This window comes from Lissotriton helveticus, chromosome 8, assembly GCF_964261635.1.
Source record: "Lissotriton helveticus chromosome 8, aLisHel1.1, whole genome shotgun sequence".
In the NCBI taxonomy this organism is placed as follows: domain Eukaryota; kingdom Metazoa; phylum Chordata; class Amphibia; order Caudata; family Salamandridae; genus Lissotriton; species Lissotriton helveticus.
Window position 1 is genome coordinate 759,851,188 of NC_136069.1, and position 72,089 is coordinate 759,923,276.

A 72,089-nucleotide genomic window follows, 5' to 3' on the forward strand; every position below is an offset into this window, starting at 1 on the left:
GGAGTGATGAAAGAAGTAGTGTTTGGAGTCTTCTGTGAGCTCAATTTGGTGGTATGCAGAGCAAAGATTAAGAGTAGAAAAGATGCTTGCACCCTTTAACATACACACATCTTGTTAATATAAGGAAGAGGGTGGCAATCAGCAACCAAGTTAGCATTAAGCGCTCTCATATCAACACACAAACTTATGCTTTTGTCAGGCTTCTGTGCCAAAACAATGGGTGAAACCCATTCAGATGATTCAATCTCTTTGATAATGCCCCCTTTAACCCTGTCATCCAACATAGACTTCAATTTGGCCCTAATATGGAAGGGAAGTCCTTTACGTTTTTGCTTGACAGGTACTGAACCTTCACTTACTTTTATTCTATGACTGAAGCCATTAAGTTTACTCCGCAAGAACAGATACTGGTTCTTCATCCCTGGAATTCAACACAATATCAAGTTTGGCCTGATCACGCCATCCCGGCACATTCACACCCTTGAAAGCTACATAAAGTTTAATAAATGCACTGCTTTTTTTGAACTTACTAAGAACCTCTTTGAAACCTATAAATCAATGTTAGAACCATCAAATGTGTGCTACAATATCAAGTTTGCAGAGACATGTCATATCAATCAAATTTCCAAAGATTTCTGAATGAAATTGCCTTGTGATGATAGTCCAAGGTGACCGAAAGTCTCCCATAAGCTCAAGATTTTTTCCATGTATACAAACCATACACTTTGGTGGACCAATCTTATCTTATCTGAAATATCACAGGAGTCACGAATGGAAACAACAATTCCGGATTCTAGTTCAGTCTGAATATCTTCACTTAAGGAGAAATCATGAGAAGTAGAACACATTTTCCCTTTGGAGTAATTCAAAGACGAAACAGAAGAGGAAAAGTTTTTCTTGATATTGGTATCCTTCCACATCTTAAAAAATGCCCCATGCATCCACATTTACTACACTATTTCCCAATTGCCGGACACCGTGGGAAGGAAGCAATGTGACCTGGATTGCCACATCTGTAACAGTAACATTTTTTGGAAGTGACGTTACCTTTCAAATTGGTATTGTATGTACCTTTAGAAGTGCTAGGTGTGACACTGTTTACTTTGCTTGAAATGGAAGATTTTTTTTCTTTATTGAGAGATTTCATCCACATTTCCGACTGTTCTAAAGCCTTGGCAGTGCTGATAGCTGTCTCTAAATTGGGGTCACCTAAAATCCAAAGTTGTTCTTGAACTTTTTTACTTCTTACATCAGTGATCAATCCAAAGTTGCAGTGCAAAGAAAAAGCACAAAGAGCAGTAAGAAAACCATCAAAACACTCTCCCTCTTCTTGGGCCCTAGTGTAAAACTTAAACCTATGTAACGCAACACTGGTGGTGGGTTTAAATCTGTTTTCAATGCATAAAATAGCTTCATCATAAACATTATGGTCTCCACCAGATCTTAAAGGAGGGAGAGTCCTGTAAACCACTTGACCCTTGGAGCCTAAACAATGAAGAAAAATATTCTTCTTTCTCTCAACAGACATGCGTTCACTATCAATAGCTTTTAAATATGCGATAAACTCTTCTTTCCACCTCGACCACGGAGTAGGTGGTTCACCTTTGTTTTGTAGAAACTTACTAGGTGGATCAAACTGCTTGGTGTAAAATGTAAAACTACCAAGTAATACTTGAATACCAATCATAACAGTAATGCAAAGAAGAGAGAAAACTAAATTTAAGCTAAAAGAAAAGCAATTTGTAAATGCAGAGAATTAACCAAAACATATAAATCACGGTGACGGTGCCTGTCACCGTGAGTAACAGGCAAAACAAAAATAGTCTTTATAATATGAGCTGGTAGGAGTGATGTATCAGTCACCTTAGTAAAATAAACATCCAATTTGAGTGTAAGAGAAAACAATTCAAAAACAATCACAAAGAAAATGTAAAAAAATATATACATGATCTCACAATAAAACACTGCCAAAGTTTTGAAAACCAATCATGTAGATAAATTGGGTTAAATTAACGAATAATAAAAGTACCTTATGATGAGATATCACCATTTCAGATGCGCAGAAAGTATATAATGTAAAACGGTATATATTATGCGCAGTCATGCTCATCGACAATCACAGAAACTGGTTATTTCAATGTACAACAGAGCAAACACAGGATGGAAATAAACTCTCCTTCGTTGATGTCACCCAGTTGAATGTATAGAAGGTGAGTAACAAACTCTTCAGTTAAATTGAACGATGAGGCGATTAAAATGTCGGCTAACGTAATAACGCAAGCATGCCGCTGCGTGGTGACACATGCACGTAGAAATTGAAGTGTCAGTCCCCCGTAGAGATAGCCGTCAAAGCGGAGAGTACCAGGCGTCACCAGACCAGATGCCGTTGTCAGGGCAACAGTGGTCACGTAGTGATGAAAGCGTCAGTCCCACGTACAGCTGTCACAGTGGAGACTAGCAGACGTCACCAGGCTGGGCTGCAAACCTTTGTCAGCGTAACCATAGTGACAAAGGAGGAGATGACCATTTGAATAAGGAATATCACCAAATCGTAGAAAAATCCACCGGAACCAGGCAGAGGATGCCACGAAAATTTGGATTTCACCAACCAGCTCCACGATATCAGCAGAGTCCACAATAGAAATTCCAGTGATGAAATAATGCAGGAATGGAAAATGGGTCCGGAAACCTCACTGCAAATGTGCCACTAAGAGAATGCAGCAAGTGAAGTCTCCTACCAATCGTTGCCACTTTGTAAAATACAAAGTCCTCAGAAGGTATATAAAATAAACAAGATTTATTATAGAAGTGGCACAGCACATTAGCACATATCAAAAGCAAGGTAGTTACTGAAAATATAAGAATATGGAACATGGAACAAAAGCTGTACACGCAGGTACATGGTTCCATGTTCTACAAAAGGGAAAGGAACGAGAAGTAAAAAGAAGGTGAAAGAGATAGAAGGAAAGGATGGCTAGGAATGTAACAACTGGGTTAATGAAGTAGCAAGCACACAGTCTAAATCCTCGTTTTCTCTACTTTACACTGGCACCAAAGGTATTTCAGGCTAACACAGCTTCCAGATAAGTGGGACACACCACTCTTGCCTGCATTCTCAGGGTTACTGCATCTTAAAGATGCAGTCACAGGCCAAACATTGGGCCTTAAACGCTGCACTTCAGCACACAGGTTGGATCTCTTTCTGTGATCATTTTTCAGGAGGATTGGCCTTTCTGTTTGGGAGAGCATCCATCTCAATCTTCTGAGCATCCTCTTCATGGAGGTTTGCACCTGGGCTGTAAGTCAGGTGGCTCACTACAAAAAAGGGGCAGATTTATTAGAAATTTGCATTGCCACAACGTCACACACAGTGACACAAAGTGGCAAAAGTTTTTGAAAGGGTAATTACTTTACCTATGGTGCAAGAAAGTTACACTTTTTAACACTCTGTGCCAAGGGTGTATTACATTGGTGTGAAATGAGACATCAATGCAAACAATCACAGTTTAAAAAATATATATGTTTCATGTACAAATCATATTAGAAATATCATACACACCTCAACACTAGGATGCAAAGGTTGTATTTGGCTCGAGGCAGACTATTTGTGCACCAGCACAGGGGGTGACAGCATTAGCAGGCCATTTTTAAGAAATATGGCTTTGTGCCATCTTTTTTGCCCTTGGACAACATAGCGCAGCAGCTTTGGTTGCTGTGTATTATGTTGCACTAAGAAGTAATAAGTCTTCCCCCTTGTCTGATATCCTTTTTATCCATAAAGTCAATGTCTGCAACCAAAATTATGGAGTCATCAAGACTGATGTCTCTGATCGGGAGGTCTACGGCCTTGAGACCAACAAGCTCACTCTCTGTGTGTCTACTTCCCCTGGGCACAACCTCTAGGTCTCTGATTTGTTTCTACTCATTGAGCACAATGTCCTGTATAGTGTCTAGTACCCCAGCCATTAGGTTAAGAACAACCACTATAATAGCAGCAACATCTGTTATGGGTAGATCTCCAAGTAATCTCTCCTAAGTAACCTCCCACTGGAACCTTCCCCGGTTCATTGACCTACCTACTCTACACAAAATAAGGCTTAGGGACTGGCAAGATCAACTTTTTTCAAATGGCAGGTCCTTTGGACATTGGGCAGGCTTGATCTAGCACCCTCTAGCATTTCCCATTACTCCAAGAAGTCAACCTGGAAAATTTATAGGGACCCAAGAGGGCCCTCAATGCCATTTGACAGATCACTCTGCACTTCATGCTGCAGATGCACACTACTACCTCCGCTACAACCACCTCATTTGCTGACCTATACACTTAAACTTGTAAGTAAGTAAGTAAAATCTTTATTGTATCATTACCTAACATCTTTTACAAAGCAATAGCATAAAAGGGCACCAAGTATAAAAAAATAAAAAGGCAATGTGAATTATGGCGTAAAGTGATGCTGCATAAAAGTGTGAAGTTTCACAACATTTATTGTCCAGCAGGGTTGACAGCCCTGCAAGATACTGCAGTCCAGAGGTGTGGGAATAGCAAGTGATTTATATAACGAGTGTAGAATAAAGCAACATCAGGCAAGGCCAAAACCGGGGGGGAGGGGCAGAGGTGTGTGAGCGTCCAGTGTTGTGCCATGGAGGCGTGCATACACGAGCATGTGTCAGAATTGATAGAGCATATGACATGGGTTAAAATTGATACTCCTCCTGGGTCATTAATAGTCTGCTGTTAGAACCAACGGTGCATGCCGTATAAATGCATGGGTCTGTGTGGCGCATAGTTGTGCAAAGGACCCCAGCTGGAGATTATACCAGATATAGGTGTACTGCTAGATGGAGAGTCAGATGTGTGTGCAGGCCCCTTGAGTGGTGCATCCTTCTTGCATAGCAATGTGCTCCTTGGTGGTCTAGGGTGCAAGGTGCAAGAGTGAGATCGTTTAAGTCAGTTCATGTGGTATGCTCCTTCTGAAGATGTTGCTGTGGCAATTAACGATCAGCAGCTTGTATTTTGCAGTATTTTATTACCGTTGCTTGGGTTGTTCTTAATATCCTTGCTGCTTCCGCGTATAACTTGCTGATTCATGCAAGGGCAATTGGTGCCGTGATGGTGTGAATAAGAGTTAGGGCCTCTTTGCATGTTCTCACGCCATTTTGCAGGAACATTGTTCTTAGATATGGTTGTCTCTGTCCCAGTAGAACTGGACAGCAGCAGATGATGTGCTCAGCTGATTCTGTATGATATTGACACAGGCAGCATCCCTTGTTTCCTGGCAGTCTGTGTTTCCAGTGGGCCCTTTAATCCCATATTGGCAGTGTTAGGAGCCTTGTTCTCAGTATGTTCTGTGGGGCTTGCCTTCCCAGCCCTGCTTTCAGATATTGTTGACTTGCTGTGGTTTCATGTCAGTAGGTGAGTCCCTTTTATTCAAGGTCCTGTGACCTTGAGATACACTTACCCTGTTTCTTAAGCAAACTTTTGAGGCTGGCCTTTGTTAAAGATATAGGGGCATATTATCAAGGATGGCGTTAAAATTATCAGCGGTTTAGCGGAAGAAAACTACAGCTAAACCAGCGATAATGGGCTTGATAATATGCCCTTGAGAATTCCAATAGAAGTCTGTGTTCACACCAGAACATGGACTTTAATTGGAATTCTCCAGGGCATATTATCAAGCTCATTATCACTGCATAGCGGCAGCTTTCTGCCGCTAAACCAGCGATAATGTTTAACACCTTTCTTGATGAAGTGCCCCATAGTTAGTTACAAACAACAGGGGCAGCCCTGAACACCTGAACCAGGGGCAAATAATACTGAATCCTAATAAAGGTTCAATATATCACTACATACAACAAACATAATTACAAGCAACAAAATATACCATCTGAGAAACATCAGTACCAAGAAAAAAGAGAAAAAAGAGGGTTGAAGCTATGTACAAATAATTACAAATGTATAACAAATGTATTCAGTTCATTAAATATTAAAACATATAGGACAATGGCGCTCAAAACAATACACTGGTAACAAAGAAAAAATAAACAATAAAGTGCATAAGCAGACGGAATTATACAGACAAGGGGAGTTCAGGACAAAACTGAAACACAAAGCAAAAGAATGTGTCCTTGTTCAATTTCAGCCACATATGTGCGTCAACAACGTTTCGATCATTGTGAAAATACACGGTCATCATCAGGACAGGAAAGTAAGTAACTGAGCGTCCAAGAAATTTGCATAAAACATCTAAAAATAAGAAAATATATATACATGCGTGTCAGAGCATTCAACTATACATATATTTCCTATAGAAGAAAAAGGAGAAAAAGGAAGAAGAGGGGAAAAATATAAATAAAGACAAAAAAATGCCATCGCACCCAATTGTGTAAGAACAGAAATCATGAAGTGAAAGAGTAACCATCACAGTGAGGCCAAAACAGGGCTGTTTTAATTCACTTATCCCTGGGGGGAATCCAGCCCGAAATGAATGTGCAATGTGAGAGGAATGCAGCAAGGGTTTTGAAGCAGAATAGAATTGCTAAATGTCAAAAATAGAAAATAATTTTAATTAGGGTCTATATCACATGTTGTTCCAAGATGCAAAATAGCCCACACTGTTGATTTTCATACTTACAGTAACATTTTGTAAAGGAATTCTAGCACGTAATCAACTAGGTGATTAAATACCTACCTATGACTGAAAGGACAAGGGACAAAAAGATAAATGGAATTAGTATCCCCAAGTGTATCACGGATAAGCTCACTAGGTTCAATCAAGGCATAGTAAATATACCTAATGATTTAGTCATGGGCAAAGGCTTATGAAGTTAATATTCAGTATGCCTGAGTCTATCACAAATAAGCACAATGGCTTCAGTTAAAGCATATTACCTGTATATGCTCAATATATTGGTCATAGCAAAGAGTTTGTAGATAAATGGAATTAGTATCCCCAAGTAGGAAAAGATAAATGGAATTAGTATCCACAAGTGTATCACGGATAAGCTCACTAGGTTCAATCAAGGCATAGTAAATATACCTAATGATTTAGTCATGGGCAAAGGATTATGAAATTAATATTCAGTATGCCTGAGTCTATCATAAATCAGCACAATGGCTTCAGTTAAAGTATATTACCTGTATATGCTCAATATATTGGTCATAGCAAAGAGCTAGTAGAATTAGTGTTCAGTGTGCTTCAATAATACACGACGGGCTCTGGAAGAAGGAAAACCGTATATAATATACAGCCCAGGAGAGAGTTCAAGAACTAGTTGTTATTCGCAAATTGATGCAAAATACCCAATATCAATAAGGGATATTGATAGCGTACAAAACTGGAGACAAAAAAACCTTTTTAAATAAGGACTTAATCTGGGCTCATGAATGCTCTACCCAGACCATTTTATTCACAGAAGGATTGTTTACTAGATATCAATAAAGAATAATTTAATTTACCCGGGGAACATAACTTAGGAACACTTCATGTTTACAAAAGTAGGTAGGTAAACTTAAAAATATTTGAAAATATTCAGCCAAGTCTATGCAATCATAACAGATAAGGTGTGTTTAATTACGGAAAGCGGAGGCCGAAAAATAATACATACATATAATGAAAACTGGTCCCATGAGAAAAACGAACTGAAATACTCAGAAGAAATAACTGGGAAACTAACACGGCAAAGCCCACGGCACTCATGCTAAATAAAAAGCTGTGTCCACATTTTTGGCATTATCACATCAAAATCAAAACTCATAAACCCAGAGTCCCCAGCCGAGCCTTTAGAGATGCTTAATGAAGAAGCGAAGTAGTATGAAGTCGTGTGGCTCTTACCATTGTGCACCATACTTATTGTTTAAATCAAGAAGCAAGAGGCTCCCACACCAAACGTATTTCAATAGCATCAGGAAGGGCACGTGTTCAATTACTGATGACAAGAAAAACTGACTCAAAATTCCCGGCGATGGCGGCCATGTTTGAAGGGTCAATTATATCCAAAAAACTATAATTGAAGTTGTACTGAGCTTTATTAAAGTGTTTTGTCCACAATAATTGCTCAAGCTGAATGCGCATTACCGGTTTGTGAAAAATGTGCCTGTAGCCGTAAATGTTCAGGGAAGTCCAATGCAATAATTCTTGCATATTGCAGTACTGAATTCAGATCCATCAAGAAAAAATGACAAATTACTTATGAATAGGACTCCCTGTTTTCAGTTTTTACAGATTTTTACAGATAAATACACACAGAAAATCATTTATTAAAAAACGGAAATTGTGTTGTTTTTTTAGCGATTCTAAATGCTGTCAATCATGACTTCTAGGCCAATAGCTCTGTCGATCAAAAGGTAAGGGGGTTAAACAAATAAAGGCATTTTGGTAAAGAGCCTTAAACAGCAATAGATATGCACAACCTTGTTATTAAAATGTGCATGTTTTCTTATAAGAGCATATTTTATCATCTGAGTGTGTTTATATCCCTGAAACCTGCCAGTCATTCAGGCATGAGTGCATTTTTATCAGTCAAATAAATGTAGAAATATACTCATTTCAGATGATTTTTTTCACAAAACCCAAAATAAATATGGATACAAACATAAAATTAGCAAAAAATAAATATAGATAAATACAGACGGAAATGTCTAATAAATACATAAATAAAATAAAAAATTGTAATAAAACTGAACAACTCTGAAAGTAAAAGTAAATATAAAAAACAGAAAGCTAGAATAAAGACTTTATATGTAGAACAGGTTGATAGGACCTAAAAGCTTGATGCCCCATCTTGGAATAGTCGAGCTATTAGGGCTAGAGAGAAAGGAAAATTGACAAACACATTAGTGTATGATACATTTACAATAATTATATATACCAAAGTACAATTGTTAATATATATTTGACATACCAAAGACACAATCAAAAATGTACATTTGACATATAATGGTTGTCAAACATTTTTTTTTTAAACATCAATGGTTTTGAAGGTCAGCATAAATGAAATACAAATTGACTACGGACCTGCAAATTAGAACCACATTCCATCCCTAATGAACCATCAGGGCATTCAATAAATAATTACAACCCAAACAAAAGAAAATAGTATAGTCACGTAAATCACTTTGAAAAATGTACTAAAAAAACATTTAAACAACATCAATGTATGAACAGATTTATTAGATCCCAATACTCGTATGGCATTGTACCCGTATGGCCTAACAGCACATTTAGGTCATACATCAACATTATCTGTACAATGATGATTAACAGAGAACAAACATTCCTGTAGCTTTTCAGTAAACTAATAAGACAATTAAAAGAAACAGTTGAAAAACAACAATCAGAGATCAATCACTTGGATCTGCCTTTAGTATTCAGACCCATATTAATGCTATCACATCGAAGAATCCAACAGCATTCAGTTTTATTCAGTTTACAATGCTGCCGGTCCTAGGAGGTGTTCTTATAATTTCGATAACCTGTCAGTGCATATCGGATGGCGCATAGTTATAATCCAGAAAATGGGACACTAGTGGAGCACTGTCAGTCTTACATCAGATTCGACTTTTGTGTTGACCCAAATGTGTCTTCATTTTTTGAGCTGTTTGGCTCACATAAATGAGGCCACAGAGGCACCAGATGGTATACACTACATTTTGTGTGTTACAATATGTGTGATCATGAAGATCGTAACAAATATTTCCATGAACGAATTGTTTAGTGTTAAGACTAAAATTACACATTAAATAATTATCAAATCTGTAATGCCCAACAATTTTGTTCAAGCCCCAAATTTTCATCAGATCTGGAGGTTCAATTCTAGGTAAGAAAGCCCGGACCAATTGGTCCCCAACATTTGTACCCTTTTTAAAAGAGAACAAGGGCTGTTCTTGTGTGATCCCGGTGGATACAACCAATGGCCAATGTTTCCTATTAATAGAGGTGACTTTATCACATTGTGTGCTAAAAGTAGTAACACAGGGTATCTGATTAATTTGTTTTGTAGCTTTTGGAGTAAGAAAAAATTTGCGATGGTTGTACCACACTCTTTTTATTGATCTTTTAATGAGTTTCCTTGGATAACCTTGATGTTCCAATTTCTTTGCAATAATTTCTGCCTTCCTGAAATAGTCATCCTTAAAGTAACAGTTTCTGCATATACACAGAAACTGCCTGAAAGGACGACCATATTCAGATCCCTTGGACGGTGGCTGGTATTGTGGGATGTGCTTGACGTAACTGTTGGAAACCATTCTGGCATTCAGTTGTCCATGGAAGGGGCATTGGAGTGTCTTTAGTCAAAATAGCCAACAGAGGTTTAACAATGTTTGAAAAATTAGGAATCCACTGCCTACAGAAAGAGGTAAGACCAATCAACGTACAAACCTCCTTCTGAGTGCAGGGCACAAGCGTATCTCAAATAGCTTGTATGCGGTCTGGTGTAAGTGCACGTCCCTCCTTAGACAGTAGGTGACCTAAATAGGTAACCTGCTGTCTACAGTATTGCAATTTCTTCTGAGAAACCTTGTGATTGTGAGATGCAAGAAAAGAAAGCAAGGACAGTGTTCCTTTTTCACACTGTTCTGGGTTATCCACTGCCAACAAGATGTCATCGACATATTTGTATGGGAGCAACCCCTTTCGGTACCAGAAAAGAATCAGATGTGAAAATAAATAGAGACAAAGAGGCTGAAGACCTTTTCAGTAACATATCAAGCGACAAACCACTGAGTTAATTGGCACAAGGTGGTCAAAGTTCCAAAGCAGAAGGCTTAAAGGATACATTTGTCAGATTAAAGAAACTGAGGAAAAATGAATTATCACGTTGATGGGATGCTGCCACGTTAAAACAGTATATAAGAGTGAAGAGGATCCGGAGGAGACTAAGATCGCAGATTATTCCCACTTATGAAGATTTAGAAGCAGATCTATTATCTGATTGGGAAAAAGAGTTAACCAATAATTCTAATAGACTGATGGGGATCCTTATAGAAAATTGTGAGAGAAAAGTTGCGCAGTTGCAGAGGGACATAGAAACACTGGAGTCTGAAATCAAGGACCTCAACCTACCCGAGGTCTCAGCCAAAACAATGCCATTTTAAATTATATCATACAACACCAGGTTGCAGACATTAAAATACGCAAAGCTAGGAAATTGCAGAGGGATGAACGTGACTACTCCAGTAGGAGAATATTCACGTTTGCCCAAAAATATGATCACATGGTCCCCAAAGAACACCAGCAGGGGAACACTGAGACCAAGTCTATAAGCTCTAGCTCTACCTCTCTGGACACAGCCCATACAAGTGGCAGTAAAACTGCAGCTACTAACACCACTGCAAATAATAACAGTTTTTTATTAGAAGTGAGGAGAATCAAGAGAGGCAATCGGGAATACAGGCGTCCCGCACAAGCAGAAAAACAAGGAGGGGAAAAAAAGGGGGTTCAAGAGGACGAGAGACCAGGGGTCAGGACCAGGTCCTGGACACAGAAGAAGTAACTGATGTCAACATTGAGAATTTAACTGATACTTGTCTGTCTAAAGATGTATGCTCTGTACTAACTAAAGGAATTAATTTTTCCCTGAACAGCATTGGGGATGTGTGCGATATAAAAATTGATTTGTTTAAGTTTGTGAGACGTTTAAAGCTGAAAAAACACTTTAAATCAACAAACTATGAGAATAAATATTTGCACAAGAACCTGGGTGTGATAATGTCTGATGAAAATTCGATACAGAATATTATTGACACACGATTGCTAGTATCATTGACGGACTGTGAAGATGAGGTGATCACATCTGAAATGAATATGAGGGATCTTAATATCACAACAGATTACGACATCTCAAGTGATCTGACAGAGAAATCTAGATGGACTCCGACAATGACATCTAGTAACAACATAGATTTGTTGCACAAACAAGTGTTAGCTGATTTGGACAGACATGAGGACAGGAATAGTGTGTTCAAAACTAAGAGAGATAACCTGTCTTTTGAAGAAAGAGTTACGTTGAAAGAACTTGGCAACAATAGAGACATTACAATAAGAGAGGCGGACAAGGGAGGTAACATGGTGGTGCGGAGCACTGATTTTAACAATGAGATTTTGACCCAATTGGGCAACTTAGAGTGTTATAAACCACTAAATGGCAACCCAATGTGGGCCCTTACGGAACATACCAACACACAGCTTAGAAGATGGCATGGTTTGGGGTTGATTAATGACAATGAACTGACTTATCTGAAGACTGATACACCAAGGTATCCATGTATATATACATTACCGAAGGTGCATAAGGCAGCACCTTTTCCTCTTGGTAGGCCAATCATTTTGGGAATTGGGGGCCCAACAGAGAGGATTTCAGAGTACGTGGATGTGTTTTTGAAACCGATGGTGAGCAACCTACCATCCTACATCAGGGACACAAAGCACATTTTAGGCATTCTTTCTGATTTTAGCTGGGATGAGAACATGTTTATGGTAACGTTAGATGTAACAGCACTATATACCAGCATTAGGAGAGAGGCAGGACTATTAGCAATCAGGAAGATGCTTAACAGCAGATCCGCAAGATCTTGGAACCATACTGAGATGTTAATCGAAATGGTTGAACTTATTCTGGATAATAACATATTTTTGTTCCAGGAAAGATGGTACAGGCAAAAACAAGGAGTTACGATGGGCTCTAGGTTCTCTCCCTCATATGCCAATCTTTTCATGGGTTGGCTCGAGGAGGGGAGAATCTGGGGTCCTGAAGGCTCTAAGTGGAACGACTCTACATTATATTGGGGAAGGTATATAGATGACTGCTTCATGATTTGGACAGGCACACAGACCAAACTGACAGAGTTTATAGAATATTTAAACTCAAATTATTGTAACATCCGGTTCACATGAGAACAAAGTAAAACCAAGATTTCATTCTTAGATGTAGAATTTCTTGTGAAAGATAAACAGATACAGAGCAGACTCTTTCACAAAAAAACAGCATGCAACTCACTTCTACATGCGTCTAGTGCACACCCACCGTATCAGACACGCGCCATCCCATACGGGGAACTGGTCAGAGGTAGACGTAACTGCAGCATTGACATTGACTTTGAGGAACACTAGAAGGGAGTCATAACTAGATTCAGTAAAAAGAGGGTATGATGAGCTGACACTTAGGAGAGTGGAGCAAAGAATCGATCGATTGAAGAGAGAGGACACACTGAAAGATAAGAAGTCTACATCCTCCAAGGGAGAGACAATAAGAATGGTTACGGGGTACAACAATTGGTCTTGGGTACTCAGGTGGAGTTTGTACAAACATTGGCATCTGTTACGGGACGATAAATCCCTCAAGGATTATATCACTGACAAACCTGACATCACATACAGAAAGGGACTGACACTGAGGAATATCTTAAATCCGAGTTACCCTAGACAACCGACCAACGAGAACTGGATGACCAAACACACTAAAGGCTTCCACAGCTGTGGCCATTGCACAGCTTGCAAATGGGCCATTATGAAGAAGACACAGTTTCAGGCTCCCAATGGCAAAATGTATGAGATCAGGACAAACATTAACTGCTTGACGAAATTTGTTGTCTATGCCATTGAATGTAAATGTAAGAAGAAATATGTTGGCAGTACCATCAGAACACTGCGAGAGAGGATTGGGGAACACTGGCTGCACATATGTCGATTTGCCCATTACAACTGCCCAATAAGCGTTTTGAATTTTATGGAATTGATCACACACCTAGACACCCAGGAGGGGGTAATAGGGAACTAGCACTGCGCAGGAGAGAGGCGTTCTAGATACTGAAGTTACAGAGTACAGAATGAGGTCTTAATATCGACCAGGAATTACATTATTTCTTGGGTAAATAATGAATGAGACTGAGCATTGCATAGGGTTCTGTGTATCTGTAAATACCATATTCATATTCACGATGTAGCCTCTCAAACACGTTGAAATCGTACATTTTAGGTGTACAGACTGTTTAAATATCTATGATTAAGGTAACAAATTTTTGCAACTGAATGATTTATTTTCCCTTGCTTTTCTTTTTCATTTTCTGTTTTGATTTTGAACTGTTAAATTTGTATATTGAACATACTTCAATCAAGCCATATAAGGTTACATTTTGACTGTGTGCTAACCTCAAAAGATGGAGAGATGAATAACGTAGAAACACCGCTTCAGAGAGGTAACCTTTTCTGATGCATAATGTGAGGACACAGCTGCAGAGCTACACCTCTTTCTGATGTTTACACTACTGCATGCATAGGCATTCATCCTAAGCACAAGTAGGACATTTGGCTATGGCTATTGGGGGTATAATTACATAGAAGATACTCTTCTTTTGTTTTTAATATAACATATTCATGTTTATGGCAAGCGGTATGATTTACCCTCTTTAAAGATTACACACTACAAGATGGCGGCTATTCACGATTCGGATAGTCCACTATTGGATTTTAATATTCTGCAGGTGACATGATGACGCACGCGCGTTAGACCCGCGAGCACGGCATGTTTGGATTTAGGCAGGCGGCGTTATGCTTCGGGAGCCGTTTTGCCACCCACGGTGAGAGACATGAGTGGCGGGAGTTTGAATAGAAATATACGGAGGTAAGGTGGCCGATTTGGGGTTTGGGCTGGCTTGACTGTCGGAGTGTTTAGGTCCATCTGGAAGCACAGGTGGTTTGACAGTATGTTGTAATACAGATTCACTGAAGAAAACAGAGCTATTACTCTTAGTTATGGTTATGCGTATGGGGGAATGGATATTTAAGCACCATTATATTTTATGGAAAATCGAGTTGTGGGGATATTTGAACAGGATGGTTTGGTGAACTAGGACTGTTACCGCTTTTTGCTAAATAATATGACTGAACCAGAAGAGATGAATACACGCAAATTATTCATTCGGAATTAGTAACAGTCGAAAAAAGAAAAAAAAATGTAAATCACATCTGGATTGTGCAAATGCCGTGTAGGCGTGACACGTTAGTTTTATTAGGATTTGACATAACTATATGAAAGATTGGCCCCGATAACCACTTTGATTTTGAGTACTGGATTCGGTTTTAACCTGGTTTTCAATGTAATACTTTTTTAACTCCATGAGACCTATTTTAGTCGAATAAGTAGATGATAATGTTCACTTTATTTACAAGACTACGAGCTAATGCGTTGCATATAACTTTCACAGAAACCAGTATTTGAATGTCAAAGGAAACTTTACTTTGGATTGATTACAAGTAGAACTCGCCGCTTGAACGGGAAGCCCAATGTGGGTCGGAATTATCACCACATTTCAAGTAGGTGCTTGGATTTTGACTTCAGATTGACAGATTGAATGGGTATATACAAATACTTTGAAGCAGATTGACCTGAGTGTTCCGTACTTGTTTTCTCTTTTTTATGTTACAGATTTCACTGTTTGGAAGGATCTAGGTATTTGATTATGATTTCTTTTTCTCATATACTACACTTGAAGTTCTGTTCACTGATTTCACCTCTCCACTTTTAAGTGTGAACAGGGGCGTTGTTGAGAATAAAATGTGTGAGGTTTCCACTTATCACTACTCACAGTAGAAACTTATTACCAAATTCATCACTGTAGTGACACCACGAATTACAGTGCACCCCGGGGCAATAAGGTTGCACTTGCCACTCATTATATGACTTTGCGCCCAAATTGATATATATTTCTCTCTCCATCTGATTCAGGTTATAGCTTACCTCTTTCAGGAGGTATGCTTGTATATACTTTACTGGAACAATCTAATTTGACATGTATTGTAACTCTAATTGGGTTGACCGTACCTTGTGTTGTTTCATTTTATGTGACGCTATTGATGCACTGTGAATTGTTAATGAGGTCACGATACCTCAAATACATAGGCATTTTGTATGTTTATATCTACACAGCCTTGAGGAAGTCGCAGGACCACGCCCCTTAAGCGGCGAAACATGTGTTGGCTGTAGCTGTTGACAACTGGTGTACAAGACCACGAGAATAATACTTGAAAAAAAGAATTGTGTAAAATGTATGTTGTGTGATAAATAATTATTAGCCTGTTCTTAGTAACAATGGGGAGACCCTTTTGAATTTAAACGTGTGCTGGGAAGTGAAGTGCGGAATCAAGTTGTTGTTTCAATGCCTGACTATAAATGCTAGGAGTCTCTGTATACCCCTGAGAAGCTCTACAAAATCTGAAGGATCCATTATTCAAAGTGAAGCCGAACTAATAACGGCTGTCAAAATGAATAGGCATCGAAAATAAAGTGTTTTTCAAGTTAATTTCACTAAATATAGTGGCAGTGGCCGAAACCACAGTTAGAAGTGTCGTGATGTCAGAGACTAATGGATATTGTGGCACTACGATCCTATTAACCTCTTGCAAATCAATGATAAATCTGTAGATTCTAGTATCAGTATCTTTCTTCAAGATAGGAAGGATAGGACTATTACAAACATTGTAAGGGACTTCTTCCACAACTCCTACTGAAATCAAATCTTGAACAATGTGTATCAGTGCCTCTTCACTTCCTCTGGATATTTTATATTGAGGCATTCAAGGCAATTAAGTGCCTACCTTTAATTGAATATGAATATGAACTGGGGGAATAACCATTTGCCCCACATCAGTGCCCGATGTAGCCGACAAAGTACCAGGTAATGATGCTAAAGCAGTATCCTCTTTAAGAAAGCAGGACCTCTCGGCATAGAATAGTTGCCATTTAAAATAACACGCACACTTTCTGGACAACAGCGTATCATAGCACGAAAATGTTTGAGCATCTCGAGACCCACAATATTTTCCGATGTGTTAGGAGAAAGCAGAAATGGACATGCAGTAGAAAACTTATAAACAGGAAATGCAAGTGGTTGTGATAGTGGGCTAAGGGAAGGTGTCCCATTGAATCCTATCGAAGTGATCATTCAACAAGACAGGGGAGCCCTAGGAACCAATTGTTTAGATAGGGCACTGCAAGTAGCTCCCTTAGCAACCAAAAAACAATCAGTAGAACCCAAAACATTTGCATTAACATAGGGGCCCTTCTGATCTGCTGGGATTTCAACTGACGTTCATAGTACTGAGCCATAGTCAAAAGAGAAACGGGGGAAGACGTAGTCCATGAACTCTCGCTGGCCTTTAGGCGACTTGCTATTCCTGGCAACATGTTCGTGACAAATTTGTCAACGAACAGATGCTTGCCCTTGTCATCTGTCAATGATTGCCCACTAAAGTCATGGAATGTCTCCTCGAAACGAGTAAAGAAATCTGAAACTGACTCATCCGCCTTTTGCTTACAAGATACTAACATAGTCCAGTCTATCTTTTTGGGGGCTATAAGAGTTTTCAGTTTAGGTATTATAGCCTTTGGAAGGTCTAATATCTCTTGTTGTGGTTTCTGCGCAGGCGCTCTTTCTGCATCTACTCTCTCTAGTTCCTTCCAGATATTTCCAAAAGCAGTATGATCATCTATCTTACGGAAATATCTCCACATATCAGGAGGTAAAACAAGCCCAAATAACATATCTATATCAGGCAAAGTTATAGTGCAAGATCTAATAGCTCCTTCAGCTTCTTCATAAAAAGCAGCTGGATGTTTCCGCGGATCAGGCAAAGCAGCTTTTAGAGCCATAACATCCGCTCTACTCCAAGGAGTATAAACCCAATAATAAACAAAATATCCCTTTGCATCAGTTAACCCCTTCCATGCTCATGACGAGCTCAGCTCGTCATGCAGTACACTGCTTGTGTGCTCATGACGAGCTGAGCTCGTCATGAACAATGGGAGTCAGAGTTGTTCAGCACAGGGGGGGAATTACTGTAGCAGCGATGTGGTTAAAGTTTTATCATCATTGGTTCCTGCACCCCTAGGGGGGACATAAAAAGACGCAGCTTCACACATTGGTTTCCCATGAACCACATTATCCTTATCTGTCCCTGGGTCTGCCTTCTGCAAGATGGGGTTCTGAGTTGTTTGTACAGGTGTAGCAGCTGCCTTTTTCTCCGCTTGCAAATGGAACGCCTCATTTCGTAGTTTAATCACGCGTCTAATTAAGTCGGCCACCTGGGAAGGGAGAAAAAGACCGTCACTCATTTGTTTGTGATCACGTTTTATATCAGCAGGTTCTAATTCATCTGTATATTTCCTAAATTTCCGAAATATTGTTCCAGTAAATTCCTTTGAAAAACATAACTGTTCTGAATCCGCACATTGCTGAACATCAGTTATAATTTCCAGAGCAGGAGCATTACCAAAAGTCGCTTTACTAGCAGCGGATCTAAGAGAGGCTGACTGGTCAGCAGACAAAAACGAATAGTTTGTTTAGAGCCTACATCTGTCTCTTTCTGACCTGGGTAAGATTTGTCATAATTAGAATAATCCTCGGGGGGGAGACGGATAATGATATGGAGACGGGGATCGATCTAATAGGATTAAATCATCCTAAGATTTTTTAAGTAGAGAATAAAGGGGGTGTCGGACAGGGTATTGGCCATTTACCTGTAAACGACGCTCCCTATCTTCTGACTCTTGTAATTCTTTATTTTCTTTATTTTTCTGTTCAAGCGCTTTCGCATAGATATTTTTACGCTGTTCTTTTTCCACTAGTGCTTGTTCTCGTTGCACTCTCTCTCATGCACTGCTTTCTCCCACATTCGTACACAATCAAACATTTCTTGCCTACTTTTGCGTTTAAACATACACCGTTCCACATACTGAATTTTTCTAACATAGAATGACCCATGTATTGGCCACCGTAAATCAGGATCCTTTCTAGTATATTTATTCCATAATGCACTATACATTATGGAAGAACTACCGTGTTTAATGTACATATCTCTATTTGGTGTTCCCTCAGGAGGAGCCGGCTGATTTTGCTCTAAATTCTCCATATTGGTATCACCAAGGAAGCAAAACATCCTTCGGAGCGTGCTTGAAACAGGTGTGCTTGAAAATATTAGAGTATATATAATATTATAACAAAGTGGTACTTAACACAATTTGTACCGTTCAAGCCTTCAAAATTGAGAGAAAAATCTCCTCATTACCTGCCTATATAAATTGCAATTTATATATATCCAAACCAAACCAGAATCTTTGGTCAAACAAATAAATAAAAGAGTGTTGTATCCAACGACCTTACCAAACAAAAGTCTCCAACCTCCAACTGCCAAGCTCTGAATCGACCAAACGGTCACTGCAAGATGAACGCCAGAAGGGATCTCAGTCAAAGACCGGCACCACCTGGTGGGTCAAATTGAGAAAATCGGAAAAACACTTCGGCCTGCAAAGACAAGGGCCTTCTCATGCAGTGTACGTCCTAAGCGAGATTCCAAACTTCCGTCGAGACCACTCCTTCAGGTATCCGAGTCTCCGTTCAGCCCTACGTGACGGGTGTCAATTTGTGGGATGGGCCTTAGTAAGCCCACTGGTGCAGGGGTGCACCCTTCTTATCGCACTAGTCCTTTAGACTGATAAAGAAGAAATTGGCACGGAAGCTATAATATCAAGTGAGAAGTTTATTAAACCTCATGAGGTGAAACTATGTCTACACACGACCCTCAGGCAATGTAAGAGGCAGCACACGGAGTACAGAAACCATGGTGCCTTTATACCATAATATTTGCAGAGTAGGCATGGAAGCTCAAAAAGAGGCGGTACAAGTGATCACAAAAATAGTTGTTTGTACATATATGGACACATGAGAATTGCTTGGTCAACAAGGTGGGAGGAGCTGCACAACTGCTGACTTTAGCTAAAATAGTCTGACATTTACGTTTATAACAGGTGTATACCAACAACTACACGTCTTTCCGAGCATTCGCAAGGCTCTAGCTCAGTGCTGAAACAGTTAACTATACTTGATGACTCCAGCAGACTACAAGGGCAGACAACAGTGAAGACGGAAAAGCAAGTGGCGAGCACACGGCTAACTAAAATGGCTGCCACAAACAAAATGGCTTCAGCTCATGCTATCGGCGGTCACTGCCAACTTCCACAGTATATTTCTGCAGAGTGTTTCGAGCTGTAGGTTTAATGAACAATCTTGCTGCCAATTTCCCACCGTTTGGCATAATAGTCAGATCAAGGAAATCAACTTTGCGATTGCTTACATGGGAAGTGAATTTCAAATCTGGAGACCGTGGCTTAAGTCAACTCAAAAACACAGTCAAATCAAGAATTGTGCTAGTCCAAACAAAAAAAATATCATCAATATAACGTTGCCAATGGCATGCATTATCAAAATAAGGATTATTAACAGGATCATAAATGAATGTGCATTCAAAATTATCAACAAGCAAAATGGCAAAATTGGGGGCATAAGAAGCCCCCATTGAAGTGCCCTTGATCTGTAAATAATAATGTCTGTCAAACTCAAATAATTCTGTGTTAGTTAGATGGTCAGTAGTTCCACAATAAAAACTGTTGGAACCTTCACCAGAGCCAGTCATATGTCCAGGAATCTTTGAATTACCTCAATGCCCTCAAGTTGGGGAATGTTGGTGTTATAAGGACTCTATGTCCAAACACACCAACAACTCAGTTTCAGGGCAAAATGGCATTAGCTCCAGTTGTAAAATAATGTCCCCAATGTCACGCACGTAACTGCGGGTGCTAGTGGTAAATGCTTTAATAAAAACATCAATGTATTTACAAAGAGGTTCCAGAACCGACCCACAGTCAGAAACTATGCGTCAGCCTGGAGGATTAGCCAGATCTTTATGCACCTTGGGAAGGGTGTAAAGGAGAGGGGTCCTCTGAGATTTTGAATTAAGAAAAGCAAATTCCTTATTGCTAAGAAAACCAGCCAATTTAGCTTTGGATGTTACAGTTGTATTTAACTTTTGAATATCAGAAATTGGGTTGATTGTAGCTAGTGAGCTTATCCGTGATACACTTGGGGCTACTAATTCCATTTATCTTTTTGTCCTTTGTCCTTGCAGTCATGGGTAGATGTTTATTCACCTAGTTGATTACGTGCTGAATTCCTTTACAAAATTTTAATGCAAGTATGAAAATCAACAGTGTCGGCTATTTTGCATCTTGGAACAACGTGTGATATAGACCCTAATTAAAATATTTTCTATTTTTGACATTTAGCAATTCTATTCCGCTTCAAACCCCTTGCTGCATTCCTCTGAAATTGCTAATTAATTTCGGGCTGGATTCCCTCCAGGGATAGGGGAATTAAAACATCCCTTTTTTTGCCTCGCGGTGATGGTTACTCTTTCACTTCACGATTTCTTTTTTTAAATGATGGGTGTGATGACATTTTTTGTCTTTTTAATATTTTTCTCCTCTTCTTCCTTTTTCTTTGTCTCCTCCTTTTTCTTATATTGGAAATGTATGTATAGTTCCATGCCCTGACACCCTTGTATATATATTTCATTATTTTTAAAAGTTTTATGCAAATTTCTTGGATGCTCAGTTACTTACTTTCTTGTCCTAATGATGACAGTGTACTTTCACAAATATCGAAGTGTAGTTGATGTACATATGTGACCGAAATTGAAGAAGGATTAATTGTTTTGCTTTGTGTTGTTTCAGTTTTGTCCTGAACTCTCCTTGTCTGTATAATTCCTTCTGTCAGCCACTTGTCTAGTTATGCAGTGTATTGTTCATCTTTTCTTTGTTACCAGTGTATTGTTTTGAGCACCATTGTCCTATATCTTGTAATATTTAATGAACTGAATACATTTGTAATTATTTGTACATGGGCTTCATCCCTCTTTTTTTATTTATTTTTTCTCTTTTTTTTGGTACTGATGATTCTCAGATGGTAAATGTTGTTGCTTGTAATTATGTTTGTTGTATGTAGTGATATCTTGATCCTTTGTTAAGATTCAGTATTGTTAAAGATGTGTCAATTGTAGTGTCTGAGGGGAAGCCCAGTGACTCATAAGCTTTGACAGAGACCTTGCCCAAAGGCTGTTATTGTCTGGGAAACTGCTTTTAGTGCTTGCCTAAATGTGTTGTGCCCCACCTTGATCAACCAATAATAATAATAATCCACATTTGTAAAGCGCACAATCACCCGTAAGGGTCTCTAGGCGCTGGGGGCCATCGGGAAGATTTAGCAAGCTATTGCCCAGATTCACATGGTGCTGGGCTAACCTGCCGCCGGAGCCGGGGATCGAACCCTGATCCCCAGATTCCAGCGTCAGTCACCCTGGCCGTGGCACCACACCTCTCCCATTCACCCTGGCCGCGGCGCCACACCTCTCCCATCAATGGTAAAGGTTAATGATGTTTTTTTTGCATTCGATGTCCATTGAACTCCAGTCGAATAAATATGTGTTTTGTTGAGTATGGAAGGTTGAATATCTATCGGTAAGCCATTATATGCAGTCAGTCCAGTTTTTCGGTGAGTTGACCCGGCATGGCGAGTTGGCTATAGCTCAGAGTTGTTATTATTTTGCTTGCATTACCCATTGGATACACTTTGTAGAGTGGCTTTGGAGCTTGTGGTTTAGTTTGCATAACCCATATCCAACCTTAGCCGCCTTCGTTTCAAGTGCCTTGGCCTGCACAGTTGATCTACCAGTCTCTGTGAGTTGTATTCACAGAAAATTCTATTTGTTGATAGTGGTGATCCTTAGCCAGCCAAGATGCCACTCCAGCAGATGTTTTTTAGATTTGTTGCCAAAGACCAGGGCCTCAGTTATTGTGGAATTGGCTTGGAGTTACATTCCATGTTATATAGATGTAAAGACTCCAGTGCCCTTTTCATGCGGATTCAGGTATGATCCAGTACTACCAGATCATCCGCGTACTGCATAATGGGGAGTCTGAGATGGTCTAATTTGGGTGGAAAGATGTTGACTTCCAATAACGCCACTCCCGGGTCCGAGGTGTATAGATTAAACAGGGTGGCAGCGATCACGCAACCCTGTTTTAGCTCTTTGTTGGTGTAGATCTTGGTCGTCATGTAGCTAAACTTGTGCTTGGCAGTCCATGACTTCTGATGGGGCCTCAGCATACATTACCTCAAGGCTTGCACACTCACTTTGTCACTGAAAGAAGTCTGCTAATAAAAAGTATCAGAAATGTCTAGCATGGCATCAACATCTGGCTCAGGACACGCCCACTGGAGTGCAACAACCAGGCTAACTGACTGTTCCTATGTAGATTTCACCCACCTCTTATACTGCCTCCATGTTTATTCCTCTTTGCTCTCTAGCTGCAACTATAGGATTTACCTGAGAGGTCACATGGCTGTGCACTGCCACAGCCAATCCCTCAGAGCTTGACAACTCAGTGCCAAATATGTCATCTTTTGCTTCTATTGGTTAGTCACCTATCGCCCATGTCTCAGGTTCCATCAATGACCCACCCTTCACATTTAAGGAATCCACCATCTTTTCTCTGTTCATCACAGTGTCCATTTCTAGCACATTTAGGGAAACTTGACACCTAGGGGTATATTTACAAGTTTTGTCACACAGTGCAGCGCAGCATGTCACCTTGCAGCACTGCACTGCGTGGCAGGGAAACTGCTGGAATGAGCTGTCTTTTAGTCAATATGGCTCATTCCTGCTTGTTCATCTGCGCTGGCACCCTTTTGGGAGCCTAGCGCCAATGTAGGCACCCCTGCACCATGGTGCATGGGTGCCTCCCTCTGTTGCATGCAGGATTGTTTTTGTGTGGGAACAGACACCTTCCTGCACAAAAACAATCCTAGAAGGCATATTCCTCTTTCTATGCATGCTGCAGCATCGCACATAGTAAGAGGAGATTACAAAGAGAAAAAAATATATTTCTCCTCGTGTGCCTCCCCTGGGAAGGGAAATTCTTTTGGCACATTCATAAAGTTTATCAATTATGTACCCAATTTTTACCACACACAGCCAATTGAGAAGTGGAGAAAAAGATCAAAAGCCTCTGACGAGGGGTTCAGCGTCACAGCATGGTGGGGCATAACTCAAGATGGGGAATTGGCTCTTATTTACAAGCCCCTTACGCTCCCGGTACGTCACTTTCAACATGGGAAAAAGTGACGTACGAGTGGGGCAAGGGGCTTGCAGAAAAGCCCTAAAAGGTTTTTTTGAAAGCTCCCATACTCCATACCGTGATGCTGAACCACTGTTTAGAGGCTTCCACTCTTTTCCCCTTTCTCAGTTGGCTGCGTGTGATAAGGATTGGCAGGGCCGGTTCTAGGATTCTCGGGGCCCTGGGCAGAAAGGGACTATGTGAGGCCCCTCTAATTTGCATAGACGTGACACATTCAGGGCTGCCTGTATCTCAATTGATGCCCCTGCTCCTGAAGCTACAGCCCCTTCCCTCTCAGCCACCTACAAGTGCCTCTTAACAGCTCATAAAGGGCTGGAGGTGGGAGGGTTGCTTATCTGTAGAGACTGCCAGGGAGAGAAACAGAGGGGCAGTAGCCATCCCGCTGTGCCTCTGCATGGGTGAGGGGGGGTGGAGACCTAATTGCCAGACAAACATGAGGAATGTGTTTTCCTGCAACTGGGACTGCCCCCCACCCTTCACCCCCCTCAGGTTCGCTTCCCTACACCAAAGCAATGAGGCCAGGGGAGGGGGCCCCCTAAGGTGGTGGCGGCACAGGTGCAAGGTCGCATCTTTAATGCCATAACCTGGCTGTGTCCCATTGGTGCGGGCCCCATGTTGGAGGGCTGACTACGCGGCCCTGGGCAGCTGCCCACATTGCCCGTGCCTAGCGCCGGCCCTGAGATTTGGGTATTATAAATGTGCACTGTAACTGGAATCATGATGCCTCACTGCGGATAATCAGTGTGAGAAATGATGTTCGCAGGTTGTAAGGAATTAAAAAAATGACTGGCCTGCGTCGATAGGGAATATTTGCCTCCCTAGCCAGACAGTCACATGCTAAAAGAAGTTCTTGTCACCAGTTTGATGGTCCACAATAACGAGGCCCGGGACATCAGAGGCAAATTAGGAACCAGTTACTTTGAATTGTCCAGGACTCCTCCAACTGGCTTTCTCAGAAACGAGCTAGCCCTACCTATAAAGTCATGAAATTCATAGGAAAATAGTCATTTCATAAACTAAATACATTGACAACAACATTTGCATCGTTTGACTGTGTGGTTGTTTTCATGTAATTTGTATCTATGGATAGGATTTAAGGGGCGTGCACAGAGCAACAAAATAATCGATCAAACGAATATATGCTTTCTGTATACCTTGTGAAAACCAATAAAGTATTTTGAAAAATAAAAAAGTACAAAGAAAGTAGTTTACATGACAAATGGCTTAACAAGAGGGACTGAGGGACTCCTTTAATGAGGGAATGGGGGTTCTGACAGGTTGTCAAGAGAAAGGGCCATCAAGGGGAATTACTCTGTCATAATGGACAGTATGCAATGCTTCCGAGGATGTCGTAAAATTATGTACAAAATTCAAATATCTCTAAATGTGTTGTTACAAAAGTTAACATTTTAAAAACGTATTACAATATTTTCCTTGAAAACATATGGAATCAGTGATCCTATACAAATTATATGCTTGTGTGTGCATATATAGAATTTTCAACAGACTCACACTATTTGTTAAATGTTTTCTGAGAGACACATAAATAATGCTTTATGTTTTTATCTTCTGCCCGGAAAGGAAGGGTTCAGAGCAGGTACATGAACAAAAAGGAAGATACCACAGAGCTTTACCAGTAAAGAATTTTGCGGTGGTGGCTTTGCACATTGTGCGCACATTTTGTCATCATTTTGTCACGGTATCAGTCTCGGAGACGTCATGTACAATGCTCTGTTTTCCCAAGGAGTCTCCGTGTAGACAAACCACCGAGTTGTTTCGAAAATCTATCAAACAAATTATAGCAACCCTTCAGACACATCTGGGACGGGACGATCAGCAGTGGCTTCCTCCTTGGCAGTCGCGTTGATAAGTGGCGCAGCTTTACATCTCAGTCATTGGTAATTGCGCCTCCTGTCTGCATACAAATCCGAAGCTTGCACTGTACCGTGCGTCTGAGATGCAATGCGCCAAATCCTTCCTGACTCTGCGGTGATGCATGTCTTTGATGCAAAACAGTGTTTCTGATTGGTTAACGTGCGCTCCTTCAAATCTAGGTGTGCACGTTTTCATCACCGCTTTCAGTGCAGACTTTGCTGATGCCCCACATCACATAGGCCTCATGTAGCCTTCAGTAAGCAGTTAGCGGCTAGTTTGGACTCAGCCACCATCCTACCGCAATACACCGCCAACGTTTATTTAATGCGATGTTATCTAGCGCGAACTTTACCAGAAGGTGTCAGAGCGCTTTACAAAAGGACCAGTTACATTACATAAGGACTTCTGAGTACATGAGTTACATGAAAGATACACACAGAAAAACTCTAAATTCACATAAGAATGGTGTTAGGAATATACGTTTACTACATATACAAGTGGTTGGAGTTGCATATATACAAGTTGCAAATTTACTCAAGGAAAAGATACAGACAGATAAACTCTAAATTCACAATAGAATGGTAGTAAGTATATAAGTCTACTACAGATACTAGTGGTTACAGTTACATATATACAAGAGGCAAATTCACTCAAGATTACATTTTAAGAAGTGATCAGGGTTGGACAAATATATATTACATAATTACAGAGCATGAACTTCTTGCTGTGGTTCAGCCGGGCCTTTGGGTGTTGTTGCACTCACGGGTGGTGGTCTTTGGCTTGGAGGTATGCCCGAGGTGGTAATGTCAGGCACTAACATAACAGAATTCAGCCTTTTCAGCATGGAATCAATGACTTTTTCCTGAGCTAGAACAATAAAAAAAGTGCACAGCATCGCATGATTTAGATATGTCAGATGCAGAAAATTGAATTGGATTACTTCAAAATGTGAATTATTGGAAGTTTTAGCTACATCAGAAGTCAGCTAAACAGTTATCTTCATCCTGTAATTGCTCCATCGCAAGAGCTGTCGAACCTGTAAGTAGTGGTTTGAGTACTTCTAGCAATTTTGCATATAAATTTAAGATCAATTCCATTACCCAGTAACAACCAATTGGACTCCATCAACCTCCATTAACAATATACATACATTCCAGGTTGATGGGGCATCTCTTGTCAGTCAGTTTTAGCCTAATAACTGTCCCACTGAAATTCCATAAGCAAGTGTAACCTCTGCAAAATTGTTAAGCAATACCAGTCCCTCACCATCATAAATGAACACTGTAGGAATTTGGAGAATTATTTTGGGTGGGGGGCGCTTTTGGGTGTTTGCTGGACTTTTGCCTGGAAGAGAGCCAATAACTGCACCTTCTAGGATACCCTGCTACTGTGGACTGTGTAGTTGGAGAGGAGGAGGAGCTAGACACTACATACTTGGCTCTGATTCAGCTAGTACCTGGTCTTCTTGCCGTTACTTCAGATGCATGAAATTTTCCCAGTCTTTACTGACTGTTTTTAATTTCCCCTGCTAAACTGGGACAGAAACCTCTTGATCTGTTGTTAATTATTTAGAAAATGAAATGTGTTGCCATTTTGTGTTATGGTACTTGTATTTGGAGGTGGTCGTCCAGTGCCAGACGAGGAAAATCACTTCTTCCACTGTGTAGTGAGTCTGCCTCCTAATATGTATCACTTTTTTTTTTTGCCATGAGAAACATGGTCTGCCGTATGCTGAGGATTTTATTTTGCTGGCTCCTTTATTATTATGGCTAACAATTTGGTCTAACCCTATATCCTATCTCAATAGGGCTATTATCATTGATTGTATTAGCTCCCATGATCCACTAAGAATTCCTTGGTTGGAATTTATTGCCTTCTTTTTAGCAACCTTTGCAGATTGTTTCTGTTTACAAACCCTGAGAACATTGTTAATTTAGACAAAAACTAGGTTAGATGGCACTTTCCTAAATATTGTATCAGCTCCAGTAAGGCTTCTGTGCTTTTAAAACATTCAGTTTGTGTGTAGGTTTTGTTGCAGAATTCATTTGGCTTGGTTATACTTGTAGTCTTGTGAGATTATGTGTGCTAGGACCCTTGCGGTTCTGGGTGGACTCAATAGAGGGATTACGTAACTTGCTGGAAGATGGTAAGGTGTGGGTATTTAGGGTTATGATATAATCAGTGTTCAGTGTGTGATTGTATACTGAGGAATAAAGATGTACAATCCAGAGCTCTGTGTGTGGCATATTCATTTGCAAGATCCCATGGTGAGGAGGACGCTACAACTAGTGACGAGAGCAGGAACTCTGCCCTAAAGAAACTAGAAAATTCCGTCTGAGAGTTTGCAATGCTATGGCAAACTGCTTGTGCGTGGCATGTGTGCCCAATTCGATGAGAAGCAGTTTAAAGTTAGCGTGTGTGAAATCAAGGCCCCACTCCAACCCATATAAGGCCCTTGAAGACGTCGAAGGTCCTGCAGAGGAGCGCATTCAAAAAGCCCACCAACGACCCACTGGTAAGAACAAAAGAAGAGATACTGCACCACAGCATAACACAGAGCGATCATCGATACAAAAAGAGACACTAAAGGCAGCCACAACCAGGTGCGACGCAAAAAGCTAAAAGCAGTGAGGAATAAGTACAAGAAAAGAAACCTTCATTTACCATCAAGAAAGAAGATGGTGACTTATTACCTCTGATTGTGCGTGATGACCCAAGTACAAGCACACAGCCAGTGCTTAAAGAAGATACTGTCCCAGAAGGACAACTGCCATCATTTGAACTGCATATCCTCTCAACAGCAGTAGAAAATAGCATGAAGCACAATGCCGCTGTGTTTCTGAAACTAACACCACCATTTGACACGGCAAAGAAGCGGAATACTGGTGTCAGAAGGACTGCATGGATCGGGACGTTTGATGACTTCATAGATGCCCTAAAAGAAGTAGGTGATAGGAAAATCATGAAATATTTGAAGAACCTTGCTGGTGATGGAGTAAAAGAAGTGCTGAAGAAATTATCATAAACTGATGCAGTATCATACCGTCAAATCAAAGTAGCATTATACGCCAAGTTCAATCCGATGCTGAATGTTATCTATGAAAGGTACAATCAAGCACAGCAGCATGCTGATGAAATGATGTGAGTTTGCTGAAAGACTTGATGTGCTTATCAAACACTGCAAGTTTAGTGAATTTAATGATGAAGAAGCCATACGTCTCTGAGTCATCGATGGGTGTCTTTCAGACTCTTTTGATAGACGTATGTTGAAAGAGATGCTCAGTTTGGAGAAAGTAATAATAGCTGCAAAGGTCTACGGAAGAGTAGAACAACAAGCTGCTGATATGGAAAAATGAATCAGCGTTGGTCATGAAAAGTAAGCACAAAGTAGATAAAATGCAGGTCTATGTCTACAAAGAAGGAAAGGCTGTGTTTTTGATGAGGGATTCCATTTGCGCAGGAGGTCAAATGTCCATCCACAGGAGAAATGTGCAAAGGTTGAGGTAAGAAAAAGCACTTCATAACGGTTTGCAAAGTGAACAAGAAACTAACTGCGTCACAGCAAGAAGAAAAAATGGTTGCCAGAAGGTTCAAGAAGCATTTTCATCACACCCACAGAGACAAAAGGTAGCACAAGTTATGACTAGTAGAATCCTGAGTAAGTCGATCATCATCAAGTTAATCCTATAAAGGCTCGTCAACATTATTATCAAGTGCGAGCGAAGAAGATGGATGTGCAAAGACGGCGCGTACAAGGAACAACAGGCACATGTAGGCTTGGCTGCTTCCAAGGAAGAACAAATCACAAAGGCAAACCACAAAACAAAACAACAGAATTCATTTGTACATTGCCCCAAGATTACAATAAACGTCAATGGTTGCCCTTTAACCTTCATTATAAATAGTGGTGCTTTGATTAACATCATGCCTATTCAAAAGTTCAACAGTCTATCTCCTGTGCCACGCCTCAACTCTTCAAACACTAAAGAATACATGTGGGCTGCTCCTAACTAGGGGTGGGCGGAATTTGCCTAGTAGCGCTACGCAAAACTCCATGAAATGGTAAAAAATCTCCGCGAGCACGCAAAAGTGCTGCGAACACGCGGAATTGCTTGTTTCGCCGTTCGCAATGCCTTTTTCCTGTTTGCGAACGCTGTTTGCGTGCTCGGGGAAAAATATCTCGCGAACACGCATTTTGAAAGCGCGAACAAGCATAATATTCCGCAAAGCCGCAGATAGCGGAATTTTTGGCAATTCCGCGTTCTCCACATAACGTGATATTACCCAAATTCCACAAATTCTGCGAGCGGAACAGAATTTACTGCCCAGGCCTACTCCTAAGCCATTGCAGAGTCAAGGATCATTCACAGCAACATATGAAACATAAAACAGTATCAGTGCAAGCACCAATTCATGTTCTTCAAGGAGCTTCATCCAGTGCCTGCCTGCTCAGTTTTGTAACCATTGCTGACATGGAACTGAGATCTCTCAATTACAATCTCTACAATCGGTCTGAAGTTGTGAGTTAGTTTCCATTGTTATTTTATGGCCTAGGCAGGCTTAAGACAATGAAAGTGCGACTGCACATCAAAGAGGACATTCGTCCTGTTGACTCACTTTCCACTTGCAAGAATCTGTTGCTAAAGAACTAGAAATGCTGCTGAAGCATGACATCATTGAGCGCTCCACCGGCCTTATGCAGTGGGTTTCGCCTATAGTGGTTGTGCCAAACAAAGAACATTGGAGGTACAGAGCGCATCTGTGTTCATATGCCTCAGGACAACAAAATAATCAAGAGAGAAAGAGAACTGTGCCAAAGTCTTCTCCTGGCCTCACTGGAAGAAGGGATACCAACAACTAGAGTTGGAAGAGAATTGCAGACATATCACAACTTTTTTGACTCATGTGGCTTTGTTCATATACAAAGTTTGAGTTCTGGAGTGTTGTCTTTTGCAGAAACATTTCAGGACGTTATACGTCGAATAATTTAACCTGTCACAAATGCTTTCAATTACAGTGATGAGATATTGGTATTTGGAGCAACGGGAAAGGAGCATGACAAGGCTCTAACACAAGAGTGGCAGGTACTAACTGACACAGGTCTCACTCTGAATGCAGCAAAGTTTGAGTTTCACAAGACCAAGTTTAAATTCTATGGATATATATTTTCTGATGGGGGAATGACTCCTGACCCTGATAAAGTGATAGCACTGTCAGCTTCTTGTCTCCGACAACTTTCCACCATGCTGCGATCCTTCTTAGACATGGCCTGTTTATTCTCAAAGTATATTTTTGACTTTGCTACTGTGAGTGCCCCATTGAGAGACTTGACTAAATGGGATGCCCTATTCTATTGTTCTGCTGAAGGTGATCAAATATTCAAAAGAATAAAATATGCAATTAAGAATGCGCCCGAGATGGCCTATTTTGACCCAACATTCCAAACTGAGATCACAGTAGATGCAAGCCCAGTGGGGCTCGGGCAGTCCTTACTCAACATAATGGTCATCTAAATGCTCAGAGAAACATTGTGGCTTATGTCAGTCTAAGTCTGTCTGACACAGAGCATTCCTATTCTCAGTCGAAGAAGGAGAGGCTGGCTGTAATATTGGCCTGCGAACCTGTTCATGTGTTTTTGGATGAAAAATTGTTTTACTATCATAACAGATCACCAAGCGCAGCTCACCCTTTTTGGAATCCAAAAACCAAGAATTAACCTTGCATTAAGAGGAGGTGTGTGTGACTGACAGAGTATGAGTTTGCCATTGTACCTACGCTGGGAAAACACCAGAGCCCTGCTTATTATTTTTCAAGAGTGCTGCTACATCATCATAGTTCCACATCCAAAACTGGTGAGTACATTAACTTCACTTTGAAGTCCAGTACATCAACGGCCCAATCCATTGAACTGATTATTGCTGCTACAAATGCTGACAAGAACATGCTTGTCCTTAAAGGCAAAATTTTAGCTCAAATCTGGCAGAGAAGTGTTCAACCTCTTGATGAGCTGTTGGACTTCAGAAATTCAAAAAACGTATGTGATGAATTGTCCATGACCAAAGAAGGTGTCCTGTTGAGAGTCTTGATAATTGTCATACCTAAGAGCCTAAGACAAAAAATCATTGACCTGGCCCATGTAGGACATCTAACTATTGTAGCTACAAAAAGTGCCCCAAGAGACCAATTGTGGTTCACATGCTTAGACAAGCGATTTGCAAGGGAACTAAAAGAGTGCCATCGTTGCAACTGCCTTTCCCCCAAGGTGATGCAACATCCATTGACAATGCCTGACCTACCGACACAGTCTTGGGAAAGAGTTGCCATTGAATTATTTGGGCCCATAGGAAATGTACATCATCTCTTGGTAGTCATTGATGAGTATACACGTTTTCCTTTGGAAAAGAAGGTTCATCAACCACCCAGGGCAAGGTAATTGAACAAATGGATACCATCATTGAAGCATGGGGTATTGCTGCCATTCTCAAATCTGACAATGGCCCGCCTTTCAATAGTAAAGAATTCAAGAAGTTTCTAGTCAGATTGAATGTCAAGCATCAGAAAAGTACACCTCTCATGTCCCAAGAAATGGCATTGTGGAACGATTCATGGGTACCCTCTAAAGGGGGATTCAACATGCCTTGATGGGGGAAATTGCATTTCACCAAGCCTTGTGTCAAGCCCTGCATGCTTATCATTCAACTTCTCACTCCACAACTGGTAAAAGTCACACCACCTTGCTAGTTGGGAGAGCCATTGGAACCAAACTGCCACAGTGAACAGTAGACCAATCCATGGATGCTAATACGGTTCATGTCACAGACACTTCTCGAAAGTGCAAAAGGAAAACATATGTCGATTGACGTAGACAAGCCCAGGATACTGTCTTTGATAAAAGTGATTTGGTGCTGGTCAACAGGCACTCCATTTGCTGTCGATCCTTTGAGGGTTGTGATGTGCAAAGGACACATTGTGATGGCCCAGCGTCCCACAAAGTCCCCCACACGGGACACGTCACACTTTAAGTACCCACCTCTGCGATCGTCAGCTCCTGCAATTAGGAATGAGTCAACCCCACCTGATAGTCCAGAGCAAGCATCAGAACATGTAACATCTGTGCCCGAACAGAGTGCTTCACAACCACTTCATGCCATTCGATCTGGCTGATTAGTGCGAGTGCCTCAACGACTTATTAAATAAATGTAATGTGACTGTTTATTTGTACTTTTTAAGGGGGAGATGTAGTGTTATGAGACTAAGTGCACTAGGACCCTTGCAATTTTGGCACACTCAATAGAGGAATTATGTAACTTGCTGGGAGGTGTTAAGATGTGGTTATTAATGTATATAATGTAATCAGTGTTCAGTGTGTGATTGTATGCTGAGGAATAAAAACATACAAACCAAAGCGCAATTTGTGGCGTATTCATTTACATGTTCCCGGGTTGGGGAGGACGCTACAATACTAATCAGCTTTTATCCACTCCTGGGAGTCAAGCCACCTTTTTCGCTACAAGTTGGTCTCTGTTTGCAGAGACCTTTCTTTTCCTCATGTGCAATACACCTCTGATTCCATCTGCTGTTGTCCATGTGACAAGGCTTCACACCAATCACATTTACACTTCATAATTTTTTTGGTATAAATCTTTTTCCTTAACATTTTTTATTGTGTTCATTAAAGCACATAGTTTTGCTAGTTGTACGCCCACTTTAGAGCATTTACATTCTCTGTCTAAATCAAATGATTGTTATATGATGGGTTCTTTTTTTAAATGTGTGTTTAGGCACTGCAACTCCTGAATATTTTAACGTATTGTATTTGATGATTCTGATTGCAGTATTCTTTTTTTTTTATATTGTAATTTTTATTGACATGACTGCTATTTATGGTTTGAGAACATATTTATATAACCAAATGAAGTTTTCTTTGATCAATTGATTGTTTTGATTGATTGATTCTTATTTTGGGAGTTAGAGGGCGACTGCCTCCCTTAAGCAATAATCACAACTCTTGCCAGGGTGAATCCTCACTGTCACTAACTTAACCTTAGCTCACCCCCCTGGTCACTGTGGCATTTATGCAGTACCAAAATAGTACTTGTGTGAAAACACCTAACAATAAAAATCCGAAACTATTTTAGAAAAATAGAGAAAAAGCTCATGAGCAAAATAACACCACAATGGCAAAAACCCATTAAGGGCAAACAGAGGTCTGGATTTTTAACAATTATATGAAAATTGCTCCAAAATTGCTCTTTGAAAAGCTGCTTTTCCTTAATATTTCCATTACATATTTTACTTTACAAATTTAATTAGATTTGTAATTAACTATTAAAAATAGTAGGGTAATTATTTTTGTGGTTGGCCCAATTCCTGTGATACAGTGTTAGTATTTTAATCTGTATTCTGATTTTCTACATAGGACACATAAAGCTGCCAGAGTAAAATTAGTTTTAGAGATTTGTCACTGTTGGAACATGGTAATATTAGTTTTCTACTTGTCCCACTTTTAAATACCATGCACCCTGCCTTGTGGGCTGCCAGGCCTGCCTATGGGTGATTAATATTCAGCCACCTTTTCACCACAGTGCTGAACCCCTTTTCGGATAATTGAGGTACTTCTTGCTTAGGCCTCCATAACGTTTTTTTAACATAAGGTATCCACAACAAATGTACTGCCTTTTTTTTCCAACATCCTGGAGAGATTCCAAAGGTGCTCATGGATTGTGCATTCCTCTAGAGAGACCCTAGAAAGCAAAATATAGCTGAATGGTATGTTTTTGGGGGAAAATAGAAAACAGGGTTTCGCTAAAAAGTGCCTGTTAAGTGCCTACGTAAAGCTGAATCAAAAAAACTATTTCTAACCAGAGTTTTGGCATTTTTTAAAGAGGTAACCCTTTTTTCTTATTTCTTCTGCTTTAAACCAATTTCTAGTTTGTGGTTTAAAGTGGTGTGAAACCAATGGGTGATCCAGAAAAGCTACTGATTTCTGAAAAGTAGGCAAACCTTTGAATTCAGCAATTGGTCATATGTGTAGATCCCTTAAAGTTTTCTTAAAAAACTAACTGCTAAAATAAAGAAATATTGATAATGAGGGGGGAGGAACGGACATTTGAGAGAACGTTTTTGTCATGATGGCCAATTTAGAAAAGCAAACTACCATTGCATCTGCTATACTATTCTGGTTTCGATACTATATAAGTTTTGTAGTCCAAGAACCTGAGGCACAGAGAGCTAACAATTCAGCTGCACCCTACAATGTGTTTTCATTGAGTACTGAGTATGGACCAATTCATATGGTGAAATATGTAGAGTGAAAAATGGGTATCAAGGAAACCTATATATTTCTGAAATGGGCACAAATGGGCACAAGATATGATTCACAAAGGTAACCTTACATCTGAAGTCTAAGTTTAGACCTGAAGTCTAAGTTTAGACCTAAAGTCTAGCTTTACACCTGAAGTCTAACTTTACACCTGAAATCTAACTCTACTCCTGAAGTCTCAGTTTAGACCTGAAGTCTAAGTTTAGACCTAAAGTCTAATTTTAGACCCAAAGTCTAAGTTTAGACTTCAGGTTTAAACTTAGACTTCAGGTAAAAACTAAGGGCCTGATTCACAAGGGTAAAGTTATCCTAAAACGTTAACTTTGACCAAAAGTCTCATATTCCTACTTTTCAGTATTCCCATAAATAAGTTACTATGAATAACTTTAATACTAGTAATTTTACTGGTAGTAAGTTACCTTTTTGAATACTGAAAATTAGCAAAGTTAGACCATACATTTGTGAATTGGCCCATGGAGTTTAGGAGCAGTGGTTATTTGTACATCTCTGAATTTGTGAATACCCACACTAGAATGTGATTCAGAGGGCATGCTTCTTTCTTACACACAGGTTTACATTTTGAAGGCACAAATACAACAACATCCAATTGGCAATAACAAATGTTCTACTATTCTATGTTTCTACATGACTACCAATAAAAATTGTACCTCACTTGTGTGGATAGGTGCAGTGTCCACAAAATGAAATGGTCTAAAAAGCAAAATGGACACATCACATATTTCACAGAAAATTGACATTTTCTTGCAATATAGGTAGATGTGGATTTGGGGCCCTAGCTCTGTCAGCACCTAAGGAAGCCTAGCCCTCCTGCACTTGTCTAAAACAAGACACCTAGGGGAAACAACGATGTGGTGATGTCAATGGCTCTCACCAGCTTTTCTTACAACTAAGACTTTGCAAACCTCAACATTTGACAAAAACACACTTTTCCCTCATATTTCTGTGAGGAAAACAACGGGAATCTGTGGTGAGCCACAAATTTCCACCACCCAGCATTTCCCCAAATCTCCCAATAGAAATGCCATCTCACTTGTGTGATTAGGTGTAGTGCTCGCAACATGAAAGATCTCAAAATGCAACATGGGCACCTCACATTTGTCCACTGAAAACTGACCGTTTTTGCAATGTGGGCTGCAGTGGATTTTGGGCCCTACCTCAGCCAGCAACTAGGGAAACCTAGTAAGCCTGCACATTTTTTAAAAATTAGACAACCAGGGAGTTCAGGAATGTGTGACGTGCGTGGCTCTCACATGGTAACTTTACACAGAAGCCCTTGTAAATCTAAAGAAACACACATTTTTCACACATTTTCCACCACCCTGAGTTCCCTCATGACTATTGTTAAGAACAGTACCCCACTTGTGTGGGTTGGCAAGAGACAACAAAACAAAAGGCTCTAAAGTGCTACATTGAGAGGTAGGTACAGGGATAGCTGTGATATTTAGGGCAGTTCTGTGGCGCCTCTCACAGAAACTACAAACCACAGATATTTTTGAAAACTAGAAAAACAGGACATTCCATGGTAGTGTGCCTTGAGTGACTCCCATGAGGTTTTCCCACTCACAATGCACTGCAAGCTTCACACTTTGCCTGAAATTATCCATTTTCTCTACACTTTTGTGAGGGAAATGTCTGGAATCAGCAGGAATTCACAACAGTGCCAACACTCAGGGTTAGCCTACTTGTACCAGTACAAACGCAGCACCTTTTGAATGACTGGTTCTAGTGTCCACAACAAGAACTGATGAAACCAAGTTCATTGGGAGCCCTCAAGAGTTACCTTGTTTTGATATGTTCCTGTAGCGGCACTAGGCCCGGCCACACAAGTGCGTCTTTTCTTGCATTTTTATCGACACAGGTGTTTTTTTCTACTGTTAAGTATGCACATCTATCGATGATAAACTTCAAAGAACGCTGGGGGTGAGGCAAACCTGATAACTAGAACAAAAGAACGGCTAATAAATGTAGTAACGTGGAATGTGTGTGGGATTGCCAACAAAGTGACAGAAACTCTTTGGGGTGAGTTTGTAACCAGTATTGACATACTCTGTGTCCAGGAAACCTGGGCTTTAAAGGAGGTGCATATAGAGGGTTTTAAAACTTTTTATGTTCCCGCAGTAATTTCCAATCATGGCAGGAACAAAGGGGGTCTATGCGTCTACGTGTCCAATCAAAGAACATTAGTTTTTGCTACATAGGGTAGCCTGTGAGAATGTCATAGAGTATTTCCCATCCACTGTTAAGTGCAGCACTGTGACTGTAATGCACTTGTCATACATCAAACTGAACATCTATTAGGTTCTGATGAAGGATGAACTTGGGAAGCAGGATAAATGTTTTACCCATGCATGTACCTTTGGGTGCAGAGTTCTTGATAATGCTAAGATTTTTTGTAAAGAGCACTATTATTTGGGATAATTTCCTACCGTCAACACAGGAGCAGTCAGGGATGATCCATGGACTCATGTATTTGAAGAACCAAGTCTTCACATGCAATGCAATCATTTTAGATGCGGCGCAGATGTGTAGGGGTAGGTCATTGCCGCCTTTGGGAGAAAGGTGAGAGAAGTCAATACTGTCTGTTCTGATGCTGTGTATGCATATAATGTGTGCAAGTATGAATCTGGTTGAACAAAGATATCTGGAAGGTTTCTGAAATGTTAGACAGTTTAGAGGTATACTGGGCCAGTGCTATCTAATGCCTTGAATGTGTGTGTCAGGAGTTTAAAGAGAGCTGTGGATTGGGAGCCAGTGAAATTCTTTGATGTGCAGGGTGTGCACTTCATGGTTGAGGGGGAGGATGGCTGCTGCATTCTCTTTGGTTTGGAGTCATCTGCTTAGTTGAGTGAGGGACTAACTGAGTATTGGGGTGAGTGCAAGACTGATGAGGTTGAGTCCTTTGGTGAGGATGACGGGACAGCATGTGTATCTCTACTACCTTGCCTATCTACATTCTACTTGTACAGAATTCCACCTAGAATAACATTGTCCTACCTGGTCATGTCTCTGTCCCCAAAGTTCTGACCAATTCTGCATACTTGCCAAGTGAACCTTTACTAGCATTTTCTGTTGCTACCTATATGAAGATCAAGAAAACGTTCTTTCATGCACCTTTATCGCGCTCACTGTGCTAAACCAAACTACTTCCAGTTTGTAGATGCAAGTTTGGGGTGTTCAAGACTGTCTTTCAATGCCCACATTCCTTAACATGAGTGAAATCTACCTTTGAAACTAAGACAAACATGCTGTGGAAGATTGCTTAAGTTTCCCTAAAGAGCACTTCAAAAACGACTTCAGAGTTTATGTTTTTGCCACACTGGGTACTCTATGAGAAATTAGCTTATTTTCCATCCACCCTTATTTGCATTGTGGTTATCGTCATGCACTTGTCATATGTTGAACAGAACACCTACCTCATTGTGAAGATGAATAAAGTAATTAAGGAAGGTGATAAGGAAGTCCATGATATCCAAGCAGAGGAAATACATTTTGTAAGGCTGTTTGCTACGGGAAGTGATAGCTCATGGAAGGTATGTATCTATGCTTAGCCATTGAAAAATATCCGTTACATTAGGTTCATCTCTGTCAATTTCACAATACCTCACTTTGCTATGGTACATGATAAAGAAAGTTGCGCTGCCTGTGATGGCCATTAGGGATAGTAACAATGAGTCTCCTGTTCTTCGCCTAGAACAGTCTCTGCAATGACAAAATGGAATGTGGTCAGCAACGTGTTGAACCTGCAGCAATGCCATGTCGCCCAAATCATACTAAGTGGAGGCTGCTGCTTTTGTAGAAGTACGACTTTCAATGGCAGTCAACTTAAAGTCAAAGAAAGACATGGGCCTTGCCATGGTGGTCTGACGATAAACGTGTGTTGTCATCTGGATCAGGTAGGCAAACAACTTCTTATACCAAGTACGAGTTTTACAACTCGCGCTGTATGACTCAAGAACCTGATCATTCTTTTACTCTCCACCCATGTACTTGTAATCAACTATTCAGGTGGGCTTGTAAACTTCGGCCAACTGACCGCAAACCATGATGGGGGAAGTGCTCTCATCATGGATTGTAGTGAGCATGTACACATTATGGCTATCAGAGAACTTGACTCGGAGCAATTTGTTGGAAAGTAACATAGTGTTGCTGGATTTTTGAAGCTGTTTACAAAAAAACTCATGTGGGAATCCTTTGCAGAGAGATTGAACTGTATTGCTTGCCACAGTACGTGCTTTATATAGCTCCCTGAACAGCTCTACTCTGTTATAGAAGTTGTCCGTGTAAAGGGTATAACCTTTATGAAGGAGTGGCTGAACAAGTCCCATAGAAACTTTGCCAATACCCCTATCATTGGAGGGCAACCTAGAGGGTTTAGAGTAGAGTATTTTACTGTGTACACGCTCAAGCTATATTCATAGCCAGCAGAGTTCTCACACAGGATGTAACACTTGATGCCACAACAAGCTCTTTTGCCTGGTATTTAATGCCTGAACAACAGCTGTTCTTTGTTGGACTCATCAGTGGCTATATTCTTTTCAGGAATATAAATATTTAGAATCCTAGCAGGCAAATGTTTCTTTGCAGGCCAAATTTTGAACAGCCTGTCATGGGCTGGAAGGTGCTGGGGCAGTGCAGCAGAATTTTCATATATAGAAAGCGTATGCTGCAATAAAAAAATCCAATCTCTGCTCATTTACAGTGGGAAGATGGGTGCCACCAAATTCATACAAGTAGACCAATAGGACTGCAAGCTTGGCTTGTGCACTATCCCTATTTGAGGCTAAGGCCCAAAAATGTCCTTCAACTCCTCAAGTAAAGTGGGAGTCCACTGGAGTGCTTCGGAATGAGGACCTAGAGTGCCTCCATGTGTCCTCAGAAATTTCTGTATTGACTTCACATTGCGTCTCCAGTGAACAGGAAAATTTGGGAATGCACTGAATGAGACGGATGCCAAGAGAGCACTTTGTCTGGGCTTGGTCTCTGGGTTGCCCTAGCCCCTGCGCAGACTGTGCTTGTAAAGGGACATCACAACTGTCATGAACATGTTCCTCAGAATCTCTAGAATCACTTCCAGAATCTGCTCTATTTTTTCTCCCTCAGATACGGTCTTAGTAGCTAATCCTGCCTCAGAGTTGTCCTCCATAACTCAAGTTAAGGTCTGGGCAGCAGCCACCCTCCGAGATGCCATCTCTGCAGACTGGCAAAAACCTAACACTAAAACACTGTCTTATGCAGAAGTATGGTTCTTTAACAGTTGGTGGATGTCTGCGTCTGTGAAATGAATGCAGCAGTAAATAAACAAAAATGTCTTACATTTTTGCGGCAGTAGCAAGTTCTCCAAAGACACCAAAAAAGACACATTATTATGTCAGCTTGCTACATACCTAATACCACAGCATACATACATCATTACTTATGCAAAACTTTATTGTTGGGGAGCTGCTGGGCCAATTCCAGTATGAAAGCATTTTCCTGAAAGCAAAAATACACTGTTAATCTCAAGAAGCAGATATTCACATAGTAGCCCATGCAAATTTGTGCACAAGTGCACTTCTTCGGAAAACTCAAAGTGCTATAGCCAGGTTCAATGGAATTATGCAGAATTATGCAGCTGAAGAGCACCAAACTATGCAACAGCAGTCACTAAATTATGCCGCAAGAAAAGGCAATATTGTGGCATAATGTGTCACATTTTCTTTATAATTTTACTTCATTATTTTTTATTTTTAAACATGATAATACTGTTTGGGCAAATATTTCACCTCATTAGTACTAGTTTAGCAACCAAATACAGAAGGAAGCAACTGAAATATGACCAGTAAACTTTTGCCCAGGGCCTTCCACTGTGTTGCCAAGTTGTTTCATAATTGTTGATCTTTTAGTGCAAGATTTTTTTTTTTAGTAATCTGCAGATTAAACAGCAGGTGATAGATTGTGTGACAAATGAGAATTTTTAGGGGATAAATGTGTGTTTTCTCCTGGTGGCAGAATCACCGCCACCATAGGGAAACACACATTTCTAATACATGTAAAGAGTCGACCAAGGTACTGAGGGCCAACCCCGTACATACATTTATTTTACTATTTTACTATTTCACATTTAATTTATTTATTTTACTATTTTTTCAATATGCTAGGATTGCTGACCTCAGACAATTTCATTATTTAAAAAAAACATATATACACTTTTTTTTTTACATCCCCTGTTGCCAGGTTCACAACCACAGGGGGAAAATATTTTTAAAACAACTTAGTGATTCTAAGGGGAAGTTGGCCCATTCACCACGAGGTCCGACTCCACGAAACACAGGACCCTGGTGCCCTAGTGTTTTTTCTGGCTGTGGATCGCAGCGCAACCTCAATGCAGAACCAGCAAACTATTTCAGAAAGACAACATTGGAAATGGGAGATTCTCCCCTTTATAAATATGCCTCCTTGAAACCTCGGGCGGCAACATGGCCTCCAAAAGCTTATTAGACAGCAGGGAGAGCACTCATCTTCTTGCTCTTCAGCCTCCGGTGGGCATCTGTGATGTCAGCGCAATCGAGGTGTCACAGCTGAGCAGGGGGGCCAAGGCTGAAACAAAATCTATTCCTCTTCACCCCATTTAAAAAATATATAAACCTCTTCGACAGCACCAGATGTTCCTTGAAAGAACTTCCCAGTGTCTGCCAATAGCCAACAGACACACTGGGGAAGGAGTGCAGGTGTTGGCCATGGGCAAACACACCACTTAAAGTATGCCACATGATTGTATGGCCTTGTTAAAAATGTGGTTCAACCATTTAACCTTTTTGGAATACCTATTTTATTTTTACTTTTGCTTTGAGTCAGTCTCACTAGCTGCGTCTACATTAGTGTAAGCCCTGTTAAAATGGATTGGCAGTGCTAGCTGCCAATGTATATCATTTAAAACCCTGTCTGCTGCTGCACAGTTGGGGCAATAGATTCAGGGTTGGTTTCATGAACATGTGTATGAGTGCACACGTGTGTCAGCTACGTGAGTGCAGCTTCTGTCAAGCTCAGCCCAGTATCTGTGCACATTCAGCCTTTCGAAGAAGAGACCCTTCATTAGTTTGTGCTGGCCTTGTGTAGACTTTGCAATGTGAGCAGGCATTCATAGTCTAAGTCATTTGTGCTTAACGGAAATGAGTGTTCACTTCAGTGTATTACACATTATGAGACAACTCTGTGCCAAAGTACATATTTGCCATAGTTAGGCATGGAGAATACAATGCTGCACAATTCTAATTGTGGACAGGGATTGCAAGTTCACATTTAAGTATCATTTGGCCATATCTGCACTCCATTTCAAATTTGAAGATTTCACATATTTCTGTGACTCAGCTCCTGATTAAATTTCCAGTTTTTATTCACCTTGTTGGATTGATTTGAATGTTCCTGGCAGAGGAATAGGTTGAATCTCTACGTGCTAATTATGTTTTGGACTGCACCAGGTCTTCAGAGGATTATTCGAAGGAGAACAAAAGGGAAAAGACAAGCCTTCTTGTGTAAATAGGAAGAGGTTCTCCCCTTTGAAGTTTTGTAGGGAAGGGACCAAATATATGTTGCAAGTAAGGACATGTGTTTAGGATCCTAGAGAAATCTTTAAGCAGGCCATTGTAAGTTCCCAAAATGCATTGCAGTATAGACAGGGCAGGGGTGGAGTGATGAGGTGTCATCCCAGATATGGTCAGGTATGTCTGACTTTTGGAATGTTCAATCCCCTGAAAAATGCCTCTGCACAGAATAGAGAAATAGAGAAAGAAGATTAATTTCACAGGCCACTGGAGGAGACCTGTACCTTGCCCAGGATGCTGGGACACATTGGGCTTAAACAGAATGGTAATCTGTGGATCTACCTCTCCATTGCCATTGGTGGAGATTTGTCATAATGGATAATAGGCCCTAAACAGCATTGATACATCAAGATTGATGTTTGTTCTCTTGCTCTTCTCTTAATTGCCCTGAGGAACTGCCTCTTCTAAATGTGCCCCTTATGAGCACTCCCTAAAGAGTAGGATTGGGGATTAGAGATTTGATTTAACAAGGACTGATTCTGCGCTGTGACCTCCTACTGCATCCTTCTCATACAGCCTCTATGGCACTCTTAATAAATTTCTCCTCCAGAGGGTATATATTAATGCACACAAAGATAGAAAACAACTGGGTGATCTATAATGCTCTTTTTTTGTTGTCCTCATTCGCCTTAAACCCCATTGAACAAACAGGCTGTCCATACCAATACTCAGTGGTCTGAGAAGAGTAGGCATTACGTTGGAATCTCATGGTGCCATCAGCCTATAGCTACTTTGACAGACATGAATGTTTGAACCCCCGGGCAAGGGAGAGGTTACTCTTTGACTCGGCCTGCAAGAGCCTGGTAGACATCGTCGCTGGCAATCGGGATATGTGGGGGTGCTCCACGTGGTCCGAAGAGTACCAAGGAGGCATAATCATAGGACCTACTGCTTATAGATGCTTAGTTGAAACAAGAATATACCTCCCTGTCATTCATACCCTAACCCACTTTAGGAACAAGTCTCAGAATGCTATCTTTTTACTGCTGCAATCTCTGGGCAGGTCCATCTTAGATGTCTCATAAAGCGACGCCAACCAGTCGGAGTGCATGGGAGGGGTAGGTTCAATCTAACGCTTGCATATTTGCCTCCTAGCTAGCAAAACAACATAGAATGAGAGGGATCTAGCTGGTCCAGTAACTTGATTAGTAAGGCCAAAAATTATCAAGGCTAGGTCTATTTGAATTGGGAAGCCCAAAATATCCGCAAATGACTTCCCAACTCTGTCCCAAAAAACTGCAATGGCAGGACAGTCTTTGAACATATGTATAGCTCAGGCTTCAACCAGACCACACTTCCTACATCTGACTTGAGTCCCACTTGAAAATTTAGTCAGCCTTTTTGGAGAAAGATAGGCCCTATGTTCAGTGAATATATGGTTTCTCTTCAGCCAGGCAGGATTTACTATACTAAAGAGAGTCTTAAATGAATTCTGCCACAATTGCTCACACTGTTCATTTGGTAGAAGTTCTCTCCAAAATGTATCTGCAAGTTTAAATTCACCATTGACGGCCTCCTCCATTGACCAATACCAGAGAGAAACCTCCATCCTCCCTACTGGCCTGGCTACTAACTGATATTCAAGAGTGTTACCCCAGCCTATGGGATTTTTCAGGCATAGCTGTGTTTGTATCCAGCTCTGCAACTGGATATACTTAAACTTTGAAAAGCCTACTCCCACTCTTTCTTAAAGTTGTTCCCATGAAATGAGTGTGCCCTCATAGACTATGGGCCCGATTCACAGAACTAATTTAAGACAAAATCCTAAACTTACTACTTTTCGTATTCACAGAAGTTAGGATTTTGTCTTAAGTTTGTCTTAAGACAGACTTAAGACAGACTTAAGTTAGGATTTTGTCTTAAGTTTGTCTTAAGTCTGTCTTAAGTTTGCCTTAACCGCATGCGTGCGGGCGGAATTCCGCCCGTACGCTGGGTTTTGCGAAAGCGCACTTTACGTGACGAGCTGGGCTCGTCATGAGCGTGCGAGGAGGCTACGCCATGACGAGCCCAGCTCGTCATGAGCGTCGAAGGGGTTAAGACAAACTTAAGACAAAATCCTAAATTCTGTGAATACCAAAAGTAGTAAGTTTAAGATTTTGTCTTACGTTAGTTCTGTGAATCGGGCCCCAGGTCTCCCCATACCATCAAACCCGCTTCTCTGAGAGGTAAAGCCAGCCTATCCTTTAAACATTCCGGCATGCCCGGTGAATCCCAGAGTGGGGCTAAACTTGAAAAGTAATTAAGGCCAGCAAGGCGATTTAGTCCAGCCCACGATCTGGCCCTCCTCAGGTAGACTGTCCCCCCTTAACATAGCCAGGAACATGTCTCCTGCCCCAGTGCTTACAGGCATTTTTAACGACATCAGCAAATGTGAAAACAGAAAAGCCCAATCATAATATTGTAGGTCAGGGAGAGCAAGATCGCCTTTCTCTCTCCTATGCCCCAGCTACTTCTAGGCCTTTCTGGTAGTTCTATATACCCAGATAAAATAGTTTACAGCCTGCTGAAGTTTATCAATAGCTGATTTATCAAAGTGTAGAGGAATTGAATTAAAGAGAAAGGTTATTTTAGGTAGCACCACCATCTTGACTAAATTCACCCTTCTGAGAATAAATAAGGGGTGATGGGCCCAAGATTTAATTTGTTTTTGACACTCCCTTGACACTTGCGCTAAATTAACTTGTGCAATCTTAACTATGTCCTGGATGATTTTGACCTCCAAATATTGCATGCTGGGGCTAACCTGATGCCGACTCCTCTCAAGGTTTTACGTAATGATCTTAGTCTTCCCGGCATTCACCTCATACCCTGAGACCTGCCCGAATTCCCGTGCCAATATGATCACTGCCAGGAAGGTTGTTGCCAAATCTGCCGAAAGAACCAAAATGTCATCTGCATACAGAGCCACCTTCCTCTCCCACTCCCCATATCTGAAAGGAACAATACTAATATCTTCTCTGAGCCGCTGAGCAAAAGGCTCAATATACAGATTGAAGAGGAGAGGGAAAAGGAGGGGAAAGGGGGCAGCCCAGTCTGGTTCCCCTGGTGATCTTAAATGGTTTAGTCAAATTACAGTTGACCAGCAACCTAGCTGAGGGCGCTTGATATATCATCTGGATGGTTTGGAAAAAACTTTTTGCCCAAGTTAAATTTCTCCATGACTTCGGACAGGTAAACCCAATTGACCCTATCGAAAGCCTTGGTAGCATCAAAAGTCAAGGCTGCAGGAGGGAGTGAATAGGTGAAGGCAATATCTATTGCTCCAATAAGGTCCTATGTGAGGTCTGATAGAGGTCTTCCTTTGACCAACCCCTTCTGATCTGAATGAAGGACAATGTCCGCAACAGACCCCAACCTGGCCGCCAAATTTGTGGCAAAGATTTTATAATCCGCATTTAATAGCGAAATGGGCCTTGACTCTCAGCTCGCTGGATTTTTACCAGGTTTCAGAATCAAAATGACTGAAGACCCTGGGGACTTGAAGCCCACAGCGAAGATCATGTTAAATAGTTGTGTCAAGACCGAGATTATCACAACACCCAAAGACCTATAAAGCTCAGCTGGTAGCCCATCGGGCCCTACAGCTTTGCCTCTCTTACAAACAGCTATAGCCTTCCTCACTTCTTCTTGCCTGATGTCATGTTCTAGATCTTCCTGCAGTTTAGGACTCAACGCTGTCAGTGTGGTCCTATCCAACCAGTCCTTAACCATGGGCCTCTCCTCCACACAATCTTCTTGATATAGGTCCTGAAAAAAATTGAAGAAGGCCTCACCAATTTCTTCATCCGATGATAAACAACTGCCCCATCATCAGCAGTCATTTCCTTAATCTGATTACGAACCCTATCTGCTTTTGCCTTCCATGCCAGAAGTTTTCCTGCCCCTTCCCCATACTCAAAATGGGCGATCTTACTTGCCTCCCATCTGCGCATAAGCCTTGTTTGAAGAATAATCCCGAGCTGCTCCCTTAGTTTACTAAATTTACTCAGGTCTTCTTGCTGCCTACCCAAAGCTGCCTAGCTATTCAGTTATGCCTCCACTACCTTAATTTCTGCATCCAAAGATGCGATCTCCCCTCTATACTTTTTGTTCCTAAAACAGACCTACTAGTAATAACGACCCTTAAAAGAGCTTTAAGGGAGTCCCGGACCATGGTGGTAGTAGCTGAGCCTAAATTAATCTTCAAGAAGAGTTCAATCTCCCAGGATAGTAAGGACATCTCTTCCTCCTCCAGAAGTAACGTTCGGTCCAAAGACAAAACTCTGGACTGCTGGGCCTGTGCCGAGTCAAGATCTAGTAATATTCCCGAATGATCTGACAGATGGGACAACAAGGATATTATGTCTTTAACCTTGCCCCTTAGAAAGTGGCTGACCAAGATGTAATCAATTCTTGATTCATGTCGATAACTAGAATTACAATATGATACTCTCAGCTGCTGACCTGATCTTTACCTCCATATATTGCGTAGACCCTTTTGCGCCAAGATAGTTAGAAGATAAACCCTTGATTTTGAAGGGACAGCCACTCTACTGCTTGCAGATTTATCGAGTGTAGGACTAAGAACAAAATTATAGTCTCTGTCTGAAAATTACCGGTTATGGGAGATCTAGGCGGTGCAAAAAAATGGTTTTAAGAAATTAGGGGTCATCTTGATTAGGCCATAATAGCCAATCAAAGAATGAAGGATACCCCTTTAAAGTAACCTTCAATATACCCCAACTGACACATAGGTCTTCCAGATGCTGTAAGATCTGAACATTGGCTTGTTTTTAAAGAGAATAAGACCCCCTCTAATATTAGCAGTCTGGTACGTGCAAATAAAGGAGTCCACCCATTTTTGATTTTTAAACATTTCATTGGTCTCTTCCTGAAGAAGGTGTGTCCCCTGGATGACAATGACCTGCGTGGGAGAATCCTTTATATATTGCAGGATCTTAGCTCTTCTAGACCTCACGCGCAATCCATTGGCATTCCAGGACAATATCTGAATTGTTTTCATGGTGGTTTGAATCTGAGACCCTGGACCTGCTCAAACCAGAGAAAAGACCAACATCAGATCCCTCAAAATCCACCCACAGCTATGTGGGCTAAGTCTGAAACAAATGAAGCAAATGAGGTATTTTTATTTTTTATGCCCCTGTGCTCCCAACCTCCAACCCACTCCAACCCACTCCACTCACCCCCCCTGGAGAACACTTCCCCATTTATCTGGACATATGTAGTCCAAGTTTAGCATCCCGTCCTAATAATGTGTGAAATTTAAAAAAGAAAAAATTGGGCCAGTGCCAAAAATAGAAAAAAATAAATGAATGCTGAAAGAAACTAGTGAGTGAGTAAACAAATAATATTTTAAATCATCCTCCATTCATTATTCTCAATTTAATTTATATTTAATTCTTAATTTAATTTATATGAGATCGTCGAAGAAACAAATCAAGAGGTAAGAGCTATCCTTTACCCTAATCTAGTCTAATCCCAAAGAATAGAGAGAATAGAGAGCTACGCCTAGGGGACCTCCTTTCGGATGGTGTCAAGCAACTCGTCCGCCTTTCGAACTGATCTTATGGTATGCATTTTATTGTTGTGCATAACTTTCAGGAAGGCTGGAAATTTCAGATGTACTACTGCACCAACTTCTTGAAGTCGTCCATCTTCCTACCTAGTTCCCATTGCCTTTCAAGGGTAAATCTGGCAAGGTGTGAACGGATTTCAATGGAGAAGTCCCTGACCCTTAATGATTTTACCTTTAAAGCCAGGTTCTCTGTGGATTCTCTGTATATCATTTCTCAGGGTCACCTCTGACTCTTCATGCTAAAAAGCTTCTTTAAGCAGTGTAATGATGTATAGTTTAAGGTCGGCTCCTTCGCTCCCTTCCGGAATATTCATAAGACGAAGGTTGTTCCTACTGGAATTATTCTCCAACGTCTCCATTCTTTTGTGAAGAGTAACTTCCTCCCTTTTAAGTATCTGGATATCAGTCTTTACAACCCCAAGATTGTCTTTTAGTTCTGCAACAGTTTTCTCAATCTATAATGCTCTTGTCATTATTATTAATTTCACAAGCAATTATACCTAGAAATGTGCAATATATAATTGTTATTTAAGGCTAGTATTTCCTTCACCTCAAGCTTATGAAATCACAAGCACTGAACCCTAATGTCATAATGCTATACCTACATTCTCTTTTAATCCTCTACAGAAAGGGCCTGATTCACAAAGGTAACTTACTTTTTTAAGTAAGTTTATACTTTTGAGTACGTTTTCTACTTTTCGGTATTCACAAATTCCAAATGTAGGATACTATTAAAAAAGAAAAAACTGTGATAAGTCCAGGATAACAAATGTCCAACCACTGGTACTGCAACACTCTCTCACAGAAAATAATGGATGTAAAGAATTAAAATAACACCTCATAGGAAATAAAATTACATTGAAATATTTAAAATATTTAAAGATGGAAATAAATATACATTAATATTACAAAAATATTTAAAAGCAGTGCATATTTTTATTTAATTATAAAATATGTAAATGACCTATTTTAAATTAAAAATAATATATCAATAAATGTTATTAAAAACTAATTTGAATAATTTAATTTATTCCATACATCATTTTTAACTATTAATAATGTTGAGCCATAAGGTCATTTAGGTTTAGGGCTTGAAGGTTGTTAACTTTAAGCTAGTGAATTTCCACTTTTTGTAAGTAAAAGCACTGACAATGATTATTGAGTGCTGCTTGCTACTCGCCTGCAGACTGAGGAACTAGTTCACACTGGCATCTTTGAGTAGGTCTTGGATTGTTCTGCCGCACTACTTTGAGAGAGTCCAGTGCTACAACAGGTTACTTGATTCCCATTAGACAGAAGGTTTCTGTTAAACCTGGTACCCATGGAATGGTCTCCCCCTAACCATGTGCCTTCGGACCACCTATTTATGCTGACTGTTTTTGCTAGCATTAGGCCTCTGCACCCCTTGCCACTGCTAACTAGTGCTCAAGTGCTTGTGCTCTTTCTCTTACATATGGTAACACTGGGCTAAAACTAACTAACATATTTAATTTACTTTTAAGTCCCTAGTAAAGTCCACTACATGTGCCCAGGGTCTTTAAATGAAATCCAGCTAAGGAGTTTGCCGGAATGATTGCGCCGCCCACCTAAGTAGCCCTTTAAACATATCTCAGGCATGCCATTGCAGAGTCTGACTGTGCAGTTTAACCTCCTGTGTCAACCTGGCAACATAAACCTTTTTCCAGGCACAAACCTTCCTTTTTAATACATATATGTCACCCTTATGGTAAGCCCTGGACAGACCAAGGGCAAGGCACAGTGTATTGAAAAAGTTAGAGATGTACTTTTATGTTTTATATGTTATGGCAGTAAAAAACTGTGTTGTCTCAATACAAGGGGAGGATTACCCCTGTAGTTAGTCTGGAGGCAGGGCTAGGAAGGCACAACATCTGTGCACATCAAAGGCATGCCTCTAGAAGCTCCTCCACACTTCAAAGACACAATTGTATACACACGAAGAACCTCAGACACCACCACTGTTGATACTCTGCCAGGAAGAAGGACTCCTGTGCTGCTGAAGGACTGCCACTCTGCTGGACTCCTGCATTGCTGTGCTGACCTGCTGCCTGCTGGCCTCCCTCCTGTTTGAGAAGGACTGGACCTGCATCTCTTGAACACAGAATCCAGAGCGACTTTAGGGGTTGGTGGCTGGACTCCTGATCTTAAGTCCCAGGGACATGACAAGCTTCTAACAACCTTGCATCTGTTGCTGGACATTTGTGGACCACCCTGGCAAGTGCTACCACACCAGTCCTGGACCCTTGGAAGTGGGGTCTAGGATGCTCTGCCATCCTGTGGATCCAGAGGAACTGACACATCTCCTCTGCCTCGTGGCACAAACCAGAGCAGAATCGCTGCATTGCTGCTGCTGTATGGATTGGATCTGTCACAAAGGTTTGCACTACAGCCTCATCGGGACCACCTATGCATTATGCATCCTCGGCCCAGGCCCTTGCATCCCTCATCAATTGCAACCTTGATGCAGGACTCCTCATCAAAGTCTCTCCAGCTCCTCGGAATGAACACATCAGCCCAACTGTGCATCGCATCCTCAATGCCAGACTTGGCATTGCAAGCCTCGTTGATGGGATCGTCAATGACGGCGAACGCCCTCTTACTGCAACCTTGCCGCATCTAGTAACCAATGCATTGCTTCGACGGTGCCCCCCATCTTCGATGCTGATTCTAGCAACCCTCCCCAAAACCAGGATTAAGGTACTGTGTTCAGCAGCCCTGTACCCAGCCCACACTCATCGCAGTCGGCCTGAAGTTGTGGCTTTGTCCCGGTCCGCTGTGACCAGATATCCACTGTTGGTGCTGTATGCTTTTTGGGGCTATTTTGACTGAAATTTTTAAAACAGCATATCTCTGTTTCCACTAATTGAATGTGCTAAAGTATGCTCTATTTTGTAACCTGGTGTGTGAGATTTGTGTGGTGTTTTCACTGTTTTACTTTTTGAAGGGTTGCACAAATACTTTACACATTGCTTCTAAATTAATCTGTGCCAAGCTACCAGGGGTTTGAGAACAGGTTAATTGGGTGTTTGCATGGGCCTTACCCTGACTAGGATTGTGATTGCTGCTTGACCAGGTCTTACACCCCAGTCAACCAGTAACCCAATTGTCACATTTGCAGACATATTACTTGTAAAGGACTAACATACTTCTCCACTAGTAATCCACTTTCTTACAGATCTGACTGAAAAAGTTACAGAAAGGCAATGAACTTTCTGGCAAACCCCTTGGTTTAGTGTTAGGCCCGGGGCCTTGTGTGATCTTTCCAGTACAACAAATATAGCCATGCCTTCCTGTGTTGCTCAGTCATGCCTCCAGAAATAATGCAGTGCTTAGGCATTTGGTTATCCTTGGAAGGCGCTCTATGTTGATTTTACTTGGGAATTCTGACATTCCACAATTTGAACACCAAACAGAGCACCCATTCTCGTAATTGTGACATTGACTGCTGTATATCTTTGCCATCAGGGCTCAAATGTATTATTGTCTTATCTGCTACGTTCACCCTCTAAGCAACCTTGCACTTAGAAGTTCATTGAAACACTATCTAATTCCAAAAACATTGAGATGCTATAAATGATGTCATAGAACATATCATGAGTGATGCAATATGTGAAGCCATAAGCAGTACATGGTGGGGGTGCAAGTTTTAGCTAGCTCTGCAAAAGATTAATGTTGTCACTGACAAATTCACCTAACTATAACGCTATATTAACCTTTGGTTTTTCTAGTGATTTTCTAAGGCATTACTTTAAAAAACAGATCTTTTTAGCACACCTAACTATAACATTACACTAGCTTTTGTTTTTTTCAGTAATTTTTTTTTTACATAAAGTAATATGTCATTACCATACAAAAAGCCAACCCCCTGCAGTGCTCGATGTTTGGCTGTACAAGGCTGCAGGGGGCGCCACGCCCATATTACCATACGTAAAGCTACCCCCCCCCCACCGGTTTGTGTTATAGGATGTGCAGAGAGACTGGCCTCTTCACTGACACCTCTTTCTGATGGGTATGCATACACTGAGCGGGAGGAACTAGTCACTCTCTGTTGGATAAAGGGTATGAGTAATAGGGTGTGGGGAGGAACTGATCTGTCCTTTGAGACATGTCTCTCAGATTATGGGTGAGCATAGTAGGGCGTGTGGAGGGACCGATATCTCCTCTGAGATTCCTCTCTTGGATGATAGTGAGAAGAGCAGAGTATGGGGATGGTTGGCTTCTTCACTGAGATCCTTCTCTGGGATGATGGGTGCTCATAGTAGAGTGTGCGGAGGGACTGGCCTCTCTGCTGAGACCTCTCTCTGGGCTGACAGGTGTATGTAGTAGGGTGTGTGGAGGAGTATGCCTCTCTGCTGACAGCTTTCCCCTGGGTGTCAGGTGTACGTAAAAGGGATTAGGGAAGGACTAACCTCTCCAGTAGCCCCCTCCACACTGTGATAAGCATACAAAGTAGTGTGTGGGGTGGGACTAGCCTCTGGTCTGAGACTCCTATCTCAGGGAATAGGTCTGCATAGTATGGTGTTAGGAGGGACTGTCCTCTCCTTTTACACCTCTCTCTCAGATGAGAGGTGTGCATAGTAGGGTATGTGGAGGGATTGGCCTTTCTGCTGAGACTCCTCTTCTGATGGCGTGCGTGGATAGTAGGGCGAACAAAGCAAAACCAAAGGGGATGATGGACGGAGTGTTGAACAATGCAAGCACTCACCCCCAGTCAACTGATCTGGGTTCAATCCATCATCATTCTTTAGCTCACTCCACCACCCCAGTTCAGACATGGCTACATGCAAATCAGTCTGACCCTGTGCCTCATGGGAGCATTCCAGCCTGAACTGCCAATCCATGGCTTCCCTGGACCGGAAACAAGCATCCTGGGACCGGTTTCTGGCTAATCAGCCGTCTTCAACCGGGCTAGCTTGAATCCAGTGGCAAAGTGATCAAGGCACCCACGTCTGGGCATACCCTTCCAACTTAGGGCGAACAAAGCAAAACCAAAGGGGATGATGGACGGAGTGTTGAACAATGCAAGCACTCACCCCCAGTCAACTGATCTGGGTTTAATCCATCATCATTCTTTAGCTCACTCCGCCACCCCAGTTCAGACATGGCCATATGCAAATCAGTCTGAGAGTGTGCCTCACGGGAACAGTCCAGCCCGAACTGCTGAGCCATTACTTCCCTGGACCGGAAACAAGCATCCTAGGACCGGTTTCTGGCTAATCAGCCGTCATCAGACAGGCTAGCTTGAATCCAGTGGCAAAGTGAGCAAGGGAGCCACGTTTGGGCATACCCTGCCAACTTAGGGCAAACAAAGCTAACCAAAGGGAATGATGGACAGAGTGTTGAACAATGCAATCACTCACCCCGTCAACTGATCTGGGTTTAATCCATCATCATTCTTTAGCTCACTTAGCCACCCCAGTTCAGACATGGCCATATGCAAATCAGTCTGACCCTGCGCCTCATGTGAACAGTTCAGCCCGAACTGCCAACCCAAGTCTTCCCTGGACAGGAAACAAGCATTTTGGGACCGGTTTCTGGCTAATCACCCGTTTCTGGCTAATCAGCCGTCATCATTTGGTTTTGCTTTGTGGATAGTAGGGAGCAGATAAAGACTAACCTGTCCTTTGAGACCTCTCTCTCAGATGACAGGTGTGCGCAGTGGTGTGTGAGGATGGACTGCCTCTCCACTGAGAACCCTCTTTTACATGATGTGTGCATTGTATGGTGTGGGGTGGGACTGACCTCTCCTTTCAATCCTCTCTCTTGTATGACAGGTGTGTTTATTAGGGTATTTGGAGGGACCTACCTCTCCACTGAGACCCCTCTCTTGCAGACGGGTCCGCGTAATAGGGTGTGGGGACAGACGTAAATCTACTCAGAACTCTTTCTAAGCAGATGGGAGTAAATAGTAGGCTCAACAATCGCTTACTCCTTTCTATTTTTCATGTTCTTACGAAAGTCTTCCAAGATTGTAATAATATGAAAAAAGGATTAGCATTCTATACATCATGGAACGTATGACTTACACACCTCCTCTCAATAATAAGGGGCACAATATTAATTTCTCCTAGCAGAGAGTATCGACAACTCACCAACTCCTTTTACATTTTTTATTTTTATGATCCCGAGATCGCAAAAGATTTTTAAAAATTATTTACATTTGTTTCCATCACAGTATTCATGCCTTACATACCTCCATACAATAATTAAGGGAACAGGATTTCTTTGTTGTGACCCCTTATATAGCTTTTTTACTTCATTCCCAAAACACCAGCAATTTTTCACAGTAAATAGTAATGGCGGCCATTTAATTTCTAAACCTCAATCAGCCAACCAATTAGAGTTGGAGTGGCCTGTCCAACTGAGCTTGATGACATGGCCATACTTGACTCTGTTGCTGGCTGCGAAAATAGGGTTGAGCGTGTATCCTGCATTGTGTGTGGTGTTGGTGACTAGTTGGGCAAGGTCGATTTTGTTCATGCTTTCGAGGAGGTTGGCTGGGTTGGTGTTGTTAAGGTTGTTGAGGTGAACAGTGAGGTCTCTGAGGAAGATGTAGTTTTTGGAGTCAATGGCTAGCAATGCAATGAATTCAGAGATGGTAAATTGTAGCTGGGGCGTGGTCCTGGAGGTCTATAAGCGAGGGTGCCTCTGGTGGTGGTTTTGCCATCTGTTTTTAGTGGAGGTTGAGGTGTTCCAAGATTGGGGTTGTGTCCACGGTGGTGCAGTGGATGATTTCTTTGTCGATGATGGTGCTTTCACCTCCATGTTTCTTGAATCTGTCCTGGTCTGCTATCTTGCAGCCAGTGGGGGTAGCAGTGGCGATTTCAGGTGCTGATGTGGCGTTGAGCCAGGTCTCAGCGAGGAAGACGACATGGGGGTGAGCGAGGTGATGGGTTGCATATCTCGGTGGCGTGCTTGCAGAGTGATCGGATGTTGATCAGGAGGTACTGGAGTTGTTCTAACACAGTCATGTTAAGCATGGTCGTAGTTGCATGTGGGGGAGCTCCGATGTTGCAGGAGAAGAGACAGTGGTGGCTGTAGAAGGGTCCTACTGCTGATCATAGAGAGGTGCTGCAGCAGTTGTTGTTGCAGAGTCTGGGGTCCATGGCTATGATTGTGCTGGTGGTGTAACTGCAAAAAGCAGGAGGGTCAGGGTTCCCGCTACTAGGTGCAATCCAGGTGTGGATGGGAGCCAATGGGCTTGCCTATGGCATGCCTTTGGCTTGCCGGGGACACGCACGCCCACTGAGCATGGCCACCCTGGGACCTCTGTCTTTGTGCAGCTTGGAGCTGAAGCATCGCCTCCATCCTAAGGAAACACGACGATGCATCACCTACTCTGCTCCTCACATTTCCCTCAGTGCAAACAAGGTACTTTGCAGCTGGCCAAGGCTAGTCCCTGTATCAGACCCATGCTCCATTGCAGTAACCATAAATATTTGGATTTGACCTGGTCTAGCGTGATCAGATAGCCCAAGTAGTCTCTTTGTGCATTTACGCCCTACATTTCAGTTCATTCTTTTAAAAGTTCATAACTCCTGTTTCATTTATTAGATTTTGGCCTTGTTTTGTTCATTATATTAAGCTCTATTTTTCAAATCAGGTGTGGTATCTTTTTGTGTGGTGTTCTCACTGTTTTACTGTTTGATGTATTGCACGAATACTTTACGCATTGCCTCTTAAGTTAAGCCTGACTGTTCTGTGCCAAGCTCCCTGAGGGTGAGCACAGGTTAATTTAGGGTTTGTATCGACTTACCCTGACTTGGATTGTGGTTCCTGCTTGGTCAAGGTGCATACCTCTGCCAACCAGAGACCCAGTTTCTAACAGATGGCCATTGACCTCCCCATCAATATATTTGCTGCTCTTGTCTACCTTCAAGATTGCTCAAAGCAACCAATCCTCTTCCCCCTCAGGCAGTCATTGTGAACTATTTCATGACATCTCATATTTGTGGGTGGGTTTACTTGGCATAATTCTCTCTAGCATAATCACTTATAATTACAGCAAAATTAACTTAATTATGCATAATTGAGTGAGCCATCATTTAGCACTATTTTCTAAATGGAAAATGCACCCTCGCATCTAAATAGGGCCCGAGTATGCATTTCGTACTAAGAAAATAGCAATAAATATCACAAGACAGGACCAGCATTGGCAAGCAGTCACTCAATTTCTATTGGTTTGTTGTTCCTGTTCTCCTGCAGTATGATGTTTGCTCCTAATTACTCTTAATTGCTGAATCTTGTGTAATCACGTAAATTCAATAATTTCACATTACTAGAGTTATGTGTAATTGCTGAAATTCCTCTGATTACTCTAGTGTAATTTGAATACCTCCCAGGCCTACTTTTCACTGAAACTCATAGTAACTAGCTAGTACCCTGCATTATATGGCATGTTTTGTTGCATTACTGTGGCTGTGGCTGTTGGCATGGACATTCAAAATGATTTCAGGTTCTGCATATTCTGATCTGAATTTGCATATTTTGCATCATATAACCTCTCATATAACCTGTGTTTGCTGAACTTGTTCTGAATTCAACTGAATCCTGTTAGGATTTTGTTTCTTTCTATCTTCCAGTGTCCAATCCTCCCACAATAATGGTACTCAGTATTTTTCAACATGTCAGCGTTTGCATTCATCCCATCTCTCCTGCTCCTTACTTGATTTGCTTCATTTATTCTATTTTGCAGAAAATTCATATTTGAACCCATTTGATTCCACCACCCTCTCTCAATCTGTTCTGTCCGCATGATCAACATCTTCTCCTTTAACTTCTTTTGCTTGTCTCAAAATAGTCACTGCTATATTTCCCCAACATCAAGATTTCATCAATGCCCTTCCTTTTCAACACAATTCACTCTGTTGAATATGATTACTAATCTCAAATCTAAATCCATTTGCAAAAGCAGACACAAAATCACTAACTCATCTTTCACTATGTTTATGACTCCACTATGTTTCTTATAAATGTTCAACAACCACTCATACTAATACTGCACTGATTCTTTGGGTACCTGTGACATCATCAAAATCTTCTCCTAATGTAAAACCCTTGCATGAGTTTGCCTTTTCAAATACTCAATCACAGCCTTGTATGTGTCTGCTATCTCCATTGCTGATGCAATATTAGGAAGAAATCTAGCTGTTCTTGTATCGGTCATAACAACCTTTTACTCTAACCACAAGTCTCCAGGAGCTAAAATCTCAAACAACAAATATAAATCGGTTCATAACATCAAGGATATGTGTGTCAATCTATGTATTTCTTCATACCACTTTGCTGGGTTTTCATTAAATGTTTGGAAACTATACATAAAGGTATACAAATAAGCTACTGTCCACATACCTTGCACCAGATTCCCTCCATGTGCTTCCCTTAAATGGAACTCAGTCACAAAACCTGTCCCTGTTTCTGAATCACTTGCTGTATTTCACACCTTTTACTCAATACCTTTCATTTTCCTTTTTATTAACTGTCCCGTTCTTCCATTTCATCTTATATTTCTTCAAGTAATTCCAGTCTCTCATTTTGTCAATTAAATCTTTAATATTGGCCCTTAATGTAATCAAGCCCATTTTTTTGATCTCATCATGTTTCACATCCATTTTATAATTTTCAGTTTGCTAATATCAAGTTCTAGCTAATCGGCTAATTCTTCCTATTTTTCATGCTTTATTAGCACATCTAACTGCTTCTCTTATCAGACACCTTATTGTAATCCAATACTCTGTTCAACCCTCATTCCTTTGCAGCATTTCACCAAATTCATTTTTTTTCCAATTCAAATTTCTTTAGAAGGTGTCTCTACTACCACTGTTTCACAAAAGTAACCTTTGTCTGATACTCTAGTACCCCTCTTCCACTTCCCCTAGGCTCTACCTTCCGCTTGTACTAGGCACTGCTCTTGTAGCTGTAACTTCTATCAGGCACTTGGTACAACTCAGTATGGGTTTCTTCTTTTCTTCTAGGTCCCCCTGCATTCTTATCCACCCTAACAGCAGTCTAGGTTGCCTCCAATGATCTATCTGTACACAGAGGAGGTCTAGAATTTAAACTGGTCACTTATGATTTTATCATCATCTTACTATTCATACTTTTTTAATGTGTCTTCACTCCAACCTTTCAATTGCCAATCTAATTTACTTTATAACCAATTCTTGAATTACATCTAGTCAACACTTTCTTTTCCTCTCCTTTTTAGTCGCCATGCGATTCAAATTATTTAGCACCTCCAACTGTGTAGGTCTGGGTACTGGCCTGTTATCATACACGGTTTGTCTTATAAATTCTAGCTTTTTAATATTAAAGGTGTCCTCTACAGGAATTGTAAAGCCTCATCATATGCTGTTTAGTTATTCCAATCAGAGATCCAGGTGTCTGAATAATACTCAACCTCTATCATCGTTTCACATGCTGGTTTTCCTTCACTAAGCAATTTCTGATCCTTCTAGGCATATCATCCTTAGGTTTGGGCTTTGTGAATACACCACACATGATTTATACCTAAGCAAAAAAAAAAAACTCAAATCACAATAAAATGCTATGAATTAGCTTACCAAACAACGCCCAATAACAGTGCTTCTCTGTCAAAGGTCAGCCTATCACATTGAAGCTTTGCAAGCAACTAACCAATCAGAGCACATCTTCGTGGTGACATCTCACCAATCCCATTGCAGCTCTGTGGCCAAGCAACCAATCAAAGTGTGACTTCTTCACAAACAAGAAAACAATTATGGAACCACATTGGAGCTGGACTCTGCCTTGCAACTAAAGTTATCTCCAAGGTCTTGTTGGCTTGCCTCCTGTTGCTTGAGACTCATGGATATCAAAGACTCTACCAAGGCTCCTGTTTCACTGAAAGTGGACCCAGATACTAGCACCAGAAGAATCAACGCATCGCGAGCCTCAGTTGGCAGAACCGGCACATGGACTCTGTTGCAAGAGCAGAATCGGTGCATTGCTCTCAAAACCAACTCATCACCTCCAAAGCCCAATGCATCAGAACAGCATATCGCTTCCGCAGCAGTGTTCATAGTTTGTTGCATCCCTTGGATGCATTGAGAAACCTGGTACATCGCACTTCAGAACCAGTGCATCTTGGCTCCATGCTTCGTCTTTGGAACTGGCGCATTGCGGCCAATGCATGAAGTAAAATCGACTCATCACCTTGCTTTGCACGTAGCAGTCATTTTTCCAGGAGCGGCCACAACCTTGTGGCTAGAGAAAGGAGTGGAGTCCATTGTTAACTTGTAAATCTTTATTGCTTGATTACTTAAAATCATCGCAATCACAACAACTTCACATCTCAATCTTAAAAACGATATTATTCATAAAAAAATCATAAAAAATTCATAACGAGCAACGCTGACGTGTTTCGTGTAAAACGTCTTCAAAGGTAGCAGAAGTAAGGTGTAGCACACAGCAGTTAGAAAGCACCACCTTTATCCGTGAATCTACCCCGCCCAGGTGGGTGTGACCCCTCTCTGGCCTCCTGGTACTCGTAGTGCCCGCTTTTTGCTGCAGTGAGTCGCCATGTATAAACACCAACATTTTCACAATTGTCCCCAAGTGGGTGGTGGTATCAATGATCGAGTCCCCGCTGGTATGCTTACTTGCAATAACTCTGCACCTGTCCCTGTCACCCACGGCATCAGTTGGCGTGCTACACCTTACTTCCGCTGCCTTTGAAGAAGTTTTACACGAAACGCATTGGCGTTTGCGAATCAAATTTTGTGTTGCAATGACCTTTCCTCGCTGTGTTTTGCAATAAAGAATGGTGGCTAGAGACCAACCTGCGTTGGCTTCTCTACAACAGGCGCTCTTTGTGATGGATCAAAAGTGGCTTGTGTCTGAGCCGCTGAGTAAGGCCCAGCACTGTTCATCAACGCTCCTGCAGCGGCGCCAACTGACGCCGTGGGTGACAGGGACAAGTGCAAAGTTATTGCAAGTAAGCATACCAGCGGGGACTCGATCATTGATACCACCACCCACTTGGGGACAATTGTGAATATTTTGGTGTTTACACACGGCGACTCACTGCAGTAAAAAGCGGGCACTACGAGTACCAGGAGGCCAGACAGGCCAACACCGAGGAATCTAACACTATCATAAATTTAGCGGGCATTGATCTAACGGCTGCTGAAAACAACTTCTGTCACTAGGGCTTTCGTTTTGTCCGGAATCAAATTTCAACTATACAAGGACAAGAGCGGACATTTATAGATTCATACAGAAGCTCAAACTTAAGAAATTCCACCTTCAAAAAAGCAAACAGGGTGACAACAATGAAGATACTGTCCCAAATCAAGAATCTAGCATGCCTGGGTTATTAAACTCGGATTATGAATTACTTAGGGACATGCACAGCCTGGCGCAAAGTGAGGGGACGGAACCTGAAGCTGGGAATCAAAGTGGCATGGAAATTTTGGAAAACACGCAGCAGCAGCAATTAGATGGAACTAATGTTAAACCGTTTACGCCTTTTAAACCAAAGTCCAAGTTTGTCCCAATCATGGCAAGGGACTCTATTGATGTTTTTAACGAACAATTAGTGACACAAATAAAGAAGCTTAATATGTCCATTAATAGAGCTAGAATGAAATACACAAATCATGAAAGGAAATATCATCAACTTATTGACAAACTTAAAAAGAATCACCAAGTCATAATACGTAACTCTGACAAGGGAGGAAATATCATGTTATGGCCCCTCAAAGAATATTTGGAAGAAGCCCGCAAACAGCTTAATGATGTAGAATGTTACCGACGGATTTCTCCTACTAAGTTCAAAGACACCCAGGATCTTTTATTCTCGCAACTGCTTGCATGGAGGAGCAAGGGTCTTTTGAGTTGGGAGGAGTTCCAATACCTCAAAAAAGAACATCCACTATCCCAGTGATATACTTTATACCTAAGGTTCATAACAATATTAGGAAACCACCGGGAAGACCTATTTTAGCTGCCTGTGATGGTCTACGTAAAAAAAATGTATTAAAATATAGAGATTTTTACCTGCAAGACTGTGTAAAGGGTCTTGAATCATTTGTGCAGGATACTAGTGACTTTTTGTGAAAGATTTGTGACATTGAATGGAAAGAATCATATTTATTGATTGCGCTTGATGTGTCTTCCTTATATACCTGTATTAGAAATAAGGATTGTATGAGGGCTGTAGAATATTTCCTGATGAGTATGCCAATTATCTATGCGCAACACACTAATATGCTGTTCAAAATGATACTGTTCTGTTTGGAGAATAATTTATTTTTGTTCGATGGCAAAATGTACCAGCAGATTCAGGGAGTTGCCATGGGGGCCAGCTTCTCCCCCAGTTATGACTGTTTATTTATGGGCTGATGGGAGGTGCTGGTCCTCATGCGACAACATGAGCAGACATACCAAACTAATATCGTGACATGGCTGTGATATATTAACAATTTGTTTATAGTTTGGGATGGCGAAATGGAAAGTGCCATTGAGTTCATCAATTCGTTGAATGTTAATTCAATCAACTTACATTTTACCAGTAACATCAGTAAGGACATGGTTACATTTCTTGATGTCCAAATATATGGGATCGACAATAGATTGTCTACAACCATTTTCAGGAAACCCACTGCTGGGAACACCCTTCTTCAAGTGACTAGCGCGCATCCTCTCCATTTAATCAAAAGTATCCCTTATGGGGAGATGCTACGCATTAGGCGTATTTGTAGTGAGGAAGAGGACTGTAACCAGAAGCAGGATGAAAGCCGCAAGAGGTTCATAAGTAGGGGATATGGATCCCAGGTTATTGATGCAGCAATTGCCAAATCTAAAAACTTGGCAGGTGTTGATTTGCTGCAAAACAGGAATAGAAGAATCGCTAAGACTGGTATTGTGGAACCCACTAGATTGATTTTGTCTTTCTCTCGACAGGAGAAACAAATTAGGTCCATTGTGAGGAGAAATTGGGCAATTATGAGAGGAGATCCAGTGATTGGTAAGCTGTTACCTAATTATCCGGCTGTCACATTCAGAAAGACTAACAGTATGGGCAGCTCGCTTACCAGTAGCAATCTAGAGACCAGGGTGAAAGGCATGTGTCTAACAGCAAGGAAGGGATTTTTTAAATGTGCGTCATGTAAGGCTTGCCAATATGGTGTCAACACAACCAGCTATACTACGGCATTTAATATCAAGCCGCGCAGCATAGAGCAACATCTTAAGTGCAAATCAGAATATGCTGTGTATGTTTTGACATGTAGCTGTAATTTGAAATATATTGGCAGTACTAAGCTACAAGCACATAAGAGAGTCCTACAGCATATGTGTGCAATTGTAAATAGCGATGACAGCTACCCTGTGGCCAGACATTTTAAACTGATTCATAATAGTGAACTCAAACACCTATTATACTATGTGATAGATGCTGTAGGGCCCCAGAAAAGAGGAGGGGACAGATAATCAAAACTTAGAAGGTTAGAGACATCGTACATCTTGGAATTTGATTCTATGCACCCCTGGGGCCTTAATATTAGCGAAGATTTATATACGTTTCTACGACAGGATTATAAGGTGTATTTTTGGACATCAGATGGCAAACTGGATTTCGTGAAGTGACTTTCTATGTACCTCCTTTTGTAGTACTGCTTTTCATAATGAGAGAAATCAAATATTTTTTAGATGCCAATTTTAGGACTATTTATATATGAATTTTGTATATTTAGGTGTGATATTTATGGTTAGATTTTAGACATGATTTTTTAGAAAGTATATTTAATACTTCTATTTATAATGGTCTGAGGTCCTGAATCTTTATCATTAATGATATATATCATATATTTATCGTCCTTTGCGCATTTGCACTTTATAAAATTAGGTTCTTCAAGATTCTTGCTTGGTGAAAGGATACATGAATTGATTCCATTAATTTGAGACATGTGAATATGCATAAACAAGTAAGGGGAACGCCCAAATGGATTACTTTAGAGTTATATAATGCTGGTAACAGTATTTGTTCAATTAGGGTGTTTTATGAAAATATTTATGGGTTTAACGGTTTTAGTTCGGCACATAAGAATATTATTGGTTTGCACAAAAAATATGTAGGCACTTTATAGGCAATGGTTGATGATTTTAACATGGTGATTGCTGCCAGTTTATTCATGCATTTATGCTGATATTCAACTCATATTTGATATGTAATTATGAAATACAATGATCAGGGATTTAACTGTTGAATGTATATATTTATGTATTGTGGCAAAACAGGCAGTATTTTTCCATGTTTATGTAAGGACCATATGCACTTGCACTTTAAAAAGCGGTGACAAAATCAGAAGGGTTGTCATGTGATCAAGGGCGGGATCACCCGAAACGCATAGTGGCAGAGCTGGCTGAATAATAAAAAAATCTGCGCAAATATTTGGGTCCACGCTTGTCTTTTCTGAGCAAGACAGACGGTGTGTTCGAGCTGAAACTATATATATATATATATATATATATATATTATTCTCCAACTGGTAATGTAGCAGCGCCTCTGCCACTATTCACAGCGCGCAAACAACAATAATCGTCCGGAGTCAGGCTTGACAAATTACTTCTTTATTTTGTCATTAAAGTGTATATATATTCACTGAAAAAACCATAGGTTATAGACCATATATAGTTAGGAATTAGCATTTACAAAACCTTATTTTACTCACACAAAACCATTGAAATTCCATATATAGTTAGTTGTACTAACTATATATCGCGCACCCGCAATCCACTGCTGATCATGTCACATATTACATCATTCATGACATGGTCAGTGACATCACTGATGACATCACTGATGACATCTCAAATGACATCACTGATGACATCACTGATGACATCTCAAATGACATCGCTGATGACATCTCAAATGACATCACTGATGACATCACTGATGACATCACTGATGACATCACTGATGACATCTCATTTGACATTACTGATCACATCACTGATGACATCATTCATGTGATAATACAATGAACCTCTTCAGACTCTAATATAACCTTAGATACACTCAGTGTAAACAGACACTCACAGACTGTCACTCATCCATGGAGTTACTCACACACCTAGTCAGTCACTCAATCACACCTCCATTTCCTCAACTATACAGTTATACACACCTTACTTATTCAAACATATACTAACACATATTTTCTCTCTTATACAATCCCTGATACAAGTTCACAATGATTCATACAGCCACTCACACATTCACTGGCTCTTATGCACAGTTATTTACATATGTCAACTCTCACATGTACTGTGTTTTACATATGTACTTACTTTGACATGTAGCACTGAGATTTCCATTCACTCACCAATGCACTCATGCACACAGTCAACCGCCCATACAGATGTTTCACATGCACTTTTGAACCCATACACCTAGTGAATCAACTGCTCACACATCTATGCAGAGAGTCATACACCTCCCAGCCACCCATACACACTCTCAGTCTCCCATACAAATACTTGGGCAACCAATCAATAACCCATATAGTTAATCATATAGCTACTGATCAACACATGCAGCAGTTTACAGAACAACAGACATAATGATGCACAAATTAAGACAGTTTAGTCACTAACCCATGCACTCAGTGAGACACATTTAATCACTCACTCATACAGTCAGTCATGCACCTACTAAATCCTTTGTCCAGACTCTTATACATCCACTCATTCTTCAATATGTAAGACATATTTTAACTTTACAGAAACATACAGTCACTGGATGTTGTCATCAGTGATGTCATCAGTGACGTCATTTGAGATGTCATCAGTGATGTCATCAGTGATGTCATTTGAGATGTCATCAGTGATGTCATCAGTGATGTCACTGACCATGTCATGAATGATGTAATATGTGACATGATCAGCAGTGGATTGCGGGTGCGCGATATATAGTTAGTACAACTAACTATATATGGAATTTCAATGGTTTTGTGTGAGTAAAATAAGGTTTTGTAAATGCTAATTCCTAACTATATATGGTCTATAACCTATGTTTTTTTCAGTGAATTTCAATGGTTTTTTAATAGCAAATAACAAAAGCTTTAAAAAGTATTTTTCTTTAAATCAAAAAATATATTTTACATGTTTTTAATACAATTTTTTTTAAATTATTTTTTTTGTTTCGCTCCCGGTCCGCGAACCGGTTAGCTTCCCGTTAGCTCAATTTGGTGCCGCGACCCGGTCCGCGAACCGGTAAACGTTCCGTTTCCGCAACTGCCGCGTTAGAAAACAACATCGTGACGCGTCGCGTCAGCGTGACGTATCGCGTTGTCGCGTGATACGTCATATGACGCGCCACGTTAGCGTACCCGGAAGCGAACCGGTACGCGAACCGAGGCGCGAAGCGCAGCTTCCCGGAAGCGAACCGGGACGCGGCGCAAAGCGCGTAACGTAAACACAACAGGTCATGTGACTTGGTAATAACACTTTTCATTGGTTCATTTCACTTTTGGTTTCCTAATGATGTAAGACTAGGTCATGTGATCTAAAATTAACACTTTTCATTGGTTTAGAACTATTGTTTTTCCCAAATGATGAAAACCCCTCCTTCTTTCCTCACTCTGACTTTCATCTTTGTGAGAGAAAGACCCTTTGTGATCACTGAGCAATGGCTTCATTAGTAGCTTCAGCTGGTGCTTCTCCACCACCTCCACCACATCCAAGGAAGAGAGGACCACCTGCTGAAGTTATCATTCAGCAAGAAGAGGAAGAAGAGGAAGAAGAGGAAGAGCAGGAAGAGAGGCATTTGCGTGAGGAACCCAGGAGGTCTCATGTCAAAGAAAATTATATTTGGCAATTTTTTACATATCCCCGGGGCCAAAAAAAAGTCAATGCACGGTACGTAACTTGCCTTATATGTAAAGATAGACTGTCCAGAGGGACCGAGAAGAAGTACAGTTACGGCAATTACACAATGCATCGCCATATGAGTAGGTGGCATCCTATCAACTACAGTGCTGCGCAGTTACGTGACGAGCAAGATAATCCCCCTTCTATGGCCAGAAGATCAGTTGTACAGGAAGTGACGGGACCAGAGGCGAGGGAGATGGTCCCAAATATACAGATGAGATTCGGGGAAGTGAAAGAAGTGTGCGTGCGTTGTAATCAGTTCATTTGCTACAGAGAAAGTAACATCAATCTAATCAACAGAGCTATCGACAATCATGTTTGTCCGAAACGCCCCAGAGAATAAATTCTTTTTTTTTTGTTGCTCCTGTTGAGCCCTTTACAATGAATCGTTTTTGTTTCCCCCCCCCAAAAAAACCAAAAAAATATAAAACCGTTCAGAAAATACAAAAAAAGTAAAAAAAAATTCAGAAAAATAATAAAAAAAATATAAAACAACAAAAACAATTTAAAAAAAAAGTTCTTTTCAGAACTACCTCCCCGTTATAAAAAAATTGGTAGAATATTTGGAACTCTGCCAACCTCTATTTCTTTTAGTTCGCTTCCCGGTTCGCTCTCCGGTACGCGAACCGGGAGCGAACCAAAAAAAAAATAAAAAATAAAAAAAGAAGAGTAAGTATAAGGGAAGGAAACAGACAGACAGTTATGTTAAAAGAAAGACAGCTATAGGGAGTAAACTAGAGATACTGTTTAATAGATCTATTTACTGAAGAAAAGATTTAACAGGGTATAATTGTGAAAAACAAAATAGATAAGGAAGTGAGGAAAAAAAAGGAGAGTAGAAGAATAACAAACAAGAGTTTCTTAGAGAATGTGACTGAATGATCAAATTAAGATTAAAACATTGGAATAACAGAGAGAAAAAACAGAATGCAGAAAAGAAGAAGTAACAGAAAAAGAATGATTGAAACAGCAAAGAAATCTAAATAACATAGGGGCATATTATCAACATAGGCGATAAAAGTTTTGCTGCTTTTATTGGCAGAAATCTGCCGCTAAAGCTGCTTTTGCGGCAGAAAACTGCCGCTAAAGCCGCTTTTGCAGCAGTTTTCTGCCGATAAAAGCAGTGATAATTTAATTGGCTGTGTTGATAATATGCCCCTTACTGTGCTTCAACTACACAGAGAAAGCATAATGAACAAGTAGTGAAAGAGTGATCAGTCAGAGACAGTGAGAGTAATAGAGACGGAGTTAGTGAACAAGAGTGAGGAACTATGAGAAAAAAGGGACTGAGAAAAAGAGTGGAAAGAGTAGAGTAAGTAAGTAACAGAGAAAGGAATGAGGGAAGTAGCAAAGGCAGGAAAGTGATGGTTAAAGAAATGAAGCAGTGAAACTAATAGAAGTTAAATGTGATAGAAATGTAACGAAAAGAGTACAAAACATTTACCTTATAATTGTCGTTAACTTAGTCACTTGTTATTTTTATACTTTCAATCTGTGAAAGAGAGAACAAACATTTGAAAAATATTAAAACATGTATTTAAAAATTAGAAAAGACAAGGGAAAAGATTGAAGGACAAACAGTTTTTCAACAACTTTGACACTTACAGAAGCTTCTGCTTCTCCAGGCCCCCTACACAGTCCTAAAGATATACATTTTAAACTAACAGTATCTTGATGCAGATGAAGTGAGGCCTATCTTGGAACATGGTGCATCTTTTGCACTGCTGTTGTCTCACAAAAGTGACGCAATGGCAGCGCAAAAGAGGTGCACAATCATCATAAAACTGTTCCTAACATTTTAAATGATTGTTTCAGGATGGCAATAAGGTGTGTCCTATCCAGACGTTTGTTTCAGGTGAGGCCTACTCTGGGTTGCAGATCAAATTTCGGCTTGTTGAAGAGTACAGAGGAGATAATACATGTGCAGGCCAACCAATAAAGTTCAGACTTCCTCTGTTTCCCTGGACAGGCCTAAACTTCATCTGCAGAATGTGTTTCGTAATGTTAGGAAACACAGGTAATGTATTTGAAAAACGTGCAATTTCTTTTGCTCATTTCACAATCACATCACTTGTGTTTCCTTTGGTTAGGTATCTCATTGTGCAGATGTAGTCCAGCATATGAAAGAGTATGCACTGCATGCAACAACTTTGACACTTACTGAAGCCTCAGCTTCTCCATACCCCCTACACAGTCCTAATTATATACATTTTAAACTGACGGTATCTTGCTGGAAATGAACTGAGGCCTATCTTGCAACATGGTGCATCTTTTACACAAAAGTGACGGAACAGCGGCGTAAAAGAGGCACACAGCCTTCATAAAACTGCCCTTAACATTTTAAATAATTGTTTCTAGATGCTGATAAGGTGTAACCTATCCACAGATTTGTTTCAGGTAAGTCCTACTCAGGGTTGCAGATGAAATTTAGGCTTGTTGAAGAGTATAGAGGAGATAATACATGTGCAGGCCTACTAACGAAGTGAGTCATGTCCACTGCACTCTTGAACAAATGTCAGACCTCCTCTGTCTCCTGGAACAGGCCTAAACCTCATCTACACAATGTGATGTGTAATGTTAGGAAACACAGGTAATATAATTGAAAAACGTGCAATTTTTTTTGCTCATTCCACAATCACATCACCTGTGTTTCCTTTGCTTAGGTATCTCATTGTGGAAATGTAGTCTATCATATGAAAGACTACGTAGAATGTGAGCACTGTATGCAACAACTTTGACACTTACAGAAGCCTCACCTTCTCCATGCCTCCTACACAGTTCTAAATGTACATCATAAATACAAACAGTACAGAATTAATTATACATGTTAAATGGTTTATTTTTGCTGTTCTCAGAATGTATCAAATTTCACTAAAAACAGTGACTTGAAGGTATTCATCATATAACAGCGGGGAAAAAAAAACACAATCAAAATGACTGTGTTTAAAAAACCCATATAACATAACCAATCAGAAATCAGAACTCCTCAAAAGTAACTTACTTTTCATGACGTCGAAGGATGTCCTATGAACAGCTTACACTCGGTTGTGCTGTTTTTATTTTCAGCCCGCCACTTTCTGAAAGAAAACCTCCATCGTTTTGAAAAATATGTTACATACAATAAATGACTTCTCGCTCTCTACCACACGTTTCCACAAGACCAAATCATGTAAGAGCCATTTATAACTCTTGGAATTATTGTAAGCAAATCCCGTCATTTTCTATTTCCGCAACTTTCAGAAAGAAAACGTTCAAGATCACTTTCACAATCCTGGACTAGTAATATCTTACCCTTCTTGCTCACTCATGTTCTACATTTCCTATGACACTGATACTGCTTACTATGAAGCAGACTTACACTACCTCTATGACTACTACAAATATTTAATTCTCTACATCACTTTTAATCACAAAGCAATATAAAACAGTAGAAAATTATATCAACCCCTAGAATCATTATACGCCAGTTACCTACCCTAAATTCTCTTTTCTGAAAACAGAAAGTAAGAATATTTTTAAGTAAAAAGGCAACATTGTATCGTAGTCAAATGGGAATAATTTCCGAAACAGCAAATTTTTTTACATTTTCAATAAGCTGTGTAATAAGCGGATCTTGTCAAATGACCATCATGCCATATAATAGCTGCAGTTACAAATGTTCTTCCTAAAATCAACGACTGTGTAGCCACAACATTTGTAATTAAAGTTGAAGACTTACTTTCATCAGGTTTATATAGTTGGATTTTTAAAATGACATTATAATCAAAAGTTTGGACCAATAATCTAGACAGCATTGCAGACTTACATTCCCTCTACTCCATGTTTTGATTGGCTGCTTGAATTAGCTTATAAAAAGAAACAGTTTTTCTGAACTCATTCAAAGTGCAGTTATTTTTCCATGACGTCAAGTGTTATGGTAAGAACACCGTTTGCTTTGGGAAATACTCTGTTGTCCTTCAACTAATCTCTGCCCACCACTTTCTATAAGACAATCTTCTTTTTTTCCAGGAACTATTTCAAACTCAAAAATAACTTTGGACTCTGTACTACACTTATCCTCAAGGCCAAATCGTGTAGGAGCCATTAGAACCTCTTGAAATTCCTCAGAGCAAATCCCGAGATTCCTTCTCTAAAATTTTGGTTTTAAAAACACCAGGTAAGAATTTTTAAGGTCAAAAGGTAATTTTTTTTTTAAATTAAAACAGAATCGTTGCAGAATGACCAGCCATTTCTAGACTTTAAATAAGCTGTGTAATGTCCTGATGTTATTGAAGGACCATCATGATATATAATTGCTGCAGTTACAAAAGTCCTTCCTGATATTGACAACTGCGAAGCAACAAAATTTTTAATTAAAGTTGTCAATTTTGTTCCATCAGGCCTACATCGTTGGAACATTAAAATGACATACTGGCCATATGTTCGTATAAATAATGTTGACATCATTTCAGATTTACATTGGCTACACTCCATGTTGTGATCAGCTGCTTTTACTAGCTTATTAAAGGAGACTGATTTACTGTCTGGCAAAGTTAAATATATAAATCTTTCTGAGTCTACACTAGTAGTACTTGATACCCTACAGTTCTCGCAGTCATGCTGCCATTGATAAGAAAGCCCAAACAGGTGATCTACATCTACACCTTCAGCATGCAATACATCAAGCATATACATTAAAAACTCCTGACAATCTTGCTGACTATTTTGAGAGAATTGTGTTTGACCTGAACATCTGTCTAACAGATTTCGAATTTCAGACACACTTTCTATTTTTGTTCTATCAGTGCTAGATTTCTCTAACACAGAATTTAACAAACTGCAAAATCTTTGATCAGAATTGACCACAATCTCTTCTTTTACATTTTCTAGAGAAAACAAAACATTAACCACTACATTAGCATAGCAGTTGACACCAGAACTGTTTTCAAATTGAAAACCAACAACATCTTCAACAGAATCCTTTTTGTTTCTGCTTATAATTTCAGGTTCATCGACTTTTCGTCTTTTTGCTACAACCTCCCTAGTATTGGTCACATTTCTTCGTTTCCGGCCTACCACACATTTCTCAAACAAAGGATATTGAGGCAAATGTGGCGCATACTCTCTTCTTAACCTATTGTATTCCTTAACACAATCTAGATCCGCACAAATGTTTGTGACATCACACTCAATCAAGTACAATCCCGATAAAGTTCTAACTCGTGACAATGCCACATATGCCATAGCCTCCTTGAACACAGAACTGCCAATATTCACCAATGCACTGTCTACACTTAAACCTTGCGATTTATGGATTGTCACCGCATATGCCAAGCAAACAGGAAACTGCTTACGGCGAACATATAAGTCTTTTACAAGCAAAAATCTAGCAGGACAACGACCAATTAGCTGTACTTCCTCAATGCCATCAAATTAAATTTTTAAAAATTCAATTCCATCTCTATTTCTGTATTTCACAAAATCAACAACATTACCCATTGATCCATTTACCAGACCTCTTTCAACATGTAAATTCCTTCTTAAAATTATACGGCAGTTTAAGCACACATTCAGAGTCTTTTCAAAACCTGCAGTTTTAGATATAGTCTTCTCTAATGAATCCAATTTTGTTTTCAAATTCTCAGACAAAATAATTGTTGATCCCATATGCTCTACTCTGTCAATAGCTTCCAGTTTCACAATCTCTTGGTTTTCTAAATGCAACATTTTGTTGTTGAAGAGATGGCACATTCTGCAAGAGTTGGCATCAAACATATTCCAGATTTCTTCTCAGTAATTT